This window comes from Triticum aestivum, chromosome 4D (genome assembly GCF_018294505.1).
Source record: "Triticum aestivum cultivar Chinese Spring chromosome 4D, IWGSC CS RefSeq v2.1, whole genome shotgun sequence".
NCBI classification, from domain to species: Eukaryota; Viridiplantae; Streptophyta; class Magnoliopsida; order Poales; family Poaceae; genus Triticum; species Triticum aestivum.
In genome coordinates, this window is record NC_057805.1 from 16,838,603 (window position 1) to 16,910,691 (window position 72,089).

The 72,089-nt window shown below is 45.6% G+C and overlaps 3 protein-coding genes across 3 annotated transcripts; 1 reads left to right on the top strand and 2 right to left on the bottom strand.

Annotated features, from left to right (window-relative positions):
* Positions 1-2,039: 2,039 nt before the first annotated feature.
* On the bottom strand, positions 2,040-8,841 carry LOC123096583 (UDP-glycosyltransferase 91B1-like). The gene is made up of 2 exons (XM_044518348.1): positions 8,713-8,841; positions 2,040-2,888 (listed from the first exon to the last, which is right to left on the bottom strand). The coding sequence occupies exons 1-2, from the start codon at positions 8,839-8,841 to the stop codon at positions 2,040-2,042; spliced, it is 978 nt and encodes a 325-aa protein (XP_044374283.1).
* Positions 8,842-23,426: 14,585 nt separating this feature from the next.
* Positions 23,427-28,280, top strand: LOC123099451 (uncharacterized). The gene is made up of 2 exons (XM_044521605.1): positions 23,427-23,723; positions 28,023-28,280. The coding sequence occupies exons 1-2, from the start codon at positions 23,430-23,432 to the stop codon at positions 28,164-28,166; spliced, it is 438 nt and encodes a 145-aa protein (XP_044377540.1). The 5' UTR covers positions 23,427-23,429; the 3' UTR covers positions 28,167-28,280.
* Positions 24,291-26,663, bottom strand: LOC123099450 (receptor-like protein 3). Its single transcript, XM_044521604.1, has one exon. The coding sequence runs from the start codon at positions 26,454-26,456 to the stop codon at positions 24,312-24,314; it is 2,145 nt and encodes a 714-aa protein (XP_044377539.1). The 5' UTR covers positions 26,457-26,663; the 3' UTR covers positions 24,291-24,311.
* Positions 28,281-72,089: the final 43,809 nt, after the last annotated feature.

Here is a 72,089-nt window from a genome sequence, read left to right on the forward strand (position 1 = left end):
ACGCCAGTGCGGAAGGATCCCTCGAGATCGGTGCGGGGATCCGCCCAGGATCGCGCGCACGGCGGGCCAGCAGCGAGCTGCCACGTCGCCAGGCAGCGCGTCGGACCTGCGTCCCATGCACGGGCGGGCGACAGCGACCGCGCAGCAGCCGTTGGTCGGCTCGGGATCGCGCGTGCGCATGCAGTTGCATGCAGGATCTTCTGCGGCAACTGGCTCCAGCAGTACAAGTGCAGCCACACAACAGGTTACAGAGTCTGGGATCAGATCTCCTATGCAAAGCAGCGAATCCGGTGCATCCTCAGGATCTTCTGCGACAGAGACTCCCATGTCCTCTCCTGTGCAACAGCTTGCTCAATCTCAACGAGTGGTGACGTCACGTGTTACAACTCGCCTACAGAAAGGTATAAAAAATCCAAAGGTTCGAACTAATGGTAAAATACGGTATGGTATGATGTGTGTTGCAGGAGAACCAACAAAAGTAGAAGATGCGCTTGGAGATGTGAGGTGGAAGCAGGCAATGGATGAAGAATACTCAGCACTTATGAGGAACAAGACATGGCATCTTGTACCTGCACAGAGAGGTAAAAATATTATTGATTGTAAGTGGGTGTACAGAATCAAAAAGAAGGCAGATGGCTCAATTGACAGGTACAAGGCACGGTTAGTTGCAAAAGGCTTCAAACAACGGTATGGATTAGATTATGAGGATACATTTAGTCCTGTTGTCAAGGCCGCAACCATTAGGCTTGTGCTATCTATTGCTGTGTTCAGGGGATGGAGCTTGAGGCAGCTAGACGTTCAGAACGCGTTTTTGCATGGTGTTCTGGAAGAGGAGGTTTATATGAAACAACCACCTGGGTACGCAGATAAGAAAACACCTCATTATGTGTGCAAGCTTGACAAGGCATCCTAAAACAGGCCCCAAGAGCATGGTACTCAAGGTTAAGCTCTCAGCTGAGGTGTCTTGGTTTTGTTGCATCCAAAGCTGACACATCACTCTTTATTTATAACAAGGCAAATACAGTCATATTTGTGTTGATATATGTTGATGATATTATAGTTGCAAGTTCTTCACAAGATGCCACTAATGCTCTTTTGCATGATTTGAGATCAAAGTTTGCCTTGAAGGATCTTGGTGATTTGCACTTCTTCTTGGGCATTGAAGTTAAGAAGATTCCAGATGGTATAGTCCTGAACCAGGAAAAGTATGCTACTGAACTCCTAGCTCGTATGGGAATGAAGGACTGTAAGCCTTCACCCACTCCATTGTCTTCTTCAGAAAAACTTTCAGCCTTTGAAGGTGAGCCACTCAAAGAAGAAGAAAGCACAAGATACAGGAGTGCTGTAGGAGCCTTGCAATACCTGACACTTACAAGACCAGACATATCATTTGCAGTCAATAAGGTTTGTCAGTATTTGCATGCACCTACTTCTGCACATTGGACAGCTGTAAAAAGGATTGTCAGGTATATCAAACATACTGTGAGCCTTGGGTTACAATTCAGACGTTCTAGCTCTACTCTTGTGAGTGCTTTCTCTGATGCTGATTGGGCAGGATGTAGTGATGATAGAAGATCAACTGAAGGATTTGCTATATTCTTTGGTTCTAATCTTATCTCTTGGAGTGCTAGAAAACAAGCTACAGTGTCAAGGTCAAGTACTGAGGCTGAGTACAAGTCACTAGCAAATGCAACTGCTGAGATTATCTGGGTTGAATCATTGCTTAATGAGTTAGGTGTTAAACAACACCGTGTCTCATGTCTTTGGTGTGATAACTTGGGAGCCACCTATCTCTCTGCTAACCCAGTCTTTCATGGTCGAACTAAGCACATTGAAATTAACTTTCACTTTGTAAAAAAAAGAGTTGCAGAGAAGAAGCTGGATATCAGATTCATTCCATCAAAAGATCAAGTGGCAGACGGGTTCATCAAGGCATTGCCTGCTCGGCCATTTGAAGAGTTCAAGAGGAATATCAACCTAGGATAGTTAAGATTAAGGGAGGGTGTTAGAGTTTATGTGTAATACGTTTGTAATCTCAACTAAACCCCTCTCTCTCTCTTATCCCGTAGTATATCTAAACCACCGAATCCTAGAGATCGGTAAGTCCTCAACTTGTACTCCAAGCTTGGCCTTGCGCCCCAATCAATATAAGTCCAACGCGGCTTCCTTACGAGGGAGTAGAAACGCTTCCTGACAGGAAGGATATCTACGTCGCCGTCAGGGACGCCGCTGGGCTTCCTGAGAGCCCAGAGGAAGCGCGTCCCGGTGAGCTCCAGGCCTAGTGCCATCTCGTGCACCAGCTCCGTGCTCAGCGGTGCCTCGCTTCCCAGCGCGACGTAGACGACGGACTTGTCCGGCTGCCGGTCGAGCCATGAGACGAGTGCGTCGCCCTTCTCGGTCGCCGCTCCGTTTATTATCCTCAAGCCTCGACTTCCTGCAAAAGGGGGCGGCAGCAGACCGACTGGGGAGACCGGCTTCCCGAAGATCTTGGACAGGAGTGGCACGGATTCCGGCTCCAACTCAGCGCAGCACCGATGGGCGATGATCTTGCAGGTCTCGTAGGTGAACATGCACCGCTGGGCTAGTGATGCCCCGAGCTCCTCGTGCGCGACCGTGGACACACGCGGCACACCATAGAGGACGGACGTACCGGCAGAGTAAATCAAGAACACCACAGACGGCACCTTCCGGTCGAGCGCCGCCGCGGCGACCAGGTGGTGGAAGGTGTCGATGACGACCCAGTCCGGCTTCTTGCCGCTGCCTGCCTCGAGGAAGGCGGAGAAGGGAGCGGCTAGGCCGTCGGAGGCCTTCTGGAGGAGGTCGTACTTGTCTCTTGTTTGTTTGTCCAAATAAATCACAATAGCGTACGAGTGTGCGTGGGCCAGTCCCTCCGCACACGGACAATTGTGAGTCGATGGTTGACTTATAACTGGGGCCCCTACAAAATATACGCCCCCTAGTTGCGAGTCGAAGGTTGACTTGCAATTGGGCCCCTAAAAAAACTACAAGCCTCGAGTTGCAAGTCGGGGGTGGACTTGCAACTAGGGTGAAAACAAAACAACACCCCCGAGTTGCGAGTCGAGGGTGGACTTTTAACTTGAGTGAATACAAACTACATCCCCCAAAGTTGCGAGTTGAGGGTGGACTTGCAACTAGGGCAACTACAAAACTACATCCCCGAGTTGCGAGCACATGGTTAACTTGCAACTGGGCAGAATACTTAAACTATATCCCTCGAGTTGCAAGTCGGGGGTGGACTTGCAACTGGGCCGACAAAAAACCCTTGTCGCAGGTCGAGGGTCAAATTGCAACTACCATGAAACAAGAAAAAAAACACCACCTGAGTTGCGAGTCGAGGGTGGACTTGCAACTAGGGCAACTACAAAAACTATATCTCGAGTTGCGAGCACATGGTTGACTTGCAACAGGGGCGATTACAAACTACATCCTCTCGACTTGCGAGTCGATTGTGGACTTGCAACTGGAGTGAATAGAAACTACATCCCCCCTCCCCCCGAGTTGTGAGTTGAGCGTGGACTTGCAACTAGGGCAACTACAAAACTACATCCCCGAGTTGCAAGTCGGGGGTGGACTTGCACTTGGGTCGACAGAAAACCCTAGTTACAGGTCGAGGGTAAAATTGCAACTACCATGAAACAAGAAAAAAAACACCCCCCGAGTTGTGAGTCGAGGGTGGACTTGCAACTAGGGCAACTACAAAAACTACATTCCCGAGTTGCGAGCACATGGGTGACTTGCAACTGGGGCGATTACAAACTACATTCCCTCGAGTTGCGAGTCGATTGTGGACTTTCAACTGGGCCGACAAAAACCCCTAATTGCATGTCGAGGGTCTAATTGCAACTACCATGAAACAAGAACAAATGAACCCCCTCCCCCCCCCCCCCGAGTTCTGAGTCGAGGGTGGACTTGCAACTAGGTCAACTACAGAACGACATCCCGAATTGCGAGTACATGGTTGACTTGCAACTTGGGCGATTACAAAAACTACATGCCTCGAGTTGCAAGTCGGGGGAGGACTTGCAATTGGGGGTGAAAACAAAACAACACCCCCCGAGTTGCGAGTCGAGGATGGACTTGCAACTAGGGCAACTACAAAAATGCATCCCCAAGTTGCGAGTACATAGTTAACTTGCAACTGAGGCTATTGCAAAAACTACATCCCTCGAGTTTCAAGTCAGGGTGGACATGCAACTGGGCCGACAGAAAACTCTAGTTGCAGGTCGAGGGTCAAATTTCAACTACCATAAAACAAGAAAAAAAACAAGTTGCGAGTTGAGGGTGCACTTGCAACTAGGGAAACTACAAAAGTAGATCCCGGAGTTGCGAGCACATGGTTGACTTGCAACTGGGGCGATTACAAACTACATTCCCTGAGTCGATTGTGGACTTGCAACTGGGCAGACAGAAATCCGTAGTTGCAGGCCGAGGGTCTAATTGAAATTAGCATGAGAAAGAGACCCCCCCCCGAGTTGCGAGTCAAGGGCGGACTTGCAACTAGCGCAACTACGAAACTACATCCCTGAGTTACGAGTACATGGTTGACTGGCAACTGGGGCGACTACAAAAACTACATGTCTTGAGTTGCAAGTCGGGGTGGACCTCCAACTAGGGTGAAAAAAAATAACACACCCCGAGTTGCGAGTCAAGAGTGGACTTCCAACTAGGCCGACAGAAAAACCCTAGTTGTGGGTCGAGGGTCAAAATTGCAACTACCATGAAACAAGAAAAAAAACACCCCCTGAGTTGCGAGTCGAGGGTGGACTTGCAACTAGGGCAAGTACAAAAACTACACCCCGGAGCTGTGAGCACATGGTTGACTTGCAACTGGGGCGATTACAGACTACATTCTCTCGAGTTGCGAGTCGATTGTGGACTTGCAACTGGGCCGACAGAAACCCCTAGTTGCAGGTCGAGGGTCTTAATTGCAACTATGATGAAACAAGAACCAAAAAACTACCCCCCCAAGTTGCAAGTCGGGGTGGACTTGCAACTAGGACAACTACAAAACTACATCCTCGAGTTGCGAGTCGAGGGTGGACTTGCAACTGGGGCGATTACAAAAACTGCATGCCTCGAGTTGCAAGTTGGGGGCGGACTTGCGACTGGGGCGATTACAAACTACATTCCCTCGAGTTGCGAATCGATTGTGGACTTGCTACTGGGCCGATAGAAAATTCTAGTTGGAGGTCGAGGGTCTAATTGCAACTACCATGAAACAATAACAAAAACACCCCCCCCCCGAGTTGCGAGTCGAGGGTGGACTTGCAACTAGGGAAACTACAAAACTACATCCCTGAGTTGCGAGTATATGGTTGGCTTGCAACTGGGGCGATCACAAAAATTACATGCCTCGAGCTGCAAGTTGGGGTGGACTTACAACTGGGGTCAAAACAAAACAACACACCCGAGTTTCGAGTCGAGAGTGGACTTGCAACTGGGAGGAAAGAGGTCGGGGCCCAGTTGCGAGTCGAGGCTGGACTTGCAGCTGAGGCAAAAAGATGTCTAGGCCTAGTTACAAGTCAAGGGTGAGATCACAATTGGGACCAAAAAAGGTCGGGTCTCAATTGCGAGTCGATGCTGGACTTGCAACTGGGACAAAAAGGTGTGGCCCAGTTGCGCGTCGAGGGTCGACTTGCAAAATGGTACAAAAATAGATTGGCCCTGGTTGCAAGTCAAGAATGGACTTGCAACTAGGACAAAAAGAAGTGGCCCTTCAATTGTATGTCGGCGTGGAGTTAGAAGTCGAAAAATTAAATGGTTGGCCTCCCTGTTGCGTGCCGATAGTGGACATGCAAAATGGGGGGGGGGGGAATGAGGTCGGGGCCTATTTCGTCCCATGGGTGGACTTGCAAATTTTTACAAGAAAAAAGGCCCCCAATGTGACAAAAATGGATCGGTCCAGTTGCGTAACGAAGGTGGACTGGCAAATGATGGACAAATTGGTCGGGTCTATCGAAGGTAGATTTACAATTGGTAAAAAAATGCATTTTAGTGTTGGAGTTCCAAGTAGAAGAACAAATTGGTGGCGCCCATTTTGTGTTCAAGATGGACTTAAAACTAGGACAAAAAAATTGATCGGACCTAATTGCATATTGACCGCATGGTAAAGCCTATCTTTTTTACAAAGCATGCATCATCAGCATCGAACTTAAAAGAAAATAGAAATAGGCAATGACAACTGACATAACATGTTTCTTACATTTCTACAACACAGAACAGATAAAATAAGGCCACAAGATTGCTAGAAAAAGAAGTCCAACAAAAAACAAACAAACATGCACCACGAACAGGTCAACAGGTTGAGAAAATAGAACATGCGACGCATTAATACATTAGCCAACGATGCGAGATCGAGAATTTGCGTTAAAATTATCCAACAGACGACAACTTAGATGAGACATTGCTAAATCTCATCTTTATGAAGTTTAGAAGGAATGGGGTAGTGTCAAAATGATCCGAAAAGACGACGACGACGATAGAGCATATTTTAATTTTCTTGTCTCTTCAAATTCTATGTCACCGACTAAAAACAACACAAGAAACGGATTGCTAGTGGGCTGTGATAATGGGCCGACAAAAGCGAGGCTAAACAAGCCTAAACCAACAAACAGGATACGCAAAAAACGAACAACAACAAGCAAGACGAAAAAGAGGGCTTGCATAAAAATTATGAAAACTAAATCAAGCGATGAAAATTTAGATGAGACATCGTTTAAGAAATAGTTGGAAATTTAAAATATGCTTATAAAATTTTAAAAATCATGGATTTTAAATGATAAAAAATAAAAAGAAATTTAAAAACCAAAAGAAAAATTGGGAAAAAACAAAAGAACAAAATAAAAGAGTCGTGTTCCAAAAGACCGAACAAAAAATACGAGTTGGCCCCCTAGCGTTCTATAACTCACAGAACTACATTAAAAAAACACGGACCTACCAGTACCTTGTCTTGCCTTTCTCCACTCTAAATCACATTGCTTCAAAAAATTATACAGACAACGAATACGCGGACAATCCAGTCCAAACAATGCGTAAAAAGGAGTCCACAATCGAGACAAACAACGGCTGCCAGCCTGAGCCCGCGAATTAAAAAGGAACAACAACGGCCCACCTTCACTTGCATGGCCGGGACACAGGCCGCTGCGGGACAACGCGAAGGGAACGGGTGCGCCAGGCGAGATGATCATGTTTGCGTGAAAATTAAAGACAAACAATATCAACGGTTCTGGACTTAGATGTGAGATAAGTATTTCACATCTAAATGTGAAAAAGCAAACCTGTTAATTGGGGCGTGCTACTACATATCCGGAAATCCGTTGGGGCTTCAAGAGCACGCTCCCTCGCGCGAAAATATTTTTGCAATGTCAAAAAAATTCTAACATTTCAAAAAAAATTCTAACAAAATTTTTATGTGTTTATTGTCACATCTAAATGCTACATATACATTTGTAGGCAAAAAGATTAAATATTTTTATCTGTGCGAAAAAACAAAAAATATATCAAATGTTACCTTAAAATGTCACCATAAATTTGTTCTTTTCACCCGCAAAACACCATTGCTCCGTTTAGCATGAAAATTTTCAAGGATGCTTGTGACACTAACGTGGACATCTACAAAAAAAATAGATTTTTTGAAAACATTTACTATATTGTTTTTGTTTTCTATTCACGTGGGAGCGCGCGCTCCCAGGAGCCAAAACACCATTCTCGATACATATCAAGCTTTTTTTGCAACCAGTTCAAAACAGCTATCTCAGTTGGTCTTAACTACAGTTGTACTGCTAAGTAAGGTGGGTGGTCATGGCCAACGGATGGCTTCAACCGGGTGCCCCGCATGACAACTAGGCTCGGGTGTCAGTCTAAGCCTCAAAATGGCCTGCATAGGAGCCGGGTGCTTCATGAATAAAAGAAGAAATTGAGAGGAGAGAGTGAAAAGGTAGAGGAAAAGGAGAAGGCAAATGACCACAATGGGAAAGAGAGAGAGAGAGAGAAAACTGGGAAAGAAGATGATAACCCTGGGGCATCACTTTGTATTTTCTAGATGGGTGGAAAAAAAATACAATTTTGATTTTCTAGATGGATGGGCTGGGGCTGCATCAAGGTGATGCCAGCATAGCTCATGCCCTTAGGTAAGGTAAGACACAAGGATCTCTAGAGCATCTACAGTCACATACACCTAAACCGGTCGGCCGCGTCCCCGAACATTGACCGGTCACATCTTAAATTTTCATTTCCACATCCTTGTATCTCAATTAGCAAATCCCAAATAAAAACTATACATGCATCGTAAACTATCAATACAGTTGGACGTTCCGCTACTGCATCAATAATGTTATCGGACTAGCAAAATTTGGCAAGTTCTACATAATACTAAGCTATGGACAAAGATCTTCCACGCTTGCCCTTGTCGGTGCCTTTGGCATATTTGTCGCGGAAGTAGTGGTCGAATACGCAAATGGATCAAGCTGGAACTTCTCCTTGCCGGAGTTGTCTGCCCCGTCATTGTTCTCCTCTCTTTGGGGGCAATCCAGCCATGGCATGGATCGCCCGGGCTTGCTCTCGGGCGAGGTCGCGTGTGTTCCTCCTCTGCCGCTTCTGGAGGATGCGGGCACATATGACTTCCTTTTTCGCGGAAGCGTGCACCACTGCATCCGCCACCACAGCCTTCGCCACATCGGCTGCGAGACCGACCTTGCGCTCCGTCGCCCTTAGCTTGTTACGGCGGGCAGACTGATCCCTGTACCACTCATACGCCTGCGGGTCGAAGATGGCGCACCAAAGGAACGCCCAGCTTCCAACACTCGCGAATTCGAGCGTCATTTGTGCTGACGTTGGATTCACGCCGAAGATACTCGAGCGTTGATCGGCAAACTCTTCCCGGGAGCGGCAAAGGGCCAGGTGGATGACCATTGCCTCCACCGCGCCGCATGGGGTGACGCCCCAAGTCAATGGATCATGAGTGGTCGGAGTCAGATCTGCTGCCCGCCATGCCGGAGATCGCCGGAAGGGAGCTTGTGGTCGAAGCAAAGCGGAGTGGAGTGGAGTGGGTTTGGTCCGGGAAGCGGATGGGGATGAATATATGTGAAATCAGGGTGGGCCAGTGTGGGACAAACCGGCGTGGCGGATGTGTCCGGGTGCGTCGGGGCCACCACATATCCGCCCTAGATTGCTGAATATGAGGGGTGTCGGTCAACCCAAGAATTTGAGTCTGTTATGTGGGGTCCATCTTGGTCAATTTTTTTTACTGATGAGTGACCCTGTCATCCGTCTGGGCGCAAAAGGAGAGTTGGGGCACCCGAGTGTAGATGCATCGAACCGACAGTCTGAGTTATAAAGCATTTTGAATTTTTAAAGCACGGAGAATTTTGGATGGCATTAGTTTTGTCCTCTAGTGGAAATGCACCGTGAGAGAGTCTTCATAATGGATGTGACGAGATCTCAGTCGAGTCCCAGTCAAGTGACAGAACATGTAAAGAAAATATAACAACAACAACAACAACAACAACAACAACAACAACAATAATAATAATAAAGTATATGGTTCTCCATGTAAAACCTCATAAATATAACATCGACTGAGACTTTGTTAAGTCTCCTTCAATGGAGATTTTGAAATCCCGTACTTCTAATAAGAATGAAATGTCAAACACTACCTGAATTTGCATAGATAAATACAGTGCACAATAAGCAATTCAACACAAGTTTCATACGCATAGCTCTTTTTTTCCGGGGGTACACGCATAGCTCGTTTTTTTCAGGGGTAGACACATAGCTTCTTGATTGAACAGTTGATGTTCATGTTGTTTCCATGGAGAGAATTTTGATACATGATAAACGCCGTTACTTTATCTCTTATTTCCCTTAATTATCGGTAGAGTAGGATCTACTCAATTCTCCTTCGCAAGACAAATAGAATTACTCCAATTCTCCTTCACAGGAGAAATGGGGCGCCCGACTATAGATGCACCGGGTTATAAAGCATTTTGAATTTTAAAGTAAGGAGAATTTAGAATGGCATCAGTTCTGTCCTCTAGTGGAAATGCACGGTGAGAGAGTCATCATAATGGATATGACTAGATCTCACTCGAGTCTCAGTCAAGTGACAGAACATGTAAAGAAGATAATAATAATAGTAATAATAATAATAATAATAATAATAATAATAATAAAGTACATGGTTCTCCATGTAAAATCTGATAAATATAGCATTGACTGAGACTTCGTTAAGTCTCCGTCTACGGAGATTTTGCAATTCCGTACTTCTAATAATAATAATCAAATGTCAAACGCTACCTGAATTTGCATAGATAAATACAGTGCACAATAAGCAATTCAATACAAGTTTCATACGCATAGCTCTTTTTTTTCAGGGGTACACACGTAGCTCGTTTTTTTTCAGGGGTACACGCATAGCTTCTTGATCGAACAGTTCATGTTCATGTTGTTTCCAAGGAGAAAATTTTGATACATGATAAACGCCGTTACTTTATCTCTTTTTTCCCCTTAATTATCGGTAGAGTATGATCTACTCAATTCTCCTTCACAAGACAAATGGAACTGCTCCAATTCTCCTTCACAGGACAAATGGAATTACTCGGCAGTCAAAGTGAGTCAAGTTGGCTAAAAACTACTACAAGCTGGAACATTTCCATGTACTTACACATACAAATACTTAGATAGTAGTGATCTTGTACTACTTAACGTAGTGTGAGGAATTTGCGTGGCATCGCTAGCCGACGCGACGGCAACTCACCTCTGCTCTACCAGGAAGGATCCTACGTTAGCTGGAGACCCTCCAGGACATCTGCGCCGCCGTGCCGCCGCTCCCAAAGGCTGGGGGCATTCTCTGACACGGCGGGCCGTCTCACCACCGGCGCCGGCACCGGCAACGGTGGGTCGAGCTCAAGCGGGCGCGGCGCACGGGCACCAGGAGCGCTCCCCGACGACGACGATGGTCGTGCGCTCCCTGACGACGACGAGTCACTCGCCACGTCCCTGACCTTGGAGTATGCACGCGACTTCCTCGCCTTCCGCCGCCCGAACAGCCCCATCAGTATCCCCACCAGGCTGCCGCACGGGAGGCCCGACGACGCCGGTCCCCTCGAGGAGGCCGGGCAGCGCGCTCTTGGGCATCTCCGTGAGCCCTTGACCTGCCCCATGCAGCCGATCCTCGGCGACGCCGGCGCGTCGCCACGGTCACCGACGGCCATGCACTTCTGCCACACCGACGGCAACAGCAGAATCGGCGAGCGAGCGGGCGCGGCGAGCTTCTTGTTCTTGGCAGCGTCGCCCCTCGCCGGCGCCGGCGGCGTGGCCTTGATCGTGACGAGCCATGCTGGCTTCGGTGCCTCGACGCGGTGGCGCCGGTGACGTGCCGCCATGGAGCTAGACCAATCGGCGCCTGCAGCTCGCTCTCGTGCTCTCTGGTCGCCGGTGCGCGCAAGTGGAACGACTCCCGTCTGATGTGTGCGAGGGGTTAGCGGATTGAGAGCTGGTTTATATGCAACGGGGCGGGCGTGTGAGACACGGTCCAAAAAACGTTAGTACACATCTGAGTATTCGGATGATGACACGAATTGCCGAGTCAATTAGTCAAGTCGTTGTTGGCTCTAGGAACCATTGTAGCATGCCCATCTGTTCCAGCAAAGGACAACTGGCTAGCCAAGAGGTCAGCATCGGTGCAGTTTCCTAATGGACATCAGCACCGAATTCTTTTCAATTTTGCCATTTTTAAGCTGTCTCAGATTTTTTTATGCGTCAGTCGATTTGCGCGTAACCCCGGGGCAGATACAGGGGTACCGCAGAGAGAGCTTGGACGCGAGCAACCTAGAGCCGGGGACGACGCGACAACGGCGTTCCTGGTGGAGTGGAGTCAGAGGTTGGCGGTTCGGGGTTGGTGCCGACGCATGAGAAGAAAAACATTGGGGTGGGGTTTGAGGGATGGTCGACGGCGGCGATAGGTTGGCAAAGGCGGCGGCTTGAGGGGGGTGGAGCGACGACGAGGGCACAATAGCGCCACCGCTACAAATGGTGTGAGTAGACGGTTCGGCCTGGACTGGAGGGCATGTGAAGGAAAAAAATGTGTCGGCACAAGAAGGAAAAAAGAACAATACGGAAGGATGAGGAAGACTGTTGGATGTCCATCGAACGGACCAGACGAGAGTGACCGAAAGTTGAAAAAAAAAACCGTGGTGGCCCTAATTCTTTTTTCCTTTTTCGTTGTTGGGGCCACAATGGACGTTTCATAAATTGCACAGTTTGACTGTAGTGCTTCATTTTTCATATAGTTTTTGGCAAAGCATTGACTAGAGGCGGCCAGTCCAGATTGATTCGCTTAGTCACAGATACTTTAAGCTGGCTAGAAAGAGGAGTCCAGGATGATATACGACTTTTAAGTACAGACGTATAGAATATCTATCAGTGATCTGCTCATAGTGGTTGCTGTCCGGGGAAGGGACTGGCCAAATCCAAGCCGTGGGGATGTTGTCAGGTTGATGGCAGTGAAGACTTGAAAATGTGGGCGTGTGGTTGACGGTCCTCCTCCCCGGCCCGACCGCCACGCGAAGCCATGATTTGTGTGATCGCCAAGACTGGACTGTGCACTGTGGTTGTGAACGCACGGCCACGAGAGAACACAGAGAGTACTACTTCTGCAACGCATCTCCAACATCGGAACCACTCACACACACAAAAAAACATCAAAACCATTTTTTAACTCGTTTTAAAATTCATCATAACCGTGTTAAAAAAAACAACAACATCGTAAACATACTTTGATAGAATACACAATAACCGAATATGCAGCTTTCTTTTCACCCAAAACACACCTCGAGCAGCATACCTGTAAGTGCATCTTGCATGGGTACCAATATTTTGCGAGCAAATAACCGAAAGAGGGGGTCTTCCCACTCGAGATACCCATTCGATCCGGATTGCTGACGGCGAACCAAGCGGAAAATTTCAGCCTGAGCCGCGCCGTTCCCCCACCTCCCGTCGCCACTATTGGCCTCTTCCAAGCTCCCACCGTTGTCCCTTCTGTGCTTCCCGCCACAGCCGGGCCAAAGCCAACTGAGCTACACCACATAGTGAAACACTGCCATGAGAAAGAAACGCTGCAAGGGGCCACTCCTTTGCCTACAACAAAGGAGCCCGAAACCAGACACATGCTAACACATCGTAGATTACATGCCGCCTCAAGAAGTATTCACTAATAACAAGATCAGAATGACTTATGGGGGTAGTATGTCATCCCAGCCTGCCAATCGACCGGGATGACATCTTTTGTTGTAGGATGACGGCCATGCCACATAATAACATAGCACTCTGATCGAAATTGGTTGTTGCATCTTCCTCTTCCGAGGGGCTTTCTGTTGGAAATATGCCCTAGAGGCAATAATAAATTGGTTATTATTATATTTCCTTATTCATGATAATCGTTTATTATCCATGCTAGAATTGTATTGATAGGAAACTCAGATACATGTGTGGATACATAGACAACACCATGTCCCTAGTAAGCCTCTAGTTGACTAGCTCGTTGATCAATAGATGGTTACGGTTTCCTGACCATGGACATTGGATGTCATTGATAACGAGATCACATCATTAGGAGAATGATGTGATGGACAAGACCCAATCCTAAGCATAGCATAAAAGATCGTGTAGTTTCGTTTGCTAGAGCTTTTCCAATGTCAAGTATCTTTTCCTTAGACCATGAGATCGTGCAACTCCCGGATACCGTAGGAGTGCTTTGGGTGTACGAAACGTCACAACGTAACTGGGTGACTATAAAGGTGCATTACGGGTATCTCCGAAAGTGTCTGTTGGGTTGGCACGGATCGAGACTGGGATTTGTCACTCCGTGTGACGGAGAGGTATCTCTGGGCCCACTCGGTAATGCATCATCATAATGAGCTCAATGTGACTAAAGCGTTAGTCACGGGATCATGCATTGCGGTACGAGTAAAGAGACTTGCCGGTAACGAGATTGAACAAGGTATTGGGATACCGACGATCGAATCTCGGGCAAGTAACATACCGATTGACAAAGGGAATTGCATACGGATTGATTGAATCCTCGACACCGTGGTTCATCCGATGATATCATCGTGGAACATGTGGGAGCCAACATGGGTATCCAGATCCCGCTGTTGGTTATTGACCGGAGAGGCGTCTCGGTCATGTCTGCATGTCTCCCGAACCCGTAGGGTCTACACACTTAAGGTCCGGTGACGCTAGGGTTGTAGAGATATATGTATGCGGAAACCCGAAGGTTGTTCGGAGTCCCGGATGAGATCCCGGACGTCACGAGAGGTTCCGGAATGGTCCGGAGGTAAAGATTTATATATGGGAAGTCTTATTTTGGTCGCCGGAAAAGTTTCGCGCTTTATCGGTATTGTACCGGGAGTGCCGAAAGGGGTCCGGGGGTCCACCAAGGGGGTCCACCAGCCCCGGGGGGCCACATGGGCTGTAAGGGGTGCGCCTTGGCCTATATGGGCCAAGGGCACCAGCCCCAAGAGGCCCATGCGCAAGAGATAAGAGAAAAGGGAGAGTCCTAAAGGGGGAAGGCACCTCCGAGGTGCCTTGGGGGGGGGGGGGGAAGGACTCCCCCCTGGCCGCACCCTTCCTTGAAGGAAGGGGCAAGGCTGCGCCCCCCCCCCCCCTTGGCCCTATATATAGTGGGGGGAAGGGAGGGCAGCAACATCTAAGCCTTGGGCGCCTCCCTCCTCCCCTGCAACACCTCTCTCTCTCTCAGAAGCTTGCAAAGCCCTGCCGGAGAGCCGCTACATCCACCACCACGCCGTCGTGCTGTTGGATCTCCATCAACCTCTCCTCCCCCCTTGCTGGATCAAGAAGGAGGAGACGTCGCTGCACCGTACGTGTGTTGAACGCGGAGGTGCCGTCCGTTCGGCACTCGGTCATCGGTGATTTGGATCACGGCGAGTACGACTCCGTCATCCACGTTCATTGGAACGCTTCCGCTCGCGATCTACAAGGGTATGTAGATCCACTCCTTTCCCCTCGTTGCTAGTAGACTCCATAGATGCATCTTGGTGAGCGTAGGAAAATTTTAAATTATGCTACGATTCCCAACAGTGGCATCATGAGCCAGGTCTATGCGTAGTTACTATGCACGAGTAGAACACAAAGCAGTTGTGGGCGTTGAGTTTGCCAATTCTTCTTGCCGCTACTAGTCGTTTCTTGTTTCGGCGGCATTGTAGGATGAAGCGGCCCGGACCGACCTTACACGTACGCTTACGTGAGACAGGTTCCACCGACTGACATGCACTAGATGCATAAGGTGGCTAGCAGGTGTCTGTCTCTCCTACTTTAGTCGGAACAGATTCGATGAAAAGGGTCCTTATGAAGGGTAAACAGAAATTGGCAAATCACGTTGTGGTCATACGTAGGTAAGAAACGTTCTTGCTAGAAACCTACAAACCACGTAAAAAACTTGCAACAACAATTAGAGGACGTCTAACTTGTTTTTGCAGCAAGTGCTATGTGATGTGATATGGCCAGAAGATGTGATGAATGATATATGTGATGTATGAGATTGATCATATTCTTGTAATAGGAATCACGACTTGCATGTCGATGAGTATGACAACCGGCAGGAGCCATAGGAGTTGTCTTTATTATTTTGTATGACCTGCGTGTCATTGAATAACGCCATGTAAATTACTTTACTTTGTTGCTAAACGAGTTAGCCATAGAAGTAGAAGTAATCGTTGGCGTGACGACTTCATGAAGACACAATGATGGAGATCATGATGATGGAGATCATGGTGTCATGCCGGTGACGAAGATGATCATGGTGCCCCGAAGATGGAGATCAAAGGAGCATGATGATATTGGCCATATCATGTCACTATTTGATTGCATGTGATGTTTATCATGTTTTTGCATCTTATTTGCTTAGAACGACGGTAGTAAGTAAGATGATCCCTTATAATAATTTCAAGAAAGTGTTCACCCTAACTGTGCACCGTTGCGAAGGTTCGTTGTTTCGAAGCACCACGTGATGATCGGGTGTGATAGATTCTAACGTTCGAATACAACGGGTGTTGACGAGCCTAGCATGTACAGACATGGCCTCGGAACACACGCAATACACTTAGGTTGACTTGACGAGCCTAGCATGTACAGACATGGCCTCGGAACACGGAGGACCGAAAGGTCGAGCATGAGTCGTATAGAAGATACGATCAACATGGAGATGTTCACCGATCTTGACTAGTCCGTCTCACGTGATGATCGGACACGGCCTAGTTAAACTCGGATCATGTTTCACTTAGATGACCAGAGGGATGTCTATCTGAGTGGGAGTTCATAATCAGATGAACTTCATTATCATGAACATAGTCAAATAGGTATTTGCAAATTATGTCATAGCTTGCGCTTTAGTTCTACTGATTAAGATATGTTCCTAGAGAAAATTTAGTTGAAAGTTGGTAGTAGCAATTATGCGGACTGGGTCCGTAAACTGAGGATTGTCCTCATTGCTGCACAGAAGGCTTATGTCCTTAATGCACCGCTCGGTGTGCTGAACCTCAGCGTCGTCTGTAGATGTTACGAAACATCTGACATACACGTTTTGATGACTACGTGATAGTTCAGTGCGGTTTAGAATTGTGGCACCAAAGACGTTCTTGAAACGTCGCAGAACATGTGAGATGTTCCGAAGACTGAAATTGGGATTTCAGACTAGTGCCCACGTCAAGAGGTATGAGACCTCTGACAAGTTCTTAAGCCTGCAAACTAAGGGAGAAAAGCTCAATCGTTGAGCATGTGCTCAGATTGTCTGAGTGCCACAATCGCTTGAATCGAGTGGGAGTTAATCTCCCAGATGAGATAGTGATAGTTCCCCATAGTCATTGCCACCAAGCTAGTAGAGCTTCGTGATGAACTATAACATATCAAGGATAGTTATGATGATCCTTGAGCTATTCGCGATGTTTGACACCGCGAGAGTAGAAATCAAGAAGGAGCATCAATTGTTGATGGTTAGTAAAACCACTAGTTTAAGAAGGGCAAGGGCAAAAGGGATACTTCATGAAACAGCAAGTCGTTTGCTGCTCTAGTGTAGAATCCCAAGGTTGAACCCAAACCCGAGACTAAGTGCTTCTATGAGAGGAACGGTCACTGAAGCAGTAATACCCTAGATATTTGGTAGATGAGAAGGCAGGCAAGGTCGACAGAAGTATATTGGATATACGTTATATGAATGTGTACTTTACTAGTACTCCTAGCAGCACCAGGGTATTAGATACTGGTTCGGTTGCTAAGTGTTAGTAACTCGAAATAAAAGCTGCGGAATAAATGGAGACTAGCTAAAGGTGAGATGACGATATGTATTGGAAGTGTTTCCAAGGTTGATGTGATCAAGCATCGCATGCTCCCTCTACTATCGAGATTTGGTGTTTGCGTTGAACATGATTGGATTATGTTTACCGCAAAACGGTTATTCATTTAAGAAGAATAATGGTTACTCTGTTTATTTGAATAATACCTTCAATGGTCTTGCACCTAAAATGAATCTCGATCGTAGTGATACACATGTTCATGCCAAAAAGATATAAGATAGTAATGATAGTACCACATACTTGTGGCACTGCCACTTGAGTCATATTGGTATAGAACGCATGAAGAAGCTCCATGTAGATGGATCTTTGGACTCACTCGTTTTTGAAATGAATGAGACATGCGAACCATGTCTATTGGTATATATGCATGAAGAAACTCCATGCAGATGGATCGTTTGGACTCACTTGATTTTGAATCACTTGAGACATGCAAATCATATCACATGGGCAAGATGACTGAAAGGCCTCGTTTTCAGTAAGATGGAACAAGAGAGCAACTTATTGGAAGTAATACATTTTGATGTATGCAGTCCAATGAGTGCTGAGGCATGCAGTGGACATCGTTATGTTCTTACTTCACAGATGATTTGAGTAGATGCTGAGTGTATTTACTTGATGAAACACTAGTCTGAATTATTGAAAGGTTCAAGTAATTTCAGAGTGAAGTTGAAGATCGTCGTAACAAGAGGATAAAATGTCTGTGATATGATCATAGAGATGAGTATCTGAGATACGAGTTTGGCACACAATTGAGACATTGTGGAAAGTGTTTCACAATTAATACCGCCTGGAACACCATAGTGTGATGGTGTGTCCGAACATAATAACTGCACCCTATTGGATATGGTGCATACCATGATGTTTCTTATCAAATTACCACTATCATTTATTGGTTAGGCATTAGAGACAACCGCATTCACTTTAAAAGGGGCACCACGCAATTCCGTTGAGACGACACCGTTTATAGAAACCTAAGTTGTCGTTTCTTAAAAGTTTGGGGCTGCGATGCTTATGTGAAAAAGTTTCAGGCTGATAAGCTCGAACCCAAAGCGGATAAATGCATCTTCATAGAATACCCAAAAACAGTTGGGTATACCTCCTATCTGGGAGCAAAAGTAATTGCTTCTAGAAACGAGTCCTTTCTCGAGGAAAAGTTTCTCTCGAAAGAATTGAGTGGGAGGATGGTGGAGACTTGATAAGGTTATTGAACCGTCGCTTCAACTAGTGTGTAGCAGGGCACAGGAAGTTGTTCCTGTGGCACCTACACCAATTGAAGTGGAAGCTTATGATAGTGATCATGAAACTTCGGATCAAGTCACTACCAAACCTCGTAGGACGACGAGGATGCGCACTACTTCAGAGTAATGCGTGATCCTGTCTTGGAAGTCATGTTGCTAGGCAACAATGAACCTACGAGCTATGGAGAAGCGATGGTGGGCCCATATTCCGACGAATGGCTCGAGGCCAATCCGAGATAGAATCCATGTATCAGAACAAAGCATGGACTTTGGTGAACTTGCCCGATGATCGGCAAGCCATTGAGATAAATGGATCTTTAAGAAGAAGACGGACATGGACGGTAATGTTACCGTCTATGAAGCTCGACTTGTGGCAAAGAGTATTTTCACAAGTTCAAGGAGTTGACTACGATGAGTTTTTCTCATCCGTAGCGATGCTTAGGTCCGTCGGAATCATGTTAGCATTAGCTGCATTTATGAAATCTGGCAGATGGATGTCAAAACAAGTTTCCTTACCAGTTTTCGTAAGGAAAGGTTGTATGTGATACAATCAGAAAGGTTTTGTCGATCCTAAGGATGCTAAAAGGTATGCTAGCTCCAGCGATCCTTCCATGGATTAGAGCAAGCATCTCGGAGTCAGAATATACGCTTTGATGGAGTGATCAAAGTTTTTGGGTTTATACAAAAGTTTGTTGGAAACTTGTATTTACAATAAAGTGAGTGGGAGCGCTACAACATTTCTGATAAGTATATGTGAATGACATACTGTTGATCCAAAATGATGTAAAATTTCTGGAAAGCATAAAGGGTTGTTTGAAAGGAGTTTTTCAAAGGAAGACCTGGATAAAGCTGCTTACATATTGGGCATCAAGATCCATAGAGATAGATCAAGACGCCTGATGATACTTTCAAAAGACAGCACACCTTGACATGATTTTGAAAGAGTTCAAAATAGATCAGCAAAGAAGGAGTTCTTGGCTGTGTTACAAGGTGTGAGTATTGAGTGAGACTCAAGACCTGACCACAGCGGAAGATAGAGAAAGGACGAAGGTCGTCCCCTATGCTTTAGACATAGGCTTTATAGTATGCTATGCTGTGTACCGCACATGTAGTGTGCCTTGCCATGAGTTGGTCAAGAGGGTACAATGGTGATCCGGGAAAGGATCTCATGACAGCGGTCGAACTTATCCTTAGCACCTAGTGGATTAAGGAATTTTCTCGATTATGGAGGTGGAAAGGAGTTCGTCGTAAAGGGTTACGTCGATGCGAACTTTGACACTAATCCGGATGACTCTGAGTAGTAAACTGGATTCGTATAGTAGAGCAATTATTTGAAATGGCTCCAAATAGCGCATGGTAGCATCCACAAGATGACATAGATATTCGTAAAGCACACGGTTCTGAAAGGTTCAGACCCGTTGACTAATAACCTCTCTCACAAGCATAACATGATCAAACCAGAACACAGTGAGTGTTAATCACATGGTGATGTGAACTAGATTATTGACTCTAGTGCAAGTGGGAGACTGTTGGAAATATGCCCTAGAGGCAATAATAAATTGGTTATTATTATATTTCCTTATTCATGATAATCGTTTATTATCCATGCTAGAATTGTATTGATAGGAAACTCAGATACATGTGTGGATACATAGACAACACCATGTCCCTAGTAAGCCTCTAGTTGACTAGCTCGTTGATCAATAGATGGTTACGGTTTCCTGACCATGGACATTGGATGTCATTGATAACGGGATCACATCATTAGGAGAATGATGTGATGGACAAGACCCAATCCTAAGCATAGCATAAAAGATCGTGTAGTTTCGTTTGCTAGAGCTTTTCCAATGTCAAGTATCTTTTCCTTAGACCATGAGATCGTGCAACTCCCGGATACCGTAGGAGTGCTTTGGGTGTGCCAAACGTCACAACGTAACTGGGTGACTATAAAGGTGCATTACGGGTATCTCCGAAAGTGTCTGTTGGGTTGGCACGGATCGAGACTGGGATTTGTCACTCCGTGTGACGGAGAGGTATCTCTGGGCCCACTCGGTAATGCATCATCATAATGAGCTCAATGTGACTAAAGCGTTAGTCACGGGATCATGCATTGCGGTACGAGTAAAGAGACTTGCCGGTAACGAGATTGAACAAGGTATTGGGATACCGACGATCGAATCTCGGGCAAGTAACATACCGATTGACAAAGGGAATTGCATACGGATTGATTGAATCCTCGACACCGTGGTTCATCCGATGATATCATCGTGGAACATGTGGGAGCCAACATGGGTATCCAGATCCCGCTGTTGGTTATTGACCGGAGAGGCGTCTCGGTCATGTCTGCATGTCTCCCGAACCCGTAGGGTCTACACACTTAAGGTCCGGTGACGCTAGGGTTGTAGAGATATATGTATGCGGAAACCCGAAGGTTGTTCGGAGTCCCGGATGAGATCCCGGACGTCACGAGTGGTTCCGGAATGGTCCGGAGGTAAAGATTTATATATGGGAAGACTTATTTTGGTCGCCGGAAAAGTTTCGCGCTTTATCGGTATTGTACCGGGAGTGCCGAAAGGGGTCCGGGGGTCCACCAAGGGGGTCCACCAGCCCCGGGGGGCCACATGGGCTGTAAGGGGTGCGCCTTGGCCTATATGGGCCAAGGGCACCAGCCCCAAGAGGCCCATGCGCAAGAGATAAGAGAAAAGGGAGAGTCCTAAAGGGGGAAGGCACCTCCGAGGTGCCTTGGGGGGGAAGGACTCCCCCCTGGCCGCACCCTTCCTTGAAGGAAGGGGCAAGGCTGCGCCCCCCCTCTCCCTTGGCCCTATATATAGTGGGGGGAAGGGAGGGCAGCAACATCTAAGCCTTGGGCGCCTCCCTCCTCCCCTGCAACACCTCTCTCTCTCTCAGAAGCTTGCAAAGCCCTGCCGGAGAGCCGCTACATCCACCACCACGCCGTCGTGCTGTTGGATCTCCATCAACCTCTCCTCCCCCTTGCTGGATCAAGAAGGAGGAGACGTCGCTGCACCGTACGTGTGTTGAACGCGGAGGTGCCGTCCGTTCGGCACTCGGTCATCGGTGATTTGGATCACGGCGAGTACGACTCCGTCATCCACGTTCATTGGAACGCTTCCGCTCGCGATCTACAAGGGTATGTAGATCCACTCCTTTCCCCTCGTTGCTAGTAGACTCCATAGATGCATCTTGGTGAGCGTAGGAAAATTTTAAATTATGCTACGATTCCCAACACTTTATAGGCGTCATCTATTTGACAATCCTCAAACTCTTCCCGATCGCTGCTAAGTTCGTCCTTGAAGAGCATGGTAAGCATGTCGAATTTGCGTACCCTGAAGCGTACAACATGATTACAACGAAGTGGTTAGTTGCCGTGCTCGACCGAGTTCAACAGATATGCCATAGGGGAGGAGCAATGGCAGAGCTAGCGAAGAATATCAGGTGGGCGAAAAGTGAAGATACACACGTTTTTTTTGGGGGGGGGGGGTTGTCAAATGACAAAACTTTCATTAATCTGAGACTGTTTTTTCTTCTTCTTTTAATTACAACACGATTGGGGGGTGGGGGGGGGGGGGGGGTATGATGAGTCGACTCTGGAATCATGTCTTGTTAGTGTATAAATACACATAAATTTCAAAAGGGAGTGCCCAATGGACTTACTCATGTGTGATTTCGACCGTGCAAGCTGCCCTCAGCACAAACTCCCTGCCCCAGCTCGCCATGAATGAGAATGTGTGCCACTCAGCAGGAGGATGTTGTGGTTTTGATCGGACGGGCCTCCATGAACATCGGTGTCACATCATCTTTGTTGCACGCAGTGGGGTTGCACCTGATTCCGAGGCACGTGCCCCAACTAGGGTGGAATCCAGAGTCCTGGCTGGCCGAAAACACGATTTATGACAAAGGGAAGTTTTGCGACAACGGTTCCGTAGCCGCAGTAGCCGGCTGAAATAAAGCAAGCTAGGAACATCAAGAGAACAGACAAAGAAGAGAGAACAAACGCAAGAAACTAGGAAAGGAAGTACTCTAGGAATCGCAGAGGTTGCTGGTGCGGAGCAGGGCCGAGCTGGCGACAGACTTAATGACCCACCACTCTTGCTATTACCTTCGTCCTCTTTGCAATTGAAACCCGCAGTCGTTGAACTGTTGTGAAACCGCCCTGTATAGATTAGGCCATTGGCTGCCCTTGAGACATTTATGGTCTTAGGATACAAAAAGAATTGATGTTCGTGTTTACAAAAAATGCTCTTTTTTTTTTGAGAAAACATTTGCTATAGTACCTGGTCTTTTTTTCTTTCAAGAACTGCCCAGGCTATTTATTCATTTTGGCGGAACAAATCTGTTTGCAAAGTGTCAATCAGCAAAACATGGGTTACATGAGAAGACACATAACGGATCTCTAAAGATAAAGCTTCTTTTGTATAGATATGGGCAACTCGGCTCGCTTCAGGCCCAGTCCATCGCAACTCAAACCCTTGAAAATTCGGGAGATAGGTGTGCGCATCTCCCCGAAGGTATGCCCTCCAACATCTCCTCGATTCCACGCAAGTGCAACTTCTTGACAATCAGTATCAATCACAATTTGTTGGAAGCCCCTCTCACTTGCTAGGACTACGTTCTCTTTTGAAGAACAGAAAATGCCTGGTTGGCTGGCTACTGTGCGACAGTGGGCCGGCCCAATCAGCGCGTCGTCCCGACATTTTTCTACCTCAATCTGTATGGGCCAAGAAGACTTCCATTTTGATGAAGCAAAGCCCAACTTGTAAGCGCTCCCTTTCAGCAGCTTCGGCCCATGCGACAGATTCCGGTTGGTCGAGCTGCTCCGCTGCCGGCCGGCGCCCCTCGCCGCCTCCCTCCAGTCCGGTGGCCACAGCGCCCTCTCGCCGTTCAAGCTATCGAACGCACATCCGGAGCACACAAAAGAGAGAGCGCCCGCGCCCCCGCCCCCGTTGCCCCGCGCGACACGGCGATTTCGCGAGCCCTAGCGAATCTTGAGGCCCTCGGTGGAATCGAAAATCAAGCTGGGGATGCTGGCTCGCCGGCGGTCCGGCGGAGCGTGAATGATCTGGTGGCATGCCCTCTGGAGGTATTTTGTCAGTGATCTGGACCTGTAGATTGAGCTCTGAATGAAATGTCGGTGATCTGACCCCGTCATTAACAGTTACTGTATTAATTTAATTGTTTTCTAGCATGAACTTGGCTGGCATGATATATCTCTGAAGATGTTTTCGCAATAGGTTGCTAACATACTTACATGAAGTAGTGTTGCAAAAAGAAAAGAAATACTTACATGAAGTTGTTTCATCTGTGGACCAAATATGTGTAACATCCTATAAAGTTTTAGCTGTCTGGCCAACCAATGACCAGTTTAATATTTACGCTAGGTCCAACCCTGATTAAAACAAATTACATTACCCTGGACACTTCCCACTTGAATTGCTCACAACCACGAGTCCACGACTTCCAATCTGAAATCACTGAATTACTACCACCTCTCATAAGGCTGCCAGCTAGAAAAAGAATACTATGTACTTCTATCATTCAGGAAATGAACAACATAAACTGTAGCAAACTCAACTAATATAAAGCAAGATCCAACTCGGGTGTATTCAAACACCCAAAAAACTAAAATTCATGGCTATTTATTGCTTGATTTACCTCTATCCGTTGAATATTAGAACAAATTACAATTGAAATGGGCTGAGCCAAAATACCTATATAACACTAGCTGGTCATATATCACGCCTACTCCAAAGAACAAACCAAAGGCAATAAAAAATATGACCTTGACGCTGGGCTGTTTTGCAGAGATAATGTATATAGGATGTGCTCTGACTGAGCTACACTGGTGAATAAGCATAGTGCCACACAGCTTTGGGTTCCCATCAAAACTGGAATCTGGAAAAGTGCTCAACTGGCCTCCTGTTGGTACAGGCCCTTCTAAATCATTGTTAGAAATGTTGAGTGCAGAAAGGAAGTGAAGACTCTCCAATGCCGCAGGGATTACACCCCTCAGATGGTTATTAGACAAGTCTAGCACCTCCAGCTTCGTGAGGTTGCAGATCGACAGCGGAACCAGTCCATATAATTTGTTTGAGCTGAAGTCGAGTTCAGAAAGCACTTTCAGTTGGCCAATCTCCGATGGAATCACGCCTGTGAAATTGTTGATGCCCAGATTCAAGAGTGTAGGGAAAGCTGTAAGAAAATGGTATTGGCGCGATATATTCCTCCAAAAAAGAGGTAGTTCAACGTGGCCAGGATCCAAATAAGCTGCTGTATTATCTTTGAGCATTGGGATCTCCATCAAGGCGATTGGGATTTGCCCAGCAAAACTGTTGTTTGATACATCCAGATAGAAGAGGCTATGTAGGGAGTTGATCCAGCTTGGCATTGGTCCAGTAAGTCGATTGTTGGATAACTTTAGTACCTTCAAGTTTCTGAGCTTTGGTAACCAAACTGGCAAGTGTCCGGTTAATGCGCTGTCGGCCATGTGGATATATTGAAGATTCCGAAAACCATCTAGAGTCTCATCTTGTGGCATCATCTCATTCACAAAGTTCTCGGCAATAATCAGAGTGGTGATGTTCCTGAAGCCATTGAAGACATGAAAAGCTTTTGTGATATTTGTAAAAGGGTTTCTAGCAAGTGATAGGAAGGATAGGTGCAGATTCCCTATCCTTGGTGAGATCTCACCATGGAAATGGTTCAACGACACCCGCAGCGCAATCAAATTGCTGCATGAGTATATGCTTTCTGGAACTATGCCACTGAAGTTATTTCTCAAAACATCTAAATGTGTCAGGTTCTGTAGGGTGGAGAAGTTGACCCTGCCTAGATCTCCGCTGAAGTTGTTGATCTTCAGATCGATGATCATGAGACGCGTGCAGTTACTCAGAGTTGATGGCACCTCCCCAGACATGTTATTGTTACCCAAATAGAGCTCCTCTAGCCTCTTCAACTGACCTATGGAGCCTGGGATCTTCCCACTGAATTTGTTTTCTCGGAGGTCGAGAGTAACCAGATTACTGAGTTTTACCATGTTTGCTCCATCGAGTTCTCCTTGTAATCCGTTGTTGGGGATGGAGAGATGCTCCAGGGAAGTGGCATGGAAGAGTTCAACAGGGAGAGTGCCACTTAGTTTGTTGTGCCCAACCTTGAACACTTTGAGCATGGAGCAATCACCAAGTGCAGCAGGAATACCGCCACTCAATTGGTTGTAACAAAGGTCAAGCACGGCCAATGACGGCGAGAGGCAAAGAGAAGGTAGTATGTGCCCGGTGAAGCTGTTGTTGCTGGCGTTGAGCACGACCAAATTCTGCATCACCTTCCATGTGTGTGATGGAAATTCTGCACCAAATTGGTTGCTCGAGATGTTCAGTACCTGCAGAGGCAGGGTGGTGGTGACCGAAGATGGCGGCTCGTGCAGCACCCCACTAAGCCTGCTGAAGCTGACGTCGAGGACGATGATGCTTCTGGAATACATGAGCTCCGGAGGAAGGCCTCCGGAGAATGAGTTGTGTGAAAGGTTGACACACAGCAGGCCGGTGAGACCGGCAAGGTGCGGCGAGATGCGGCCTTCAAGCCCTCTAGATGCCAGCGAGACCTCAGTGACGTCCCCGTCCCTGTTGCAGGTTATGCCTTCCCATTTGCAGCAGTCCGTGCCGTTTCTCCATGACACGGCAAGGCCGGCATCTTGAGATAGCCCTGTGAGGAACTGGAGGAGGGAGTGCTCCTCCTGCTCGGTGCATGAGCTGGCAGGAGAGGCCAAGGAGAGCAGCAGCAGAAACAGCTGCAGCCCGACCAGAGCTGTAGAATGCATGGCTGGTAAGCTTAAAGCCTTCTCATCTTAGCCTGTTCGTGCAATGGTTGGTTATCTGGTAGCCGATAGGTGGTGGTTTCCAATGTTGCAGTGGTATCGTTATAACTAGAAGATAGTGCTACTATAGTTGCATCAGAGTACGTCTTCTGTCACTGAGGTACGATGGTGCCATCAAGATGGTGGGTACCAACCTTAGGCTTTGTTGGCTCTTGAGGTCCACTAACACCTTTTAGTCCTACATTTACACATCGTCATCTGGTTCTTTCTGAGCATGCCCATTATGGCTCTAGATGGCAATGGGTAATTACCCGACCAGGTAAAGCCTCTTTTTTTTTCATGCCCCCTGAAAGCACATGCTTGCCCATTACCCCATACGCACCGCGGGGAAGAAATTCGCCCATACTCGCTGCCCGACAGGTAATTCGTCCCCGCAGGTATACCCGCCCCTTCTGATGCCAACCTCCAAGTGCAATTCACACATATCAAACCAGCAACTTATTATCCAAAAATCATAACTCTTGCAGTTCAATAGCATAGTAGTTGCAAAGCACAATTGCATACCATCACATCATAACACTAATGACCATCAATTCGATAGAATAATTGCACAGCACAAGTGCATACCATCACATCGTAACACCATTATCCATTAATTCAATAGAATAATTGCACAACAAGTGCATGCATTCACATCATAACACTAAACATCCATCAATTTACTCCCTCCGTCCCAAAATTCTTGTCTTAGATTTATCTAAATACGGATGTATCAAATCACGTTTTAGTATTAGATACATCCGTATCTAGACTAATCTAAGAGAAGAATTTTGTGACGGAGGGAGTAATACAGTAGCATAATTTATGCATCGCATCATTATCATAACAAGTACTCCCTCCGTTTGGAATTACTCGTCCAAGAAATGAATGTATCTAGATGTATTTTAGTTGTAGATACATCCATTTTTGTGACAAGTAATTCCGAACGGAGGGAGTAGCAAGGTTCAAACGATCAAGTATCAAAACTCTCACATCTCACAACTCACAACTCTCAAGAGTAATTCTAGATGGCATAGTTCATCGCAAGACAAGTGACAATGATAAAGCTCAAAACTGAGCAACAAAAGACGGGGTTCACATGTCAGGCCTCCACTACTGGGTACCCGTGGGTAACATATATGGGTAATTACTAATGGACAAACGTACATGTACCTGTGTTACCAACGGGGAAGGAATTTTGCCATTTACTTACCCGTGGCCCAAACTTGTTCCATAATAGAGTAATTACCCGTCAGGGATCGGGTAACAGGTACCCGTTGCCATCTTGTTAGGCTTTATTGGTTCATGAGGTCCACTAACACATTTTAGTCATACATTTAGGGCTTGCCCACCTCTTATTTTGATAAATAGTCTTAGAAGTAAAGCTCCGAATCATATGTTTTTGTTCGTTTTCTATCGTTATGTATGTTGTTGCTGATGCGTCCGCAACTTCATAGTACTACATGGGTAAGCTTGTTATACAACCCATACCACAGATAGACCTCATTGACCATCACATTTGCATTCCAGGTGATCCTTTCCAGGGAGCCAAAGTTGGTGGTGGGAGAGGCACCATGCATGGACAAGGACTATTTCGAGATGAATATCGGACAAGGGGTTCGATCTAATTTATCCATAGCAACAACCCTCCTCTATAATGAGCCTGCAATATAAGCTATGCTAGGTCTCGTCTTAATAAGATGGGAGTTAAGTTAGGTTCAGTTAACCTGCAATATATAACTGTACTGAATTGGTACCCAGATGCTCTCAAAACACACATAATCTTTTGCCATCAGATGAAAATATGTAACGTGGTCAAAGAAGAAGAAGATAGCTACGGTAGCAAAGGCTGGGTTGATTAAGTAAGTTGCTGCCATTTAGGCAAACTCCACCACGCGACCCCATCCTGTCCGCCCCCGTCCGTTTGAGGTAAAACGAACAAACCAGACGGTCCAGCGCGCGGGCGCAAACGAACTTTTGTCCGTTTTGTGTCCGGTTTCGACCCATCCCCAGCCCAAGTTTGCGCCGGTTTTGGGGTGAAACGGACAGCGCGCGGACGGGCGGGACGTGCGCGCTTGTCCTCCCCTGGCCCGCCTATCGGTGGAAGAAACCAAAACCCACCCACGCCCCATTTGGCGCCATTTCCCCAAACCCTCCCACGTCCCTCCCACCGCCCCCTCTCTCCCCCGTCCATGGCCGACGCCCAGCCGAATTCCGGCGGCCTGGCCGTCGACCCGCCCAGAAAGGTGAAGAAGAAGGCGACCAAGGCGCCAAGGAAGCCGCGGTCGGAGTGCACGCCGGAGGAGATCGCTAAGTTGGACGCGGAATCGGCGAAGAGGAGGGAGCGGAGAGCGGTCGTCAAGGTCAATGTCGCCGCGGCCAAGTTCGCCGCCGAGCGTGATGCGATGGAGGCCGCGCGGCGCAAGGCCGCGGTCGACGAGAAGGAGGACATCGTCAACAAAGCGCACGCCCTCCTCATGCTTGGCATGGGTTGTCCGGCCGGTTTCCCTGCAGCGGCCGTCGGTCCGGCGAGCACAGGCTCGTCGGTCGCCCGGCCTCCGCACTGCCAGTCGCCGACGTCGCGGACCACGCCCATGTCGCCCGGCTTTCCTCCGCCAAGGCACGACGGACAGACCCGTTTCTCGGGGTCGCCGGACGTTGGCTTGTTCGCGCCGTCCACACCGCGCCCCGCGGCCGTCATCGACCTCAACGTCATGCCTGGGTCCAGCAGCGGCGGCCGGCCGTCCGTCGAGATGCAAAGAAAGCAAGCACGGGCACCGTTCACGGGCACCATGCCGGCCCCCCGCGTCTTGTTTGACAGAATGCCAACACCAACGCCACCGGTCGACGACCCCTTCTACAACCAGTACATGGAGGACGTGATCTTCGAGGGTGGGCAGGGCCATGCCTACGACACCGACGAGACCCAAAGTCAGGATGGCCGCGCCCAGTACGCCCCCGATGAAGAGGCCGACGACCGTGCTGACTACGACCATGGTGACTCGTGGCATGAAGACGATGACATCTATGTCGAAGGTGATGGTGATGAAGAAGAAGGCAATGACCTTGATATTAGTGGCGAGCCATTGTTCATCGACGAGCTCACCCAAAAAGCAGAAGCATAAAAGAAGAGGAAGAGCATTCGCACGGGTTCATATACACAAGATGAGGACAAGTTGATTTGCCAAGCTTGGATGGAGATTAACCAAGATCCGAGGACCGGCGCGCAACAAAAGGGCCTTGTTTTTTAGACAGAGTCCACAAAACATTCCATAAAAGGAAGATGTTTGAGCCCTACCAAATTACAAGCAACCGTGGCATCGGCTCGATTCAAAAGAGGTGGTTGTTCATCCAACAAGAGTGCAACAAGTATTGCGCCGCATTTGAGAGCGTTGAAGCACGGCCCGTGAGTGGTCTCGGCGTTGGGGACATGGTATGCTCTCCTCTTCCTAGTCCTTTCCTTGCTACGGCCATGAGACTTCGGCCTTGTATATGTTTGCATGTTCACTTGTTGTTGATCATGTGGTGTAGGCATTTCAATCTTTGGAGGCATTCAAGGCCCGGCACAATGACAAGCCATTCACTCTTACGCATTGTTGGACGATCATCAACAATTACCCTAAGTTCAAGGATCAATACCGTGAACTTCAAAGGAAGAGAGGCTTGAAGACGACCAAGTTCGCCGGAGGTGGAGATGGCGAGGCGTTGAAGAGGCCGAGGGGCAAGACCAACTCCAAGGTTGACGACATACGTGATGCCTCATCCATGGCATTGCATGACACTTTGCATGGCATGATGTCTCAAAAGGATGTGAGGGACGAGAAGAAGCGGCAAAGCAAGGACGAGCAAATGAAGCAATACCTAGACCTTCAAAGGAAGAAGCTTGAGATGGAGGAGGCGGCCAAGAAAAGGAAGATCGACATGGAGGAGGCGGCCCGGCAAAGGCAGCTCGACATGGAGGAGGCGGCCCGGCAAAGGCAACTCGACATGGAGGAGGCGGCCCGGTAAAGGCAGCTCGACATCGAGGCCACCAATGCCGCCACCAAAGCGAAGGAGGTGGCCCTTGCGATCATGAGCGTGGACTTGTCGAAGATGAGCGAGAAGACGAGGGCCTGGTTCGAGGCCAGGCAGAAGGAGATGCTCGACGCCGAAGGCCTGAACTAGGTCGTCCGATCGGCCGTGGCCGTTCTTTTTGGAGGTTGGCATGGGTGCCGCCCGCCCGCTGGGCCGCTGGCTATGTGCCGGCGAGAAAAACATTCATTTTGGAGGCCGGCTGTGTTACCGTCCGCTGGCTGTGTTGCCGGCCGCTGGCTATGTTGCCGGCGAGGACAACTATTCATTTTGAAGGCTGGCTGTGTTGCCGGCCGCTGGCTGAGTTGCCGGCGATGGACGTGTAGGCCGCTGGCTTTGTTGCCGGCGTGAACTGGGGCCGCTGGCCTGATGAACTAGGGCTTGGCATTTGAAAGTTGCTCCTTTTTTAAAATATAGAGGCGGACAGGATGGGACAAACGGATGCGTCCGCACGCTGGGCACACGGCCACTGCATCCAGGACACGCACGGACATGACCCCATTGCCTACCCAAACGGACAGAATCCGAATAAAACAGACGTCCGTTTGGGGTCGCGCGGTGGAGTTGGCCTTATGTAGTTCTTTCTTCAAGATACGGGAGCTCTTAATCAGTTTGGTTCTTGAACTGGTGCATCTACTTGCTTGGGGCAGCCATAAAAGAGTACCGTACTGCTACAGAGCATCATTATATAGTAGTATCAGCGTACGTTTGATGGAAACATGCCTGACTTCGACTAGAGCCTTAAACGTGCCCAACTTCGGGACAATGCTCATACGACGTACTCCTCAAAGACCTCATGGTCATGGTCTTTCTTGTATGAATCTTCTCTAATAAAAAAATAAGTCCATGTATTCGTAGAAATTCTTTGCGTTTTATATTTTGAAACATAGGGCAGTTAGGGCATCTCCAAAGCTGACTCCAAATCAAACACGGTATTCATTCACGGTCCGTGGACAGTGATACGGGAGTCAGCCACCCAACCGCATCTCCTAAATGTCAGTCAAGGCCCGACCAATTTGAAATTCAAATGCATAGCGTCTGATCACAATAAAAAGGAGACAATTATGCATTGTTTTTACATGCCTGGTCACAAAAGAATCTCAAACTGACAGTCCGTGAAAAAATGGATTTTTTCGCCCTGTGGTATCGGCTATTCGAGCCTCCACCCTCACTCTGCCGTCGGCTCCTCCTCACCATCTGCCTCCTTCTCGGCTCGAGTTCGTCCGCCTTGCGCTTCGACATCCAAACACGGATGGCTTGCACGGTCATCCTTGCATCCAGGGGCGTAGCCAGGCCCCGGGCTGCCCTGGCCATGGCCTGGGGCGTGGAAACAAAAACCTTCATTGGATGTAGCTACAGTAAATATTGTGGCTATGGCCCTGGTCATACGCAGATTCTGGCTACGGCACTGCTTGCATCGTCATCCAATTCCCCCATCTTCAAGGCCAACATCTTTGTGTCCTCTAAAGTGGTCGTGATCTCAATCTTCTTCTCTTCGAGCATGGTCTTCTTCTTTTCGAGCTTGAGTTTCTTCTCGGTCGCCGCCCTCAACAAGTTAAACCTCTCGGTATTTTTTCCTCCTTGACGTCGGAGCACTTGACACATACCTCCAGTGCATGCCTCCTTCGCCAAGATGTCCTTGAACCTCTATGTCATCTTATCCGTTGCCCCTTCTCTCTTCTCCTTCTCCTCCTCCCACTTCTTGTCATGAACCTGAAGGAAATATGCCCTAGAGGCAATAATAAAGTTATTATTTATTTCCTTATATCATGATAAATGTTTATTATTCATGCTAGAATTGTATTAACCGGAAACTTAGTACATGTGTGAATACATAGACAAACAGAGTGTCACTAGTATGCCTCTACTTGACTAGCTCGTTGAATCAAAGATGGTTAAGTTTCCTAGCCATAGACATGAGTTGTCATTTGATTAACAGGATCACATCATTAGAGAATGATGTGATTGACTTGACCCATTCCGTTAGCTTAGCACTTGATCGTTTAGTATGTTGCTATTGCTTTCTTCATGACTTATACATGTTCCTATGACTATGAGATTATGCAACTCCCGTTTACCGGAGGAACACTTTGTGTGCTACCAAACGTCACAACGTAACTGGGTGATTATAAAGGTGCTCTACAGGTGTCTCGGAAGGTACTTGTTGCGTTGGTGTATTTCGAGATTAGGATTTGTCACTCCGATTGTCGGAGAGGTATCTCTGGACCCACTCGGTAATGCACATCACTATAAGCCTTGCAAGCATTGCAACTAATGAGTTAGTTGCGAGATGATGTATTACGGAACGAGTAAAGAGACTTGCCGGTAACGAGATTGAACTAGGTATTGAGATACCGACGATCGAATCTCGGGCAAGTAACATACCGATGACAAAGGGAACAACGTATGTTGTTATGCGGTTTGACCGATAAAGATCTTCGTAGAATATGTGGGAGCCAATATGAGCATCCAGGTTCCGCTATTGGTTATTGACCGGAGACGTGTCTCGGTCATGTCTACATAGTTCTCGAACCCGTAGGGTCCGCACGCTTAAAGTTCAATGACGGTTATATTATGAGTTTATGAGTTTTGATGTACCGAAGGTTGTTCGGAGTCCCGGATGTGATCACGGACATGACGAGGAGTCTCGAAATGGTCGAGACATAAAGATCGATATATTGGACGACTATATTTGGATACCGGAATGGTTCCGGGTGAGATCGGGATAATACCGGAGCTCCGGGAGGTTATCGGAACCCCCCGGGAGGTATATCGGCCTTAATGGGCTTTAGTGGAAAGGAGGGAAAAGGAGCAAGGGAGGGGGTGCCCCCCCAACCCAATCCGAATTGGGAGGGGGCCGGCCCCCCCTTTCCTTCCTCCCTCCTTCCTCTTCCTTCCCTCTCCCTCTCCAAATAGGAAAAGGAGGAGTCCTACTCCCGGTGGGAGTAGGACTCCCCCTTTGGGCGCGCCTCCTCCCCTTGGCCGGCCCTCTCCTGCCCCCTTTATATACGCAGGAGAGGGGCACCCCATAGACACAACAATTGATCTCTTTGATCTTTTAGACGTGTGCGGTGCCCCTCTCCACCATAGTCCACCTCGATAATATCGTAGCGGTGCTTAGGCGAAGCCCTGCGTCGGTAGAACATCGTCACCATGCCGTCGTGCTGACGGAACTCTCCCTCAAATCTCGGCTAGATCGGAGTTCGAGGGACGTCATCGAGTTGAACGTGTGCAGAACTCGGAGGTGCCGTGCGTTCGGTACTTCATCGGTCGGATCGTGAAGACGTACGACTACATCAACCGCGTTGTGCTAACGCTTCCGCTTTCGGTCTACGAGGGTACGTGGACAACACTCTCCCCTCTCGTTGCTATGCATCACCATGATCCTGTGTGTGCGTAGGAAATTTTTTGAAATTACTATGTTCCCCAACAGTGGCATCCGAGCCAGGTTTTATGCGTAGATGTTATATGCACGAGTAGAACACAAGTGAGTTGTGGGCAATACAAGTCATACTGCTTACCAGCATGTCATACTTTGGTTCGGCGGTATTGTTGGATGAAGCGGCCCGGACCGACATTACGCGTACGCTTACGCGAGACTGGTTCTACCGACGTGCTTTGCACACAGGTGGCTGGCGGGTGTCAGTTTCTCCAACTTTAGTTGAACCGAGTGTGGCTACGCCCGGTCCTTGAGAAGGTTAAAACAGCACTAACTTGACGAACTATCGTTGTGGTTTTGATGCGTAGGTAAGAACGGTTCTTGCTAAGCCCGTAGCAGCCATGTAAAACTTGCAACAACAAAGTAGAGGACGTCTAACTTGTTTTTGCAGGGCATGTTGTGATGTGATATGGTCAAGGCATGATGCTATATTTTATTGTATGAGATGATCATGTTTTGTAACCGAGTTATCGGCAACTGGCAGGAGCCATATGGTTGTCGCTTTATTGTATGCAATGCAATCGCCCTGTAATGCTTTACTTTATCACTAAGCGGTAGCGATAGTCGTAGAAGCAATAGTTGGCGAGACGACAACGATGCTACGATGGAGATCAAGGTGTCGCGCCGGTGACGATGGTGATCATGACGGTGCTTCGGAGATGGAGATCACAAGCACAAGATGATGATGGCCATATCATATCACTTATATTGATTGCATGTGATGTTTTATCTTTTATGCATCTTATCTTGCTTTGATTGACGGTAGCATTATAAGATGATCCCTCACTAAATTTCAAGGTATAAGTGTTCTCCCTGAGTATGCACCATTGCGAAAGTTCTTCGTGCTGAGACACCACGTGATGATCGGGTGTGATAGGCTCTACGTTCAAATACAACGGGTGCAAAACAGTTTCAGACGCAGAATACTCGGGTTAAACTTGACGAGCCTAGCATATGCAGATATGGCCTCGGAACACTGAGACCGAAAGGTCGAGCGTGAATCATATAGTAGATATGATCAACATAGTGATGTTCACCATTGAAACTACTCCATCTCACGTGATGATCGGACATGGTTTAGTTGATATGGATCACGTGATCACTTAGAGGATTAGAGGATGTCTATCTAAGTGGGAGTTCTTAAGTAATATGATTAATTGAACTTTAATTTACCATGAACTTAGTCCTGGTAGTATTAGCATATCTATGTTGTAGATCAATAGCTCGCGATGTTGCTCCCCGTTTAATTTTGATATATTCCTAGAGAAAACTAAGTTGAAAGATGTTAGTAGCAATGATGCGGATTGGATCCGTGATCTGAGGTTTATCCTCATTGCTGCACAGAAGAATTATGTCCTTAATGCACCGCTAGGTGACAGACCTATTGCAGGAGCAGATGCAGACATTATGAACGTTTTGACAAAAGCTCGGTATGATGACTACTTGATAGTTAAGTGCACCATGATTTACGGCTTAGAACCGGGACTTCAAAAATGTTTTGAATGCCACGGAGCATATAAGATGTTCCAAGAGTTGAAATTGGTATTTCATACTCATGCCCGTGTCGAGAGGGATGAGACCTCTGACAGTACTTTGCCTACAAGATGGAGGAGAATAACTCAACCTAGTGAGCATGTGCTCAGATTGTCTGGGTACTACAATTGCTTGAATCAAGTGGGAGTTAATCTTCTAGATAAGATAGTAATTGACAGAATTCTCTAGTCACTATCACCAAGTTATTAGAACTTCGTGATGAACTATAATATGCAAGGGATGACGAAAGTAATTCCCGAGCTCTTCGCGATGCAGAAATCGACGAAGGTAGAAATCAAGAAAGAGCATCAAGTGTTGATGGTTAACAAGACCACTAGTTTCAATTAAAGGGGCAAAGGGAAGAAAAGGGAACTTCAAGAAGAATGGCAAGCAAGTTGCTGCTCAAGTGAAAAAGCCCAAGTCTATATCTAAGCCTGAAACTGAGTGCTTCTACTGCAAAGGGACTCGTCACTGGAAGCAGAACTGCCCCAAGTATTTGGTGGATAAGAAGGATGGCAAAGTGAACAAAGCTATATTTGATATACATGTTATTAATGTGTACTTTACTAGTGTTTATAGCAACCCCTCGGTATTTGATACTGGTTCAGTTGCTAAGAGTAGTAACTCGAAACGGGAGTTGCAGAATGAACAGAGACTAGTTAAGGGTGAAGTGACGATGTGTATTGGAAGTGGTTCCAAGATTGGTATGATCATCATCGCACACTCCCTATACTTTCGGGATTAGTGTTGAACCTAAAATAAATGTTATTTAGTGTTTGCGTTGAGCATGAATATGATTGGATCATGTTTATTGCAATACGGTTATTCATGTAAGCTAGAGAATAATTGTTGTTCTGTTTGCATGAATAAAACCTTCTATGGTCATACACCCAATGAAAATGGTTTGTTGGATCTCGATCGTGGTGATACACATTTTCATAATATTGAAGCCAAAAGATGCAAAGTTCATAATGATAGTGCAACTTATTTGTGGCACTGCCGTTTAGGTCATATTGGTGTAAAGCGCATGAAGAAACTCCATGCTAATGGACTTTTGGAATCACTTGATTATGAATCACTTGATGCTTGCGAACCATGCCTCATGGGCAAGATGACTAAGACTCCGTTCTCTGGAACAATGGAGCGAGAAACAGATTTGTTGGAAATCATACATACTGATGTATGTGGTCCGATGAATATTAAGGCTCGCGGCGGGTATCATTATTTTCTGACCTTCACAGATGATTTGAGAAGATATGGGTATATCTACTTGATGAAACACAAGTCTGAAACATTTGAAAAGTTCAAAGAATTTCAGAGTGAAGTGGAGAATCATCGTAACAAAAATAAAAGTTTCTACGATATGATCGAGAGGTAAAATATTTGAGTTACGAGTTTGGCCTTCAGTTAAAACAATGTGAAATAGTTTCACTACTCACGCCACCTGGAACACCACAGTGTAATGGTGTGTCCGAACATCGTAACCGTACTTTATTAAATATGGTGCAATCTATGATGTCTCTTATCGATTTACCACTATCGTTTTGGGTTATGCATTAGAGACAGCTGCATTCACGTTAAATAGGGCACCATCTAAATCCGTTGAGACGACACCGTATGAACTATGGTTTGGCAAGAAACCTAAGCTGTCGTTTCTTAAAGTTTGAGGTTGCAATGCTTATGTGAAAAAGTTTCAACCTGATAAGCTCAAACCCAAATCAGAGAAGTGCGTCTTCATAGGATACCCAAAAGAAAATGTTGGGTACACCTTCTATTACAGATCCGAAGGCAAGATATTCGTTGCTGAGAATGGATCCTTTCTAGAGAAGGAGTTTCTCTCGAAAGAAGTGAGTGGGAGGAAAGTAGAACTTGATGAGGTAACTGTACCTGCTCCCATATTGGAAAGTAGTTCATCACAGAAACCGGTTCCTGTGACACCTACACCAATTAGTGAGGAAGCTAATGATGATGATCATGAAACTTCAGATCAAGTTACTACCGAACCTCGTAGGTCAACCAGAGTAAGATCCGCACCAGAGTGGTACGGTAATCCTGTTCTGGAGGTCATGTTACTTGACCATAACGAACTTACGAACTATGAGGAAGCGAAGATGAGCCGAGATTCCGCGAAATGGCTTGAGGCCATGAAATCTGAGATGGGATCCATGTATGAGAACAAAGTATGGACTTTGATTGACTTGCCCGATGATTGGTGAGCCATTGAGATTAAATGGATTTTCAAGAGGAAGACGGACGCTGATAGTAGTGTTACTATCTACAAAGCTAGAATTGTCGCAAAAAGGTTTTCGACAAGTTCAAGGTGTTGACTACGATGAGAGTTTCTCACTCGTATCTATGCTTAAGTCTGTCCGAATCATGTTAGCAATTGCCGCATTTTATGAATCTGGCAAATGGATAAACAAAACTGCATTCCTTAATGGATTTATTAAAGAAGAGTTGTATATGATGCAACAAGAAGGTTTTGTCAATCCTAAAGGTGCTAACAAAATATGCAAGCTCCAGCGATCCATCTATGGAGTGGTGCAAGCATCTCGGAGTTGGAATATACGCTTTGATAAATTGATCAAAGCATATAGTTTTATATAGACTTGCGGTGAAGCCTGTATTTACAAGAAAGTGAGTGGGAGCACTACAACATTTCTGATAAGTATATGTGAATGACATATTGTTGATGAGAAATAATGTAGAATTATTCTGCAACGCATAAAGGAGTGTTTGAAAGGAGTTTTTCAAAAAAAGACCTCGGTGAAGCTGCTTACATATTGAGCATCAAGATCTATAGAGATAGATCAAGACGCTTGATAAGTTTTTTTTCAATGAGTACATACCTTGACAAGATTTTGAAGTAGTTCAAAATGGAACAGTCAAAGAAAGAGTTCTTGCCTGTGTTACAAGGTGTGAAATTGAGTAAGACTCAAAGCCCGACCACGGCAGAAGATAGAAAGAAAATGAAAGTCATTCCCTATGCCTCAGCCATAGGTTCTATAAAGTATGCCATGCTGTGTACCAGATCTGTTGTATACCCTACATGATTTTGGCAAGGGAGTACAATAGTGATCTAGGAGTAGATCACTGGACAGCGGTCAAAATTATCCTTAGTGGAATAAGGATATGTTTCTCGATTATGGAGGTGACAAAAAGGTTCGTCGTAAAGGGTTATGTCGATGCAAGTTTTAACACTGATCCAGATGACTCTAAGTCTCAATCTGGATACATATTGAAAGAGGGAGCAATTAGCTAGAGTAGCTCCGTGCAGAGCATTGTTGACATAGAAATTTGCAAAATACATACGGATCTGAATGTGGCAGACCCGTTGACTAAACTTCTCTCACAAGCAAAACATGATCACACCTTAGTACTCTTTGGGTGTTAATCACATAGCGATGTGAACTAGATTATTGACTCTAGTAAACCCTTTGGGTGTTGGTCACTGTTGGAAATATGCCCTAGAGGCAATAATAAAATGGTTATTATTGTATTTCCTTGTTCATGATAATTGTCTATTGTTCATGCTATAATTGTATTAACTGGAAACCGTAATACATGTGTGAATACATAGACCACAACATGTCCCTAGTAAGCCTCTAGTTGACTAGCTCGTTGATCAATAGATGGTTATGGTTTCCTGACCATGGACATTGGATGTCATTGATAACGGGATCACATCATTAGGAGAATGATGTGATGGACAAGACCCAATCCTAAGCATAGCACAAGATCGTGTAGTTCGTTTGCTAAGAGCTTTTCTAATGTCAAGTATCGTTACCTTAGACCATGAGATTGTGCAACTCCCGGATACCGTAGGAATGCTTTGGGTGTACCAAACGTCACAACGTAACTGGGTGGCTATAAAGGTGCACTACAGGTATCTCCGAAAGTGTCTGTTGGGTTGGCACGAATCGAGACTGGGATTTGTCACTCCGTATGACGGAGAGGTATCTCTGGGCCCACTCGGTAATGCATCATCATAATGAGCTCAATGTGACTAAGTAGTTAGTCATGGGATCATGCATTACGGAACGAGTAAAGTGACTTGCCGGTAACGAGATTGAACGAGGTATTGGGATACCGACGATCGAATCTCGGGCAAGTAACATACCGATTGACAAAGGGAATTGTATACGGGATTGATTGAATCCCCGACATCGTGGTTCATCCGATGAGATCATCGTGGAACATGTGGGAGCCAATATGGGTATCCAGATCCCGCTGTTGGTTATTGACCAGAGAACGTCTCGGTCATGTCTGCATGGTTCCCGAACCCGTAGGGTCTACACACTTAAGGTTCGGTGACGCTAGAGTTGTTATGGGAAATAGTATGTGGTTACCAAAGGTTGTTCAGAGTCCCGGATAGGATCCCGGACGTCACGAGGAGTTCCGGAATGGTCCGGAGGTAAAGATTTATATATGGGAAGTCATCATACGGTCACCGGAAGTATTCGGGGGTATGCCGGTATTGTACCGGGGCCACCAAAGGGGTTCCGGGGGTCCACCGGGAGGGTCCACCTGCCCCGGAGGGCCTTATGGGCTGTAGGTGGAAGGGAACCAGCCCTTAGTAGGCTGGGCGCCAACCCCCCTAGGGCCCATGCGCCTAGGGTTTGGGGGAAACCCTAAAAGGGGGCGCCCCCCCCTCTTGCTTGGGGGGCAAGCCACCTTCCCCTGGCCGCCGCCCCTCCCACCAGATGGGATCTGAGGGGGCCGGCCCCCCTCTCCCTTGCCCCTATATATAGTGGAGGGGTGGGAGGGCAGCCATACTTTTCCCAAGGCGCAGCCCTCTCCTCCTACACCTCCTCCTTCTCCTCCGTAGTGCTTAGCAAAGCTCTGCCGGAGAACCACGAGCTCCATTGCCACCACGCCGTCGTGCTGCTGGAGTTCTCCCTCAACTTCTCCTCTCCCCTTGCTGGATCAAGAAGGAGGAGACGTCCCCGGGTTGTACGTGTGTTGAACGCGGAGGCGCCGTCCGTTCGGCGCTAGATCGGATCTTCCGCGATTTGAATCGCCGCGAGTTCGACTCCATCAACCGCGTTCTTGTAACGCTTCCGCTTAGCGATCTTCAAGGGTATGAAGATGCACTCCCTCTCTCTCGTTGCTAGCATCTCCTAGATTGATCTTGGTGACACGTAGGAAAATTTTGAATTATTGCTACGTTCCCCAACAGTGGCATCATGAGCTAGGTCTATGCATAGATTCTATGCACGAGTAGAACACAAAGTAGTTGTGGGCGATGATTTGTTCAATTTGCTTACCGTTACTAGTCTTATCTTGATTCGGCGGCATTGTGGGATGAAGCGGCCCGGACCGACCTTACACGTACTCTTACGTGAGACAGGTTCCACCGACTGACATGCACTTGATGCATAAGGTGGCTAGCGGGTGTCTGTCTCTCCCACTTTAGTCGGATCGGATTCGATGAAGAGGGTCCTTATGAAGGGTAAATAGCAATTGGCATATCACCGTTGTGGCTTTTGCGTAGGTAAGAAACGTTCTTGCTAGAAACCCATAGCAGCCACGTAAAACATGCAACAACAATTAGAGGACGTCTAACTTGTTTTTGCAGGGTATGCTATGTGATGTGATATGGCCAAAAGGATGTGATGAATTATATATGTGATGTATGAGATTGATCATGTTCTTGTAATAGGAATCACGACTTGCATGTCGATGAGTATGACAACCGGCAGGAGCCATAGGAGTTGTCTTAATTTATTGTATGACCTGCGTGTCAATGAAAAACGCCATGTAATTACTTTACTTTATTGCTAACCGTTAGCCATAGTAGTAGAAGTAATAGTTGGCGAGACAACTTCATGAAGACACGATGATGGAGATCATGGTGTCATGCCGGTGACGAAGGTGATCATGCCGCGCCTCGAAGATGGAGATCAAAAGGCGCAAGATGATATTGGCCATATCATGTCACTTTATGATTTGCATGTGATGTTTGTCATGTTTACATCTTATTTGCTTAGAACGACGGTAGCATAAATAAGATGATCCCTCACTAAAATTTCAAGAGATGTGTTCCCCCTAACTGTGCACCGTTGCGAAGGTTCGTTGTTTCGAAGCACCACGTGATGATCGGGTGTGATAGATTCTAACGTTCGCATACAACGGGTGTAAGCCAGATTTACACATGCGAAACACTTAGGTTGACTTGACGAGCCTAGCATGTACAGACATGGCCTCGGAACACAAGAGACCGAAAGGTCGAACATGAGTCGTATAGTAGATACGATCAACATGGAGATGTTCACCGATGATGACTAGTCCGTCTCACGTGATGATCGGACACGGCCTAGTTGACTCGGATCATGTATCACTTAGATGACTAGAGGGATGTCTATCTGAGTGGGAGTTCATTAAATAATCAGATGAACTTAATTATCATGAACATAGTCAAAAGGTCTTTGCAAATTATGTCATAGCTTACGCTTTAGTTCTACTGTTTAAGATATGTTCCTAGAGAAAATTTAGTTGAAAGTTGATAGTAGCAATTATGCGGACTGGGTCCGTAAACTGAGGATTGTCCTCATTGCTGCACAGAAGGCTTATGTCCTTAATGCACCGCTCGATGTGCTGAACCTCGAGTGTCGTCTGTAGATGTTGCGAAACATCTGAGATACACGTTTTGATGACTACGTGATAGTTCAGTGTGTAATGCTAACGGTTTAAAATTGTGGCACCAAAGACGTTTTTGAAACGTCGCAGAACATATGAGATGTTCCAAAGACTGAAATTGGGATTTCAGACTAGTGCCCACGTCAAGAGGTATGAGACCTCTGACAAGTTTCTTAAGCCTGCAAACTAAGGGAGAAAGCTCAATCGTTGAGCATGTGCTCAGATTGTCTGAGTACTACAATCGCTTGAATCGAGTGGGAGTTAATCTTCCAGATGAGATAGTGATGGTTCTCCATAGTCACTGCCACCAAGCTATTAGAGCTTCGTGATGAACTATAACATATCAGGGATAGACATGATGATCCTTGAGCAACTCGCGATGTTTGACACCGCGAAAGTAGAAATCAAGTAGGAGCATCAATTGTTGATGGTTAGTAAAACCACTAGTTTCAAGAAGGGCAAGGGAAAGAAGGGATACTTCATGAAACGGCAAATCAGTTGCTGCTCTAGTGAAGAAACCCAAGGTTGAACCCAAACCCGAGACTAAGTGCTTCTGTAATGAGGGGAACGGTCACTGAAGCAGAACTACCCTAGATACTTGGTAGATGAGAAGGTAGGCAAGGTCGACAGAAGTATATTGGATATACATTATATTAATGTGTACTTTACTAGTACTCCTAGTAGCACCAGGGTATTAGATACCGGTTCGGTTGCTAAGTGTTGGTAACTCGAAATAAAAGCTGCGAATAAACGGAGACTAGCTAAAGGTGAGATGACGATATGTGTTGGAAGTGTTTCCAAGGTTGATGTGATCAAGCATCGCATGCTCCCTCTACCATCGAGATTGGTGTTAAACCTAAATAATTGTTATTTGGTGTTTGCGTTGAGCATAGACATGATTGGATTATGTTTATCGCAATACGGTTATTCATTTAAGGAGAATAATGGTTACTCTTTTATTTGAATAATACCTTCAATGGTCTTGCACCTAAAATGAATGGTTTATTGAATCTCGATCGTAGTGATACACATGTTCATGCCAAAAGATATAAGATAGTAATGATAGTACCACATACTTGTGGCACTGCCATTTGAGTCATATTGGTATAAAACGCATGAAGAAGCTCCATGTTGATGGATCTTTGGACTCACTCGTTTTTGAAAAGATTGAGACATGCGAACCATGTCTATTAGTATATATGCATGAAGAAAGTCCATACAGATGGATCGTTTGGACTCACTTGATTTTGAATCACTTGAGACATGCAAATCATACCACATGGGCAAGATGACTGAAAGGCCTCGTTTTCAGTAAGATGGAACAAGAGAGCAACTTGTTGGAAGTAATACATTTGATGTGTGCAGTCCAATGAGTGCTGAGGCACGCAGTGGATATCGTTATGTTCTTACTTCACAGATGATTTGAGTAGATGCTGAGTATATTTACTTGATGAAACACAAGTCTGAATTATTGAAAGGTTCAAGTAATTTCAGAGTGAAGTTGAAGATCGTCGTGACAAGAGGATAAAATGTCTGTGATATGATCATAGAGATGAATATCTGAGTTACGAGTTTGGCACACAATTAAGAAATTGTGGAAATTGTTTCACGACTAATACCGCCTGGAACACCATAGTGTGATGGTGTGTCCGAACATCATAACTGCACCCTATTGGATATGGTGCATACCATGATGTCTCTTATCGAATTACACTATCGTTTATGGGTTAGGCATTAGAGACAACCGCATTCACTTTAAATAGGGCACCACGCAATTCCGTTGAGACGACACCGTATGAACTATGGTTTAGAGAAACCTAAGCTGTCGTTTCTTAAAAGTTTGGGGCTGCGACGCTTATGTGGAAAAGTTTCAGGCTGATAAGCTCGAACCCAAAGCGGATAAATGCATCTTCATAGAATACCCAAAACAGTTGGGTATACCTCCTATTTCAGATCCGGAAGCAAAGTGATTGTTTCTAGAAACAGGTCCTTTCTCGAGGAAAAGTTTCTCTCGAAAGAATTGAGTGGGAGGATGGTGGAGACTTGATGAGGTTATTGAACCATGACTTCAACTAGTGTGTAGCAGGGCACAGGAAGTTGTTCCTGTGGCACCTACACCAATTGAAGTGGAAGCTTATGATAGTGATCATGAAACTTCGGATCAAGTCACTACCAAACCTCGTAGGACGACAAGGATGCATGCTACTTCAGAGTGGTACGTAATCCTGTCTTGGAAGTCATGTTGCTAGACAACAATGAACCTACGAGCTATGGAGAAGCGATGATGGGCCCGGATTCCGACGAATGGCTCGAGGCCATAAAATCCGAGAGAGGATCCATGTATAAAAACAAAGTATAGACTTTGGAAGAACTACTTGATGGTCGTAAGGCTGTTGGGTGCAGATGGATTTTAAAAGGAAGACGGACAATGATGGTAAGTGTCACCATTAAGAAAGCTCGACTTGTCGTTAAGATGTTTTCCGACAAGTTCAAGGAGTTGACTACGATGAGATTTTCTCACTCATAGCGATGCTAAGAGTCTGTTGGAATTATATTAGCAGTTACTGCATTATTTATGAAATCTTGCAGATAGGATGTCAAAACATTGTTTCCTCGACGATTTTCTTGAGGAAAGGTTGTATGTGATACAACCAGAAGGTTTTGTCAATCCTGAAAGATGCTAACAAGTATGCAAAGCTCCAGCAATCCTTCTAAGGATTGGAGTAAGCATCTCGGAGTTGGAATGTACGCTTTGATGAGATGATCAAAGATTTTGGGTTTATACAAAGTTTATGAGAAACTTGTATTTCCAAAGAAGTGAGTGGGAGCACTATAGAATTTTTGATGAGTATATGTTGTTAACATATTGTTGATCAGAAATGATGTAGAATTTCTGGAAAGCATCCAGGGTTATTTGAAAAGTGTTTTTCAATGGAAAACCTGGATTAAGCTACTTGAACATTGAGCATCAAGATCTATAAGGATAGATCAAAAACGCTTAATAGTACTTTCAAATGAATACATACCGTGACAAGATTTTGAAGGAGTTCAAAATAGATCAGCAAAGAAGGAGTTCTTGGCTGTGTTACAAGGTGTGAGTATTGAGTAAGACTCAAGACCTGACCACGGCAGAAGAGAGAGAAAGGACGAAGGTCGTCCCCTATGCTTTAGACGTAGGCTCTACAGTATGCTATGCTGTGTACCGCACCTGAAGTGTGCCTTGCCATGAGTTAGTCAAGGGGTACAATAGTGATCCAGGAATGGATCACATGACAGCGGTCGAACTTATCCTTAGTAACTAGTGGACTAAGGAATTTTCTTGATTATGGAGGTGGTAAAAGAGTTCGTCGTAAAGGGTTACGTCGATGCAAACTTTGACACTAATCCGGATGACTCTGAGTAGTAAACCGGATTCGTATAGTAGAGCAGTTATTTGGAATAGCTCCAAGTAGCGCGTGGTTGGTACATCTACAAGATGACATAGAGATTTGTAAAGCACACACGGATCTGAAAGGTTCAGACCCGTTGACTAATAACCTCTCTCACAAGCGAGATATGAACAAACCCCATGGGTGTTGGATTCATTACAATCACATAGTGATGTGAACTAGATTATTGACTCTAGTGCAAGTGGGAGACTGTTGGAAATATGCCCTAGAGGCAATAATAAAATGGTTATTATTATATTTCCTTGTTCATGATAATTGTCTATTGTTCATGCTATAATTGTATTAACTGGAAACCGTAATACATGTGTGAATACATAGACCACAACATGTCCCTAGTAAGCCTCTAGTTGACTAGCTCGTTGATCAATAGATGGTTATGGTTTCCTGACCATGGACATTGGATGTCATTGATAACGGGATCACATCATTAGGAGAATGATGTGATGGACAAGACCCAATCCTAAGCATAGCACAAGATCGTGTAGTTCGTTTGCTAAGAGCTTTTCTAATGTCAAGTATCGTTTCCTTAGACCATGAGATTGTGCAACTCCCGGATACCGTAGGAATGCTTTGGGTGTACCAAACGTCACAACGTAACTGGGTGGCTATAAAGGTGCACTACAGGTATCTCCGAAAGTGTCTGTTGGGTTGGCACGAATCGAGACTGGGATTTGTCACTCCGTATGACGGAGAGGTATCTCTGGGCCCACTCGGTAATGCACCATCATAATGAGCTCAATGTGACTAAGTAGTTAGTCACGGGATCATGCATTACGGAACGAGTAAAGTGACTTGCCGGTAACGAGATTGAACGAGGTATTGGGATACCGACGATCGAATCTCGGGCAAGTAACATACCGATTGACAAAGGGAATTGTATACGGGATTGATTGAATCCCCGACATCGTGGTTCATCCGATGAGATCATCGTGGAACATGTGGGAGCCAATATGGGTATCCAGATCCCGATGTTGGTTATTGACCGGAGAACGTCTCGGTCATGTCTGCATGGTTCCCGAACCCGTAGGGTCTACACACTTAAGGTTCGGTGACGCTAGAGTTGTTATGGGAAATAGTATGTGGTTACCGAAGGTTGTTCGGAGTCTCAGATAGGATCCCGGATGTCACGAGGAGTTCCGGAATGGTCCGGAGGTAAAGATTTATATATGGGAAGTCATCATACGGTCACCGGAAGTATTCGGGGGTATGCCGGTATTGTACCGGGGCCACCGAAGGGGTTCCGGGGGTCCATCGGGAGGGTCCACCTGCCCCGGAGGGCCTTATGGGCTATAGGTGGAAGGTAACCAGCCCTTAGTAGGCTGGGCGCCAACCCCCCTAGGGCCCATGCGCCTAGGGTTTGGGGGAAACCCTAAAAGGGGGCGCCCCCCCCTCTTGCTTGGGGGGCAAGCCACCTTCCCCTGGCCGCCGCCCCTCCCACCAGATGGGATTTGAGGGGGCCGGCCCCCCTCTCCCTTGCCCCTATATATAGTGGAGGGGTGGTAGGGCAGCCATACTTTTCCCAAGGCGCAACCCTCTCCTCCTACACCTCCTCCTTCTCCTCCGTAGTGCTTAGCGAAGCTCTGCCGGAGAACCACGAGCTCCATTGCCACCACGCCGTCGTGCTGCTGGAGTTCTCCCTCAACTTCTCCTCTCCCCTTGCTGGATCAAGAAGGAGGAGACGTCCCCGGGCTGTACGTGTGTTGAACGCGGAGGCGCCGTCCGTTCGGCGCTAGATCGGATCTTCCGCGATTTGAATCGCCGCGAGTACGACTCCATCAACCGCGTTCTTGTAACGCCTCCGCTTAGCGATCTTCAAGGGTATGAAGATGCACTCCCTCTCTCTCGTTTCTAGCATCTCCTAGATTGATCTTGGTGACACGTAGGAAAATTTTGAATTATTGCTACGTTCCCCAACAGTCACATGACGATGTAAACTATGGGTGTTAATCACATGGTGATGTGAACTATTGGTGTTAAATCACATGGTGATGTGAACTAGATTATTGACTCTAGTGCAAGTGGGAGACTGAAGGAAATATGCCCTAGAGGCAATAATAAAGTTATTATTTATTTCCTTATATCATGATAAATGTTTATTATTCATGCTAGAATTGTATTAACCGGAAACTTAGTACATGTGTGAATACATAGACAAATAGAGTGTCACTAGTATGCCTCTACTTGACTAGCTCGTTGAATCAAAGATGGTTAAGTTTCCTAGCCATAGACATGAGTTGTCATTTGATTAACGGGATCACATCATTAGAGAATGATGTGATTGACTTGACCCATTCCGTTAGCTTAGTGATAACCCACAAGTATAGGGGATCAATTGTAGCCTCTTTCGATAAGTAAGAGTGTCAAACCCAACGAGGAGCTAAAGGTAGAACAAATATTCCCTCTGTTGGAAATATGCCCTAGAGGCAATAATAAATGGTTATTATTATATTTCTTTGTTCATGGTAATTGTCTATTATTCATGCTATAATTGTATTGTCCGGAAATCGTAATACATGTGTGAATACATAGACCACAACCTGTCCCTAGTAAGCCTCTAGTTGACTAGCTCGTTGATCAACAGATAGTCATGGTTTCCTGACTATGGACATTGGATGTCATTGATAACGGGATCACATCATTAGGAGAATGATGTGATGGACAAGACCCAATCCTAAGCATAGCATAAAAGATCGTGTAGTTTCGTTTGCTAGAGCTTTTCCAATGTCAAGTATCTTTTCCTTAGACCATGAGATCGTGCAACTCCCGGATACCGTAGGAGTGCTTTGGGTGTGCCAAACGTCACAACGTAACTGGGTGACTATAAAGGTGCATTACGGGTATCTCCGAAAGTGTCTGTTGGGTTGGCACGGATCGAGACTGGGATTTGTCACTCCGTGTGACGGAGAGGTATCTCTGGGCCCACTCGGTAATGCATCATCATAATGAGCTCAATGTGACTAAGGCGTTAGTCACGGGATCATGCATTGCGGTACGAGTAAAGAGACTTGCCGGTAACGAGATTGAACAAGGTATTGGGATACCGACGATCGAATCTCGGGCAAGTAACATACCGTTTGACAAAGGGAATTGCATACGGGATTGACTGAATCCTCGACATCGTGGTTCATCCGATTAGATCATCGTGGAGCATGTGGGAGCCAACATGGGTATCCAGATCCCGCTGTTGGTTATTGACCGGAGAGGCGTCTCGGTCATGTCTGCATGTCTCCCGAACCCGTAGGGTCTACACACTTAAGGTCCGGTGACGCTAGGGTTGTAGAGATATATGTATGCGGAAACCCGAAAGTTGTTTGGAGTCCCGGATGAGATCCCGGACGTCACGAGAGGTTCCGGAATGGTCCGGAGGTGAAGAATTATATATAGGAAGTCAAGTTTCGGCCACCGGGAAAGTTTCGGGGGTTACCGGTATTGTACCGGGACCACCGGAAGGGTCCCGGGGGTCCACCGGGTGGGGCCACCTGTCCCAGAGGGCCCCATGGGCTGAAAGTGGAAGGGAACCAGCCCTTAGTGGGCTGGGGCGCCCCCCTTGGGCCTCCCCCCATGCGCCTAGGGTTGGGAACCCTAGGGGGGGAACTTCCCCCTTGCCTTGGGGGGCAAGGCACCCCTTTCCACCCCTTGGCCACCGCCCCCCCAACCCTAGATGGGTTTTGGCCGGCCCCCCCTCCCAAGGGGGCCTATATAAAGGGGGGAGGGAGGGCAGAAAGAACACAGCCTTGGGCGCCTCCCTCCTCCCCTGCAACACCTCTCTCTCTCTCTCGCAGAAGCTCGGCGAAGCCCTGCCGGAGACCCGCTACATCCACCACCACGCCGTCGTGCTGTTGGATCTCCATCAACCTCTCCTTCCCCCTTGCTGGATCAAGAAGGAGGAGACGTCGCTGCACCGTACGTGTGTTGAACGCGGAGGTGCCGTCCGTTCGGCACTCGGTCATCGGTGATTTGGATCACAGCGAGTACGACTCCGTCATCCACGTTCATTGGAACGCTTCCGCTCGCGATCTACAAGGGTATGTAGATGCACTCCTTTCCCCTCGTTGCTAGTAGACTTCATAGATGCATCTTGGTGAGCGTAGGAAAATTTTAAATTATGCTACGATTCCCAACAGTGGCATCATGAGCCAGGTCTATGCGTAGTTACTATGCACGAGTAGAACACAAAGCAGTTGTGGGCGTTGAGTTTGCCAATTCTTCTTGCCGCTACTAGTATTTTCTTGTTTCGGCGGCATTGTAGGATGAAGCGGCCCGGACCGACCTTACACGTACATTTACGTGAGACAGGTTCCACCGACTGACATGCACAAGTTGCATAAGGTGGCTAGCGGGTGTCTGTCTCTCCTACTTTAGTCGGAACGGATTCGATGAAAAGGGTCCTTATGAAGGGTAAATAGAAATTGGCAAATCACGTTGTGGTCATACGTAGGTAATAAACGTTCTTGCTAGAAACCTACAAACCACGTAAAAAAAACTTGCAACAACAATTAGAGGACGTCTAACTTGTTTTTGCAGCAAGTGCTATGTGATGTGATATGGCCAGAAGATGTGATGAATGATATATGTGATGTATGAGATTGATCATATTCTTGTAATAGGAATCACGACTTGCATGTCGATGAGTATGACAACCGGCAGGAGCCATAGGAGTTGTCTTTATTATTTTGCATGACCTGCGTGTCATTGAATAACGCCATGTAAATTACTTTACTTTGTTGCTAAACAAGTTAGCCATAGAAGTAGAAGTAATCGTTGGCGTGACGACTTCATGAAGACACAATGATGGAGATCATGATGATGGAGATCATGGTGTCATGCCGGTGACGAAGATGATCATGGTGCCCCGAAGATGGAGATCAAAGGAGCATGATGATATTGGCCATATCATGTCACTATTTGATTGCATGTGATGTTTATCATGTTTTTGCATCTTATTTTCTTAGAACGACGGTAGTAAGTAAGATGATCCCTTATAATAATTTCAAGAAAGTGTTCACCCTAACGGTCAACCGTTGCGAAGGTTCGTTGTTTCGAAGCACCACGTGATGATCGGGTGTGATAGATTCTAACGTTCGAATACAACGGGTGTTGACGAGCCTAGCATGTACAGACATGGCCTCGGAACACACGCAATACACTTAGGTTGACTTGACGAGCCTAGCATGTACAGACATGGCCTCGGAACACGGAGGACCGAAAGGTCGAGCATGAGTCGTATAGAAGATACGATCAACATGGAGATGTTCACCGATCTTGACTAGTCCGTCTCACGTGATGATTGGACACGGCCTAGTTAAACTCGGATCATGTTTCACTTAGATGACTAGAGGGATGTCTATCTGAGTGGGAGTTCATAATCAGATGAACTTCATTATCATGAACATAGTCAAAAAGGGTATTTGCAAATTATGTCATAGCTTGCGCTTTAGTTCTACTGGTTAAGATATGTTCCTAGAGAAAATTTAGTTGAAAGTTGGTAGTAGCAATTATGCGGACTGGGTCCGTAAACTGAGGATTGTCCTCATTGCTGCACAGAAGGCTTAGGTCCTTAATGCACCGCTCGGTGTGCTGAACCTCAGCGTCGTCTGTAGATGTTACGAAACATCTGACATACACGTTTTGATGACTACGTGATAGTTCAGTGCGGTTTAGAATTGTGGCACCAAAGACGTTTTTGAAACGTCGCAGAACATGTGAGATGTTCCGAAGACTGAAATTGGGATTTCAGACTAGTGCCCACGTCAAGAGGTATGAGACCTCTGACAAGTTTGTTAAGCCTGCAAACTAAGGGAGAAAAGCTCAATCGTTAAGCGTGTGCTCAGATTGTCTGAGTGCCACAATCGCTTGAATCGAGTGGGAGTTGATCTCCCAGATGAGATAGTGATAGTTCTCCATAGTCTCTGCCACCAGGCTAGTAGAGCTTCGTGATGAACTATAACATATCAAGGATAATTATGATGATCCTTGAGCTATTCGCGATGTTTGACACCGCGAGAGTAGAAATCAAGAAGGAGCATCAATTGTTGATGGTTAGTAAAACCACTAGTTTAAGAAGGGCAAGGGCAAAAGGGATACTTCATGAAACAGCGAGTCGTTTGCTGCTCTAGTGAAGAATCCCAAGGTTGAACCCAAACCCGAGACTAAGTGCTTCTGTAATGAGAGGAACGGTCACTGAAGCAGTACTACCCTAGATACTTGGTAGATGAGAAGGCAGGCAAGGTCGACAGAAGTATATTGGATATACGTTATATGAATGTGTACTTTACTAGTACTCCTAGCAGCACCAGGGTATTAGATACCGGTTCGGTTGCTAAGTGTTAGTAACTCGAAATAAAAGCTGCGGAATAAATGGAGACTAGCTAAAGGTGAGATGACGATATGTTTCCAAGGTTGATGTGATCAAGCATCGCATGCTCCCTGTACCATCGAGATTTGGTGTTTGCGTTGAACATGATTGGATTATGTTTACCGCAAAACGGTTATTCATTTAAGGAGAATAATGGTTACTCTGTTTATTTGAATAATACCTTCAATGGTCTTGCACCTAAAATGAATCTCGATCGTAGTGATGCACATGTTCATGCCAAAAAGGATATAAGATAGTAATGATAGTACCACATACTTGTGGCACTGCCACTTGAGTCATATTGGTGTAGAACACATGAAGAAGCTCCATGTAGGTGGATCTTTGGACTCACTCATTTTTGAAAAGATTGAGACATGCGAACCATGTCTATTGGTATATATGCATGAAGAAACTCCATACAGATGGATCGTTTGGACTCACTTGATTTGTAGGAGATATGCCCTAGAGGCAATAATAAATGATATTATTTATCTCCGAGTTCATAATTATGTTTATGTTCCATGCTATAACTGCTATGGTTCTCGAGTCTGCAATAACCACGAGGCTCGGAGGAAGACTCATATGCACGTGTGGAATAATAAACGGTAAAATGTATTCCTAGTCTGGCCTCTAAGACTAGCTCAAGTGTTGCATGATGGTTATGTTTTCCTGATCATGGGCATGTCTATGTCAGCAACCTTGAGGGCAAAATGTTAAGAGAACATTTGTGTTGAATCGACCCGGATTGATGTTATGCTATGAGATTCATTCGTCACAAGTTTATTGGTACATAACACAGAGATGGTTAACGTTTGCATGATTCCTTAGACCATGAGAGTATCGAGTTTCTTCATGCTTGCTTCATGAACTTTGGGGTTTGTTAAACGTCATCCGTAAATGGGTGGCTATTACGGCGGCTTACGGGTTCATGGAAAAGTGTGTCAAGTAACTTGATAGCTCAAGATTGGGATTTGCTCCTCCGACGATGGAGAGATATCTCTGGGCCCTCTCGGTGTTACGGTATCCATCATCGTCTGGCCAGACACTTTGTGATTTGATCACGGGGATGCCGGAACACGATAACGAGAAAAGAGAACAATACCGGTAACGAGGTAACTAGCATAGTGGACAAGTTGTTGATCCACGGGAATGCCAACATGTCTCACCTCGGGTATTTGTAACATATCGCGAAGCAACAGGAATAGCACACGGCAACTGGAGGTTCACTCGAATATTTATTCGTGTGGGTATAGGGGTCAATATGGGTGTCCACGGCTCCGATGTTGATCATTGATCGGAAGGGGTTCCGGGTCATGTCTATACTTCACCGAACCTATAGGGTCACACGCTTAAGGGTCATCTATCTGCTGAATACTAGACAGGGAGTCTGAGAGAAAATCACCGAAAAAGTTTCGGACACCGAAAAGTTTCGGACAGCGGAATCGTACCGCAGAGAGAGGTCATCGGATAAGTTTCGATGATACCGAAAAGTTGTTTCGGGATACACCATTAAGTCAAATTGGTTTCGGCACATGCCTGATAATTCTTGGAGGATGCCAGAATCATTCTGGAAGCTTTTTGGAATTTTCTGAGATAAAAACCGGAAATGTTCCGGAGCTGCCGGAGCCACTTCAGATGCGTTTCGCAGATGAAAATCACTAAAACCGGAATTGTTTCGGAACGCGTTGAAAATCATTTTAGTGGGTACTGGAAATGTTCTTAGCCCACATAAATATTTTCAGTTCGATCAGACGCTGAAAAATGTCGTCGTGAATAGTGAAAATCAGCTTTATGGTTACTTTATGGAAAGCCACCTTTTGGGGCTTTGCTCCAAAAGATCTTGGGGATGACATGGATGGATAGGAGCCATTTTTGGGCCCCTCATGGGGGTGTGGCCGGCCACATGGGGTATCCCCCCTTGGGGACCCTCTTGTTCCTTGGTTTCACTCCTAGGTCCTTGTGGAAGGACTTCATTCATGTGCATTTTGGGTTTTTTGTGAAACTACCCTACCCCCTTGGGATTTCCTATAAATAGAGGTGGAGGGGCAGCCCTCCACACTCATCCCTTGCTCTCATACACATGCCATGCATTATCTGGCTTCTTCTCTCCCTCCCACGAAAAGAGTTTCGTAGAGCCGTAAGGCTGTCTGGGTTCCGGCAGGAACTAGTTCTGGACGGCGAAGCCCTGCCGGATAGATGACACCGTATGTGTGCAACTCTGTAGAGAGATCGTAGTTTCGGTCTTAGTTCGTGAGTGCCTCCCGAAGGGCTGTCCGTGTGACCGTCCGAGTTTCGAAGGTCCTCCCGAAGGGCTGTCCGAGTGACCGTTCGAGTTTCGAAGGTCCTCCCGAAGGGCTGTCCGCGACACCGTCCGGGGGGCTGTTCGACCGCCTCCCGGAGGGCTGTCTGAGGAGCAGATGAGGGTATACATCCTCGCGGTTGGGAGGTTGTAAATCCTAGCTGCGGGGATCTGCACCGCCGATCGTCATCGACTCTACTTCCCGCTGCGCTACGAGTCGGTAACGAAAAAGATCAAACCATGTATGCAGTCTCCATAGTGGTCCTGGGCTGGTGCGTAGGTCGGAAATTTTTTGTTTTCTGCTGCGTTCCCCTACAGTGGCATCAAGAGCCGTGCTATGCGTAGATGCAGGTTTCGATCTAGAATACATGGAGATGTATGGGTATTGCATAATATAATTAGGTAGTAGATGAGATCTATTGCTGAAAATTATTTATGCGGGTGACAGATGAAATCTGTTACCCGAGGTTCTTGTTGCTTCCCTAGAATTTGCGTTTGCTCAATCTCGAGACAGCATGGTGGAATTTGACAAAGTTCTGGCAATCCGTGATCCTGATTGATCATGGAAGTGCTATCAGTTCTTTGGGTTCTGCCGTAGTCAAAAGAAAGATGAAATTCGCAGATGAAAGGGCATTGCAGATATGATCTGCACGGGGGTCATGCGTATGACGAAGTTTAGTATGGGGCTCGAGATTTAATTATCCCGTGTTTCATACACCCCGAGATGTTAATGTAGCAACTTGAATAATCATACTTGATGATAAAACGTTGGTAGCTGCGGTTTAAGTCAAAACCTTAGAAGCCACGTAAAATAAAATTTTGCATAAACCTATTAGAGGCGTCTAACTTGGTTTTGCAGGATGTGCATGTGATGTGGTATAGCAGTGCTCATACTAATTCGATTATGTATGAGATGACTATATGATGTAATTTGATTAACATGACCTGCGTGTCATGATTCGGCATGATGGCTGGAGCCATATGATTGCACTTTAATGACCTGCGTGTCAACCTTGTTGTAATGCATTATTTTGTTAGCTATAGAGATAGCAATATTATCTGGTGCATCGACAAGGTGGTGGCAATCTTCGCGAAGGTGAACACCGACGCGAATGCCGAAGACGAAGAAATGAAATACTTCTCCGTCAGAAAGGGCTATACCATATCATGCTATTATGAATTGCCTGAGATGTTTATCCCTTATGATGCACCCTTCTTGATTGCGCGGTAGTCGCTTTTATTAGGGTGATCTCTCACTTAAAATATCAAGTAGTTAGTGTTCTCCCAAGTGTAGCACCGTCACGGCACCTATCTTTTCGGGGTGCGCCATGGATGCATGGGTACGAACGATTAGAGAAGTGTGAGGCGGGTGAGGTCAGACCTCGCAGCAAGATCACTTGGTTGTCTTGACGTTCATGGCAGGATCGTCCTGAGCTCGGAACACACGCATCGAAAGATGAGCAAGAGTCACATAGAGATGTGATCGGCAAGTTGGCCTACCGATTAAAATTCCCGTTATGAGATGATGATTCTATGGCGATGAATTGAAGTCTGGATCTTGTATCACTCAAAATTAATTGTGAGAGATATTGATTTGAGTGGGAGCGCACTGTTGAATTAACATGTTTAATTCTCAGTGCAATTAATTATGAACACTGTCTAAGTGTTTCTTGCATAATAGTTGTAGAATAATGGCTCGCATTTCCACCTTCCCTATTAAAATTGAATAGCTGTTAAATATCTGGTTAAAACTTTACGATTGGTAACGTAATATGAGGATTGTCCTCAAAAGTGCCGAGAAGGACATTGTCCTATCGCATGCTTTCCGTATCCTCCCGCTAATGCTATGGATCATGTGACTCTCGTCCTTCGATCCAAAAGCTAGAATTCTGTTACAGTCAAGTGGAATATGTTTGCTTCCATGAAACCCAAACTTCGAAAGTTGGGATAGTTATATGATATTCATGGAACTGAAAATTATTTTCAGATACAAACAAAGCAATGTTTGTTTGCAAGTATTAGTAAAAGTGTTTACTATGCATTTGACTGTTGGGAAAGGGATCCAGAAGAACGCCTGTCATATAATGAAAGGTGAATAAAACAACAACTTAAAGAGAAAGGAAGTGTCCAAAGGGTGTTAGTATGACTTACACGCCTAGGAAGTCCGGGGCTAATGCCACTCTTAAGTTGGGTGCTTCTTCTGAGAGTAGGAGAAATACTAAAAGTTAAACTGTTAGAAGTATAAAGGCAAAAGGAAAGAAGACTGGAATATCCAGCTCATGTATGAATGTCATACAAGTTTTTGATGTATAGAAGGCTGGTCAAAGATATAGTTCTTGCGAATTATGGTTAAACATGTTAATCACTAATTCTTGGGTATTGTGAGTTCATCACAAAATTGCCCGCTCGATTGCATTCTGTTGCAACTCGATGTAAGAACTACTATGGCCTGAAAGACTAGCTAGAAATGAGGTTAAGGTATACACAGGGAACATAGTAAATGTTACTATACCTTCCATCGGTGTATTGCCGTCTGTATTTATTTTCATAATTCATTTAGAGTTTTACAAACTCTATCCCATTGCATAAGGTATCTTGCAAGAAGGTTGTTCATAAGAGAACTTTTTATGTTCGATGTTATGAATAACACAAGGGCCATACTTTCATTATGAATGAGATGTATGTTATGAATATTGATAATAATACAATACCTCTGGGTTTACTTTCATAATTCATTTTAGAGTTTCATACACTCTAGCCCATTGCACAATGTTTGTTGCAAAAGAGTTGTTCATAAAAACAACAATTGTTGTTAAGTATTATGAATAACATGAAGGGCCATGCTTCCATCCAAGATGGCATGTATGTTATGAATATTGATGGTAATATGATACATCCATAACACTGACGCTAAATGTCGCAAGACTAAAAGAATACCACACAAGTGTGGCACTACATTTGGTCACATTGGAGAAACCCGCATGGAAAATTCCATTATGATGGATTTTGAAGTCTTCTTGATTTTGAATCATCTGACACTTGCAACTTTCCTCCGAAAAGTGAAGTGACTAAAATACCGTTCACAGGCCATAAGGAACGAACAACAAACTTATTAGTGATCATACATTTGATGTGTGTAGTCCGATAAGTGTTGTTAGTGGTGGATTTATTTATCTTCAGAAATGACTCAAGTAGATATATGGATATTTACTTGATGAGACGTAAGTCTGGATCTTTTGAAATCATTCGAAAGGTTCTCAAAAATGAAGTAGAAGTTATTGTAACAAGAAAATTATGTTTCTGCAATTTGATTGCACAAAGGAATATTTGAGTTACATGTTTAGCGAATGTCTGATGAGTTGTGAAAGGGGTTTCATAACTTGCACCTCCCGGAACACCACTGCAAGTGGAAAGTCTGTGGAGATGTAATCAAACCATTTATGACATGGTAAGGTGAAAGATGACATAAATAAATTTGCCATTATCCCTTTTAAAGTGATGCTTTAGAGACTGCGGCTTTTACACTGAAAAGAGCTACATCGGGTCTGTTGAAATGAAGCCATGGTATGGTACGCCCAACCATGTTATATCTTTTCTTAACATTTGGAATATGGGGCTTGTGTAAAAGGTTACAAACCTATTCCAAATCAGACAAGTGCTACTTTGTAGGTTATACCAAAATGTTGGGTATTCCTCCCTCACTATACCGAGGCAAATAGTTTTGCCGCGAAACGGTGTGCTTTTAAAGAGAATGGTTCTTTCAAAAAGGTGAGTGGGAGAATAGTGCAACTCGACGAGATAAACAGTATCTACGTCATCAGATCAAAGGAAAGAGACCTTGGAAGTAATTCCAGAGTTTCCTACCGCGACTGATACGGAAGTCTCTACAATAAAATGTATGAACTTCGGTCGAACTTGCAGCTGAACCACGTAGGCAAGGCTCGTGCAAACCTCTCAGGTGCGCAAACGAGATATTGTTGTTAGACAACATTATACCTACGATACACAAGGAAGCGTTGATGGGCCCTGACTCCGGAATTGGCTAAATGCCAATACAACCCGAGTTAGTTTCCATATAAGTGATTCAAGATTAAAACCTTGATACACCTTTCGGAAGACTTAGAGTCTAAAGAATATTTATGGAACTTAAAACTGATACGGATAAAATGTTTTATCCATAAAGCTCGACTTGTTGAAATAACAAGTTCAAGAGTTGACTACGATGAGGTTGTTTTCATCGTAGCGATGCTTAAAGTCGGTTCGGGTTGAACTAGCAATTAATACATATTTCAATCATGAGATATGAAACATGGATGATAAAAGGATTTCCATCTGATGGAAATGAAAGCTAGGACTTGTATATGATACAGTCCAAAGTAATTTGTCGATCCAGAGGATGCTAGTAGGTATGCAAACTTCAGAGTTCCAGCAATGGACAGAAGAGAGCAAAATGGAGTTGGAATCTTCGTGTTTTGATGAAATGGTCAAAGGGGTTTTGACTTCATCAATGGGTAACGAAGATGCTTGTAATTCAAGAAAGTAAGTGGGAGCGTAATAATATTTCTAAAAACCTTATGTGCTTGGCACATTGGTAATTGGAAATAAATTTCTTGACACAAATTAGGACTTCATTTGAAAATAGTTTTTCGATGAAGTGCTTAGGCTAAATAGCCTCAATATTAGGCATGATGATCTATGGAGATAGATTTACCTAATGGGGCTAAGCAATGAATACATATTGACAAGATGCTAAAACCTTTTAGCATTTAAAACGCCAAGGAGTGATTCTTGCCAAAGTCACATGGAAAGAGTTTTTGCAAGACTCGGTGTCCCAAAACACTGATGAGTAAAATACATGATGCAGATTCCACACACTTTTGTGTTTGGATTAATCATGTATTCCATGGTATGTAAAACAACCAGATATGTCCGATACTCCCATGGTGTTGCGAGTATGGATACTAAAGTGATCAAAGTACTGATCGTGGGACAACAGTGAAAGATGTCATTGAGTACTAGAGTAAGTACTGATGATATGTTTTCTTGCAAGCGGAGATCATGAAGAGTTCGTTGTAAAATGTTACATCGATAGTCTTCATCTTTTCACCGTGCGATTTTCGATTTAAGTTAAGGGTTTTGTGTAACACACAATGTGGTGGCACAGTTAGTTGGAATTTGTTCAAACTAGTTACTGTGGCGAATTCTATAACAAGGGCTAAGTATGTTGACGCTTTAGAAGCGACAAAGAAGATGTTGAATCATATAGTTCATTCATGAACTTAGTATAGTTCCAAGATGGCTTTTGACAATGGGACACTACTGCAGGTAGTTGCTCCAAAACTCAGTCTGAGGAATCCAGGTTCGACCTGTGATTCACATACATACAAAGCCAAGTCCACACAAAATATGAATTTTGTGAAAACGTGAAAACGCGAGGACATGCAAAGATACACACGGAACTGAAGTCGTCAGATCCGTTGGACATCAGGCTATACCACAAGCGAAGCATATTTACACCGGTGTGCCACAGGTGTAAAGTGCATTAGCATTAACTAGATTATTGACTCTAGTGCAAGTGGGAGTCTGTAGGAGATATGCCCTAGAGGCAATAATAAATGATATTATTTATCTCCGAGTTCATAATTATGTTTATGTTCCATGCTATAACTGCTATGGTTCTCGAGTCTGCAATAACCACGAGGCTCGGAGGAAGACTCATATGCACGTGTGGAATAATAAACGGTAAAATGTATTCCTAGTCTGGCCTCTAAGACTAGCTCAAGTGTTGCATGATGGTTATGTTTTCCTGATCATGGGCATGTCTATGTCAGCAACCTTGAGGGCACAATGTTAAGAGAACATTTGTGTTGAATCGACCCGGATTGATGTTATGCTATGAGATTCATTCGTCACAAGTTTATTGGTACATAACACAGAGATGGTTAACGTTTGCATGATTCCTTAGACCATGAGAGTATCGAGTTTCTTCATGCTTGCTTCATGAACTTTGGGGTTTGTTAAACGTCATCCGTAAATGGGTGGCTATTACGGCGGCTTACGGGTTCATGGAAAAGTGTGTCAAGTAACTTGATAGCTCAAGATTGGGATTTGCTCCTCCGACGATGGAGAGATATCTCTGGGCCCTCTCGGTGTTACGGTATCCATCATCGTCTGGCCAGACACTTTGTGATTTGATCACGGGGATGCCGGAACACGATAACGAGAAAAGAGAACAATACCGGTAACGAGGTAACTAGCATAGTGGACAAGTTGTTGATCCACGGGAATGCCAACATGTCTCACCTCGGGTATTTGTAACATATCGCGAAGCAACAGGAATAGCACACGGCAACTGGAGGTTCACTCGAATATTTATTCGTGTGGGTATAGGGGTCAATATGGGTGTCCACGGCTCCGATGTTGATCATTGATCGGAAGGGGTTCCGGGTCATGTCTATACTTCACCGAACCTATAGGGTCACACGCTTAAGGGTCATCTATCTGCTGAATACTAGACAGGGAGTCTGAGAGAAAATCACCGAAAAAGTTTCGGACACCGAAAAGTTTCGGACAGCGGAATCGTACCGCAGAGAGAGGTCATCGGATAAGTTTCGATGATACCGAAAAGTTGTTTCGGGATACACCATTAAGTCAAATTGGTTTCGGCACATGCCTGATAATTCTTGGAGGATGCCAGAATCATTCTGGAAGCTTTTTGGAATTTTCTGAGATAAAAACCGGAAATGTTCCGGAGCTGCCGGAGCCACTTCAGATGCGTTTCGCAGATGAAAATCACTAAAACCGGAATTGTTTCGGAACGCGTTGAAAATCATTTTAGTGGGTACTGGAAATGTTCTTAGCCCACATAAATATTTTCAGTTCGATCAGACGCTGAAAAATGTCGTCGTGAATAGTGAAAATCAGCTTTATGGTTACTTTATGGAAAGCCACCTTTTGGGGCTTTGCTCCAAAAGATCTTGGGGATGACATGGATGGATAGGAGCCATTTTTGGGGCCCCTCATGGGGGTGTGGCCGGCCACATGGGGTATCCCCCCTTGGGGACCCTCTTGTTCCTTGGTTTCACTCCTAGGTCCTTGTGGAAGGACTTCATTCATGTGCATTTTGGGTTTTTTGTGAAACTACCCTACCCCCTTGGGATTTCCTATAAATAGAGGTGGAGGGGCAGCCCTCCACACTCATCCCTTGCTCTCATACACATGCCATGCATTATCTGGCTTCTTCTCTCCCTCCCACGAAAAGAGTTTCGTAGAGCCGTAAGGCTGTCTGGGTTCCGGCAGGAACTAGTTCTGGACGGCGAAGCCCTGCCGGATAGATGACACCGTATGTGTGCAACTCTGTAGAGAGATCGTAGTTTCGGTCTTAGTTCGTGAGTGCCTCCCGAAGGGCTGTCCGTGTGACCGTCCGAGTTTCGAAGGTCCTCCCGAAGGGCTGTCCGAGTGACCGTTCGAGCTTCGAAGGTCCTCCCGAAGGGCTGTCCGCGACACCGTCCGGGGGGCTGTTCGACCGCCTCCCGGAGGGCTGTCTGAGGAGCAGATGAGGGTATACATCCTCGCGGTTGGGAGGTTGTAAATCCTAGCTGCGGGGATCTGCACCGCCGATCGTCATCGACTCTACTTCCCGCTGCGCTACGAGTCGGTAACGAAAAAGATCAAACCATGTATGCAGTCTCCATAGTGGTCCTGGGCTGGTGCGTAGGTCGGAAATTTTTTGTTTTCTGCTGCGTTCCCCTACATGATTATGAATCACTTGAGACATGCAAATCATACCACATGGGCAAAATGACTGAAAGTCCTCGTTTTCAGTGAGATGGAACAAGAGAGCAACTTATTGGAAGTGATACATTTTGATGTACGCAGTCCAATGAGTGCTGAGGCATGCAGTGGACATCGTTATGTTCTTACTTCACAGATGATTTGAGTAGATACTGTGTGTATTTACTTGATGAAACACTAGTCTGAATTATTGAAAGGTTCAAGTAATTTCAGAGTGAAGTTGAAGATCGTCGTCACAAGAGGATAAAATGTCTGTGATATGATCATAGAGATGAGTATCTGAGATACGAGTTTGGCACACAATTGAGACATTGTGGAAGCTGTTTCACAATTAATACCGCCTGGAACACCATAGTGTGATGGTGTGTCCGAACATCATATCTGATGATGTCTCTTATCAAATTACCACTATCGTTTATGGGTTAGGCATTAGAGACAACCGCATTCACTTTAAAAGGGGCACCACGCAATTCCGTTGAGACGACACCGTTTATAGAAACCTAAGTTGTCATTTCTTAAAAGTTTGGGGCTGCGATGCTTATGTGAAAAAGTTTCAGGCTGATAAGCTCGAACCCAAAGCGGATAAATGCATCTTCATAGAATACCCAAAAACAGTTGGGTATACCTCCTATTTCAGATCTGGAAGCAAAAGTAATTGCTTCTAGAAACGAGTCCTTTCTCGAGGAAAAGTTTCTCTCGAAAGAATTGAGTGGGAGGATGGTGGAGACTTGATAAGGTTATTGAACCATCGCTTCAACTAGTGTGTAGCAGGGGACAGGAAGTTGTTCATGTGGCACCTACACCAATTGAAGTGGAAGCTTATGATAGTGATCATGAAACTTCGGATCAAGTCACTACCAAACCTCGTAGGACGACGAGGATGCGCACTACTTCAGAGTAATGCGTGATCCTGTCTTGGAAGTCATGTTGCTAGACAACAATGAACCTACGAGCTATGGAGAAGCGATGGTGGGCCCATATTCCGACGAATGGCTCGAGGCCATGAAATCCGAGATAGAATCCATGTATCAGAACAAAGCATGGACTTTGGTGAACTTGCCCGATGATCGGCAAGCCATTGAGATAAATGGATCTTTAAGAAGAAGACGGACATGGACGGTAATGTTACCGTCTATGAAGCTCGACTTGTGGCAAAGAGTATTTTCACAAGTTCAAGGAGTTGACTACGATGAGTTTTTCTCATCCGTAGCGATGCTTAGGTCCGTCGGAATCATGTTAGCATTAGCTACATTTATGAAATCTGGCAGATGGATGTCAAAACAAGTTTCCTTACCAGTTTTTCGTGAGGAATGGGTTATGTGATACAATCAGAAAGGTTTTGTCGATCCTAAGGATGCTAAAAGGTATGCTAGCTCCAGCGATCCTTCCATGGATTAGAGCAAGCATCTCGGAGTCAGAATATACGCTTTGATGGGGTGATCAAAGTTTTTGGGTTTATACAAAGTTTGTTAGAAACTTGTATTTACAATAAAGTGAGTGGGAGCGCTACAACATTTCTGATAAGTATATGTGAATGACATATTGTTGATCCGAAATGATGTAAAATTTCTGGAAAGCATAAAGGGTTGTTTGAAAGGAGTTTTTCAAAGGAAGACCTGGATAAAGCTGCTTACATATTGGGCATCAAGATCCATAGAGATAGATCAAGACGCCTGATGATACTTTCAAAAGACAGCACACCTTGACATGATTTTGAAAGAGTTCAAAATATATCAGCAAAGAAGGAGTTCTTGGCTGTGTTACAAGGTGTGAGTATTGAGTGAGACTCAAGACCTGACCACAGCGGAAGATAGAGAAAGGACGAAGGTCGTCCCCTATGCTTTAGACGTAGGCTCTATAGTATGCTATGATGTGTACCGCACATGTAGTGTGCCTTGCCATGAGTTGGTCAAGAGGGTACAATGGTGATCCGGGAAACGATCTCATGACAGCGGTCGAACTTATCCTTAGTACCTAGTGGATTAAGGAATTTTCTCGATTATGGAGGTGTAAAGGAGTTCGTCGTAAAGGGTTACGTCGATGCGAACTTTGACACTAATCCGGATGACTCTGAGTAGTAAACCGGATTCGTATAGTAGAGCAATTATTTGAAATGGCTCCAAATAGCGCGTGGTAGCATCCACAAGATGACATAGATATTCGTAAAGCACACGGTTCTGAAAGGTTCAGACCCGTTGACTAATAACCTCTCTCACAAGCATAACATGACCAAACCAGAACACATTGAGTGATAATCACATAGTGATGTGAACTAGATTGTTGACTCTAGTAAACTCTTTAGATGTTGGTCACATGGTGATGTGACCAGTGAGTGTTAATCACATGGTGATGTGAACTAGATTATTGACTCTAGTGCAAGTGGGAGACTGTTGGAAATATGCCCTAGAGGCAATAATAAATGGTTATTATTATATTTCTTTGTTCATGGTAATTGTCTATTATTCATGCTATAATTGTATTGTCCGGAAATCGTAATACATGTGTGAATACATAGACCACAACCTGTCCCTAGTAAGCCTCTAGTTGACTAGCTCGTTGATCAACAGATAGTCATGGTTTCCTGACTATGGACATTGGATGTCATTGATAACGGGATCACATCATTAGGAGAATGATGTGATGGACAAGACCCAATCCTAAGCATAGCATAAAAGATCGTGTAGTTTCGTTTGCTAGAGCTTTTCCAATGTCAAGTATCTTTTCCTTAGACCATGAGATCGTGCAACTCCCGGATACCGTAGGAGTTCTTTGGGTGTGCCAAACGTCACAACGTAACTGGGTGACTATAAAGGTGCATTACGGGTATCTCCGAAAGTGTCTGTTGGGTTGGCACGGATCGAGACTGGGATTTGTCACTCCATGTGACGGAGAGGTATCTCTGGGCCCACTCGGTAATGCATCATCATAATGAGCTCAATGTGACTAAGGCGTTAGTCACGGGATCATGCATTGCGGTACGAGTAAAGAGACTTGCCGGTAACGAGATTGAACAAGGTATTGGGATACCGACGATCGAATCTCGGGCAAGTAACATACCGTTTGACAAAGGGAATTGCATACGGGATTGACTGAATCCTCAACATCGTGGTTCATCCGATGAGATCATCGTGGAGCATGTGGGAGCCAACATGGGTATCCAGATCCCGCTGTTGGTTATTGACCGGAGAGGCGTCTCGGTCATGTCTGCATGTCTCCCGAACCCGTAGGGTCTACACACTTAAGGTCCGGTGACGCTAGGGTTGTAGAGATATATGTATGCGGAAACCCGAAAGTTGTTCGGAGTCCCGGATGAGATCCCGGACGTCACGAGAGGTTCCGGAATGGTCCGGAGTTGAAGAATTATATATAGGAAGTCAAGTTTCGGCCACCGGGAAAGTTTCGGGGTTACCGGTATTGTACCGGGACCACCGGAAGGGTCCCGAGGGTCCACCGGGTGGGGCCACCTGTCCCGGAGGGCCCCGTGGGCTGAAAGTGGAAGGGAACCAGCGCTTAGTGGGCTGGGGCGCCCCCCTTGGGCCTCCCCCCATGCACCTAGGGTTGGGAACCCTAGGGGGGGACTTCCCCCTTGCATTGGGGGGCAAGGCACCCCTTTCCACCCCTTGGCCGCCACCCCCCCAACCCTAGATGGGTTTTGGCCGGCCCCCCCTCCCAAGGGGGCCTATATAAAGGGGGGGAGGGAGGGCAGAAAGAACACAGCCTTGGGCGCCTCCCTCCTCCCCTGCAACACCTCTCTCTCTCTCGCAGAAGCTCGGCGAAGCCCTGCCGGAGACCCGCTACATCCACCACCACGCCGTCGTGCTGTTGGATCTCCATCAACCTCTCCTTCCCCCTTGCTGGATCAAGAAGGAGGAGACGTCGCTGCACCGTACGTTTGTTGAACACGGAGGTGCCGTCCGTTCGGCACTCGGTCATCGGTGATTTGGATCACGACGAGTACGACTCCGTCATCCACATTCATTGGAACGCTTCCGCTCGCGATCTACAAGGGTATGTAGATGCACTCCTTTCCCCTCGTTGCTAGTAGACTCCATAGATGCATCTTGGTGAGCGTAGGAAAATTTTAAATTATGCTACGATTCCCAACACCCTCAAGTTCTATCGACCACCGATACAACTCTACGCACGCTTGACGTTCGCTTTACCTAGAACAAGTATGAAACTAGAAGTACTTTGTAGGTGTTGTTGGATAGGTTTGCAAGAAAATAAAGAGCGCGTAAATAAAAATGTAGGGGCTGTTTAGATGAAGACACAACTAAATTAGTTTTAGTAGAGAGATTTTTGTTACGAGAAAGTTATTTGTCCCTAGGCAATCGATAACTAGACCGGTAATCACTATTGCAATTTTATTTGAGGGAGAGGCATAAGCTAACATACTTTCTCTACTTGGATCATATGCACTTATGATTGGAACTCTAGCAAGCGTCCGCAACTACTAAAGATCATTAAGGTAAAACCCAACCATAGCATTAAAGCATCAAGTCCTCTTTATCCCATACGAAACAACCTACTTACTCGGGTCTGTGCTTCTGTCACTCACGCCACCCACCATAAGCAAATCATGAACATATTGCAAACCCTACGACGGGAATCCCTCACGCTTGCGCGACACGGAGAGCACCATAGGATAGCACCAATAGTAAAACATGCAACTCAAACCAATCTTGATCATCAAATAACCCATAGGACAAAACGGATCTACTCAAACATCATAGGATAGCCATACATCATTGGGAAATAACATATAGCGTTGAGCACCATGTTTAAGTAGAGATTACAACAGGTAAGATAGAGGTTACACGCTGCATAGAGGGGGGAAGAGTTGGTGATGATGGCGGTGAAGTTGTTGGTGAAGATTGCGGTGATGATGATGGCCACGGCGGCGTTCCAGCGCCACCGGAAGAGAAGGGAGAGGGGGCCCCTTCGTCTTCTTCTTCCTTGACCTCCTCCCTAGATGGGAGAAGGGTTTACCCTCTGGTCCTTGGCCTCCATGGCGTGGGAGGGGCGAGAGCCCCTCCGAGATTGGATCTGTCTCTCTCTGTTTCTGCCTTCTGTTCTGCTGCCCTTTCACCGTTTCTTTTATATCCGGAGATCCGTAACTCCGATTGGGTTGAATCTTTCGCCGAGATCTTTCTCATAAAATTAGCTTTCTTGCGGCAAAAGAAGAGCGTTAACCGCCTTATGGGGTGCCCACGAGGGTCCAGGGCACGCCCCCCTGCCTCGTGGCCCCCTCGGGCACCGTCTCGCTTTGATTTTACTTCCCAAAAATCATAAATATTCCAAAATAATTCTTCGTCCGTTTTTATCCCATTTGGACTCCGTTTGATATGGGGTTTCTGCGAAACATAAAACATGCAACAAACAGGAACTAGCACTGGGCACTGGATCAATATGTTAGTCCCAAAAATAGTATAAAAAGTTGCCAAAAGTATATGAAAGTTGTAGAATATTGGCATGGAACAATCAAAAATTATAGATACGATGGAGACGTATCAGCATCCCCAAGCTTAATTCCTGCTCGTCCTCGAGTAGGTAAATGGTAAAAAAGATAATTTTTGATGTGGAATGCTACCTAGCATAATCTTGATCATGTATCTAATCATGGCATGAATATTAAGATACGAGTGATTCAAAGCAATAGTCTATCTTTTGACATAAAAACAACAATACTTCAAGCCTACTAATAAAGCAATCATGTCTTTTAAAAATAACATGGCCAAAGAAAGTTATCCCTAAGAAATCATATAGTCTGGCTATGCTCCATCTTCACCACACAAAATATTCAAATCGTGCACAACCCCGATGACAAGCCGAGCAATTGGTTCATACTTTTTAACGCGCTTCAGCTTTTTCAACCCTCACGCAATACATGAGCGCAAGCCATGGATATAGTATTATAGGTGGAATAGAATATGATGATGGGGGTTATGTGGAGAAGACAAAAAGGGAGAAAGTCTCACATCGACGCGGCTAATTCAACTGGCTATGGAGATGCCCATCAATTGATGTCAATGTGAGGAGTAGGGATTGCCATGCAACGGATGCACTAGAGCTATAAATATATGAAATCTCAAACTGAAACTAAGTGGGTGTGCATCCAACTTGCTTGCTTATGAAGACCTAAGGCATTTGAGGAAGCCCATCGTTGGAATATACAAGCCAAGTTCTATAATGAAAATTCCCACTAGTATATGAAAGTGATAACTCAAGAGACTCTCTATATGAAGAACATGGTGCTACTTTGAAGCACAAGTGTAGTAAAAGGATAGTAACATTGCCCCTTCTCTCTTTTTCTCTCATTTTTTGTTTTTTTTTTCTTTTTTTTCTTTTTTTTTGGCCTTCTCTTTTTTCTGGCCTTTCTCTTTTTTATTTTTTTTTATTTTTTTCGTCTGGAGTCTCATCCCGACTTGTGGGGGAATCATAGTCTCCATCATCCTTTCCTCACTGGGGCAATGCTCTAATAATGATGATCATCACACTTTTATTTACTTACAACTCAATATTACAACTCGATATCTAGAACAAAGATATGACTCTATATGAATGCCTCTGGCGGTGTACCGGGATGTGCAATGATCTAGCGTAGCAATGACATAAAAAAACGGACAAGCCATGAAAACATCATGCTAGCTATCTTACGATCATGCAAAGCAATATGACAATAAATGCCCAAGTCATGTATATGATGATGATGGAAGTTGCATGGCAATATATCTCGGAATGGCTATGGAAATGCCATGATAGGTAGGTATGGTGGCTGTTTTGAGGAAGATATAAGGAGGTTTATGTGTGACAGAGCGTATCGTATCACGGGGTTTGGATGCACCGGCGAAGTTTGCACTAACTCTCGAGGTGAGAAAGGGCAATGCACGGTACCGAAGAGGCTAGCAATGATGGAAGGGTGAGAGTGCGTATAATCCATGGGCTCACATTAGTCATAAAGAACTCATATACTTATTGCAAAAGTTTATTAGCCCTCGAAGCAAAGTACTACTACGCATGCCCCTAGGGGGATAGATTGGTAGGAAAAGACCATCGCTCGTCCCCGACCGCCACTCATAAGGAAGACAATCAATAAATAAATCATGCTCCGACTTTGTTACATAACGGTTCACCATACGTGCATGCTACGGGAATCACAAACTTCAACACAAGTACTTCTAATAATCCACAACTACCCACTAGCATGACTCTAATATCACCATCTTTATATCGCAAAACTATTGCAAGGAATCAAACATATCATATTCAGTGATCTACAAGTTTTATGTAGGATTTTATGACTAACCATGTGAATGACCAGTTCCTGTCATCTCTCTAAATAGATATAAGTGAAGCAAGAGAGTTTAATTCTTTCTACAAAAGATATGCCCACGCTCTAACAAATATAGGTGAAGAAAAAGAGCATTCTACAAATGGCGATTGTCTAAGTGAAGAGAAACAGGCAATCCAAACTTCAAATGATATAAGTGAAGCACATGAAGCATTCTATAAAGCCATACTCAAAAGATATAAGTGAAGTGCAAAGAGCATTCTATAAATCAACCAAGGACCATGTCATACCAGCATGGTGCATAAAATAAAAATGAAAACTAAATGCAAAAGATGCTCTAAGATTTGCACATATCGCATGAACGAAACGAATCCGAAAACATACCGACACTTGTTGAAGAAAGAGGGGATGCCTTCCGGGGCATCCCCAAGCTTAGACGCTTGAGTCTCCTTGAATATTTACTTGGGGTGCCTCGGGCATCCCCAAGCTTGAGCTCTTGCCTCTCTTCCTTCTTCTCACATCGAGACCTTCTCGATCATCGAACACTTCATCCACACAAAACTTCAACAGAAAACTCGGTAAGATCCGTTAGTATAATAAAGCAAATCACTACTCTAAGTACTGTTGCAAACCAATTCATATTTCGTTTTTGCATTGTTTCTACTGTAATATAACTTTTTCATGGCTTAATCCACTGATATAAATCGATAGTTTCCTCAAAACAAGCAAACTATGCATCAAAAACAGAATCTGTCTAAAACAGAACAGTCTGTAATAATCTGTACATTCACAATACTTCTGATACTTGAAAAATTCTGCAAAAATTAGGAAAAATAAAAACATTGTATAGAAAGACAGTGCAAAAATTTTCAGAACCATTCGACGTTCCAGTAAAAAATGAAAAATCGTGCACTACAGCCAAAGTTTCTGTCCTGCACCGTACAAACCAACAAGCATTGTAAACATCCTAAAGGCAAACCTTAGCACATTATTTTTATAATACAATGGAATTGTACAAGGGGATAATTATTTTTGTTGAAAAATTTCTGTAATCAAGATTCACAAAGTTTCCGTGAGCATGAACAAAGTTCAAGGCTAGCTCCCACTTCAACAATGCTTGTCTCTCTCACTTTCACTTTCCTTTTTGATAAAGTTTTGGGTTCCCCTCTTTATTTTTGTTGTTTTAAACTATATGAAAGCACTCAACAGAAATAAATGACTCTCTAAAACTTCCGGGTTGTCTCCCTGGCAGCGCTTTCTTTAAAGCCATTAAGCTAGGCATATAGTGCTCAAGTAGTGAATCCACCCGGATCCCAAGGTATATCAAAGCAAATTTTAATTAGCAATGATTTGGCATTTAATAGTGAGCACAAGGTAACATATATCATGTAATGACGAAGTCTAACTCTCTTCCTATGCATCGGCATGTCATTAAAGAACAATTCATGCACACATAGTAAAGGCCAATGCATAGTATAAATAGTTTCTTGCAATTTTATCATGTTGGAAACATAGAGAGGCGGAGATGTAGTTCCTCTCTCATAATAATTGCAAGTAGGAGCAGAAAGCACATGCATATTATATTCATCAAAATCATCATGTGTAGTAGTAAAAGGCAATCCATCAATATAATCCTTAATAAGCACAAACTTCTCCGATATAGTGTAGTTTGGAGGACTATCATGTGTGGGTGCAATAGCAACAATTTCATGTTTAACGTAAGGAACTATAGCAAGTTCATCTCCATAAGCATAATTCATATTGGCATCTTGGCCACAAGAATAGCAAGCATCATCAAAAAGGGATATTTCAAAAGAATCAACGGGATCATAGCAATTATCATAGCATTCATCCTTCGGTAAGCATGAAGGGAAATTAAACAATGTATGAGTTGAAGAGTTACTCTCATTAGAAGGTGGGCACGGGTGATCAATCCGCTCTTCCTCCTTTTGTTCTTCGCTCTCCTCCTCATCTTTTTCATCCAATGAGCTCACAGTGTTGGGGAACGTAGCAGAAATTCAAAATTTTCTACGCATCACCAAGATCAATCTATGGAGTTTACTTGCAACGAGAGGGAAGGAGTGCGTCTACATACCCTGGTAGATCGCGAGCGGAAGCGTTGCAAGAACGCGGATGAGGGAGTCGTACTCGTAGCGATTCAGATCGCGGTTGATTCCGATCTAAGCGCCGAACCACGGCGCCTCCGCGTTCAACACACGTGCAGCCCGGTGACGTCTCCCACGCCTTGATCCAGCAAGGTGAGAGGGAGAGGTTGGGGAAGACTCCATCCAGCAGCAGCACGACGGCGTGGTGGTGGTGGAGGAGCGTGGCAATCCCGCAGGGCTTTGCCAAGCACCGCGGGAGAGGAGGAGGAGGGAGAGGGGAAGGGCTGCGCCGAAAGAGAGACGTTCTCGTGTGTCTTGGGCAGCCCAAACCTCAACTATATATAGGGGGGAGGGGGCCCCCCTCTAGGGTTCCCACCCCAAGAGGAGGCGGCCAGCCCTAGATCCCATCAAGGGGGGGCGGCCAAGGGGAGGAGAGGGGGCGCGCCCCACTAGATGGGCCCTAAGGCCCATCTGGACCTAGGGTTTGCCCCCTCCCACTCTCCCATGCGCCTTGGGCCTTGGTGGGGGGGCGCACCAGCCCACTTGGGGCTGGTCCCCTCCCACACTTGGCCCACGCAGCCTTCTGGGGCTGGTGGCCCCACTTGGTGGACCCCCGGGACCC

What these genes read in the sequence shown, in the direction of transcription:
- LOC123096583 (XM_044518348.1), bottom strand. Translation starts at nt 8,841, where the DNA reads ATGACGCTCGAATTCGCGAGTGTTGGAAGCTGGGCGTTCCTTTGGTGC. An exon ending in TAAGGGCGACGGAGCGCAAG is followed by an intron (nt 2,889 to 8,712) that starts GTCGGTCTCGCA and finishes CCGTGTGCGGAG; the next exon opens with GGACTGGCCCACGCACACTC.
- LOC123099451 (XM_044521605.1), top strand. Translation starts at nt 23,430, where the DNA reads ATGCGACAGATTCCGGTTGGTCGAGCTGCTCCGCTGCCGGCCGGCGCC. An exon ending in TGGTGGCATGCCCTCTGGAG is followed by an intron (nt 23,724 to 28,022) that starts GTATTTTGTCAG and finishes TTTGCATTCCAG; the next exon opens with GTGATCCTTTCCAGGGAGCC.
- LOC123099450 (XM_044521604.1), bottom strand. Translation starts at nt 26,456, where the DNA reads ATGCATTCTACAGCTCTGGTCGGGCTGCAGCTGTTTCTGCTGCTGCTC.